At 32.8% G+C, this 72,089-nt stretch overlaps 3 protein-coding genes across 8 annotated transcripts; 2 read left to right on the top strand and 1 right to left on the bottom strand.

The window, feature by feature from the left end:
* The first annotated feature begins 890 nt into the window (after positions 1-890).
* LOC139522130 (solute carrier family 49 member 4-like) lies at positions 891-22,992 on the top strand. Its single transcript, XM_071315810.1, has 12 exons — positions 891-1,386; positions 2,656-2,746; positions 3,181-3,344; positions 4,330-4,384; positions 6,056-6,123; positions 6,989-7,042; positions 8,811-8,940; positions 10,986-11,094; positions 11,322-11,389; positions 16,380-16,498; positions 16,804-16,986; positions 22,445-22,992. The coding sequence occupies exons 1-12, from the start codon at positions 1,134-1,136 to the stop codon at positions 22,639-22,641; spliced, it is 1,491 nt and encodes a 496-aa protein (XP_071171911.1). The 5' UTR covers positions 891-1,133; the 3' UTR covers positions 22,642-22,992.
* A 14,941-nt stretch (positions 22,993-37,933) lies between these two features.
* LOC139522053 (isocitrate dehydrogenase [NAD] subunit gamma, mitochondrial-like) lies at positions 37,934-61,341 on the bottom strand. Of its 5 annotated transcripts, none has more exons than XR_011664247.1 (14): positions 61,206-61,328; positions 59,306-59,356; positions 57,100-57,194; positions 56,316-56,431; positions 48,992-49,049; positions 47,987-48,119; positions 45,609-45,742; positions 45,038-45,140; positions 44,518-44,664; positions 43,621-43,715; positions 42,823-42,883; positions 42,216-42,304; positions 41,349-41,454; positions 37,934-38,251 (listed from the first exon to the last, which is right to left on the bottom strand). XR_011664247.1 is itself a non-coding variant. In XM_071315806.1 (14 exons), the coding sequence occupies exons 1-13, from the start codon at positions 61,275-61,277 to the stop codon at positions 38,888-38,890; spliced, it is 1,164 nt and encodes a 387-aa protein (XP_071171907.1). In that variant the 5' UTR covers positions 61,278-61,341; the 3' UTR covers positions 37,934-38,251; positions 38,872-38,887. The 5 variants fall into 5 exon arrangements, 4 of the variants coding, with proteins under 4 accessions (XP_071171907.1, XP_071171908.1, XP_071171905.1 ...); XM_071315806.1 differs by lacking the exon at positions 41,349-41,454 and adding an exon at positions 38,872-38,897 and having other exon boundaries at positions 61,206-61,341; XM_071315807.1 differs by lacking the exon at positions 41,349-41,454 and adding an exon at positions 41,598-41,628.
* On the top strand, positions 61,338-71,406 carry LOC139522104 (ankyrin repeat domain-containing protein 6-like). Of its 2 annotated transcripts, none has more exons than XM_071315808.1 (5): positions 61,338-61,455; positions 63,930-64,071; positions 66,141-66,292; positions 66,568-66,767; positions 67,064-71,406. In XM_071315808.1, exons 2-5 carry the CDS (start codon positions 63,930-63,932, stop codon positions 67,572-67,574), a joined length of 1,005 nt encoding a protein of 334 aa, XP_071171909.1. In that variant the 5' UTR covers positions 61,338-61,455; the 3' UTR covers positions 67,575-71,406. The 2 variants fall into 2 exon arrangements, with proteins under 2 accessions (XP_071171909.1, XP_071171910.1); XM_071315809.1 differs by lacking the exon at positions 61,338-61,455 and adding an exon at positions 62,276-62,334 and having other exon boundaries at positions 67,064-67,700.
* The last annotated feature ends 683 nt before the right edge of the window (positions 71,407-72,089 follow it).

The following is a 72,089-nucleotide window of genomic DNA, read 5'->3' as shown; positions in this document are numbered from 1 at the left end:
CCATTATCCAGGTCACCGACAATGGCTTACAAAGACAGTTCATGACTTAGCCATCTGGTATTCACAGCTTTTTTGTATGGTTAAATTGTTCTTTGTATCAAGTTCACTCATGTCTCTTAACAGAGTCTGCATTGCATTCAAGCTTTCTGTTCGTATAGAAAAAATAAAAATCACAAAAATACTTAGAAAATATAACGTGTTTAAATTATATGTTGAGTTGAAAACCTCCAGACATTTTCCTACCATTATGTTGGCCTTTTTTGTACCTAAGGCATGTGAAGGAAGTCAAATAAGGAGCGCTGTGATTGGATGTAAGGGTACAAATTATGTTTTTATTTATCGAATAATGAATACTGCAGTGTGTATATGTAGAACATACATTTTGAAACTCATTAAATATTTTCTAGAGAATTATTCGAAAAGACTTTTAATATTGCATAAATTTGGTGTAAAATAACGGTGGACATGGATGCATAAACAAGCTCCGTTGGAAGTTTGTCATGATACTATTTGGGTTCATTTTTTTTTTTAACAGAGTAATAAAGTACGTACAGCACACATAACTGTTGTATCGATTTTTTTAATATAAAAGGGGTTAATTTAGATAATGTTAGTATTGTCGCCTATTGCAGAATAAATACCACCGTCTTCCCTTGCAAACCGTTGAAAGTTTAGCACACTTGCTTAAGTCTGATTTTATTATTTTTTTCATGTTTTCTCAGTATTCGTATAAGTTTAGGTTACGTCTACAAGAGCATACAGTTATTCCTGACCATAAATGACGCTTAATTAATAAAACAGTTTTAACTTTTGGATTCTTTTAAAGAGTAAAAATATTTTTTTTTAAATTTCATTCCGTATCTCCTCACTTTTTCCGTGTATTGCTTTCATTTTATATCTACTTTCACTTTATAATAAGTAGGTCAACCAATCTTGTGACTGTTATCATAATACGAATACATAAATATTTTGATATGTGTTACGCTGTCAGATAACAACGATTTTCATCAAATTTTATAAACAGAATGGAATAAAAATAAAACAATATGACTTTCATGTGTGTATATGTATGTTTTTTACATAAAATTTGTTGAGAATAAACATTAATTAGAGTCAAATGACTACTAACGGATATGGAGGATATCGAACCCCTACTTAAACCGATTCGTCAAGAGATAGTTTATAAACGAAGGTGGTGGCTCTTATTAGTCTTTGCTATAAGTGGTTTTACACAGAATGTTGTTTGGAATACTTGGGGTCCAATAGCACAGTCTGCTAAGGAAGTATTTGGATGGAGCGATGGCCAAATTGGAATGTTTCCGAATTTGGGAAATATTGCTTTTATTTTTACTGTGTTCTTGGCTAGCTACTTCATGGACGAAAAAGGTAGACACAATAATTTATATTTTCATTATTTGCAACATCTACTTGTAAGCCAGTTTAACTATGTAGTTATATTTTCTTTAATAAATGGTAAACTATGCCATTTTGAATTAGTAGAAGCACGCTATTACTTCGAGTACCTTGCCAACAAATAACTGACCTTATAAGTCGGACCATAGTTAACAGCACATTTTAACGAATACAAAATTAATATAATTATGCTTATACATAAACTGGAATAAGGTGATCCCTTACATAGCCCCAAGTGTATTTCATTTGTTTGAATTACATGTCCGTTTACTTGCTGACCTCTTGTTGAACCTTAATGGTCAAGTAATTTTGCATAACATCCCTCAGGTTATAGGTCATCTCAGACGTTATATGTGTATTGATTTCATGTCCTTTAAATATAACGTAAGCCTCCTTTAGTTTAATATGGATTGCACTCTCATATATTACGTGTACATGTATACATATGTATAGATTAAATATTACGTTAGTCTCCATTAATATGGATTGCATTCATATATTATGTGTACATGTTTATATATAGATTAAAATTTATGTAAACAATTGCTTACCTATTTATCTGATGGATATATTGATAAAAATAGAAAAAAAACTAATTATATCGTACGCAGATGTGCTAGATACATCAAATAAGCCTCATAAAACTATATCATCATTAAGCTAATTATAAATACCAGGCACTATATATAAATATTTAAGATATACATGATATATACACTCGTTTCGTCTATAAAGACTCATCAGTGACTCGAATCAAAAACGTTTAAACGGTCAAATAAAGAACGAAGTATAGGGCATCGAGCATTCGAAATTCCAAACATATGCACAGACATGGTTAGAACAGATTGAAATTTAAAATGTACGTTTTACAATGACTATTACTTTATTTGGTAATACAATGTACTGCAAAAAACTTTATATGGTAATACAATTTACTGCAAAAACAGGCAATGTAAAAAATCCATGTTCTCTTTTTGTTATGCTGTTACTGTTTGTTTAAAAATAAAGTCAATGTGTTTAGTTTAATAAAATTTAAAATAGTAGGTCTGTCTCTTTTCTATCTTTTATATATAGTCACCCCACTGAGACCGCGGTCGTTTTACATCAAAAGGTAAGAGTAATAGACGATATAACGAATAGAATCGCTAATGTAGATTAGCTAAAAAAAAATTCTCTAAAACAAAATTTTTGCGAACAAATGGTGTAAGCTATTTTATTTTACTATTCTATTTCACATTTCAGGTTTGAGAATCTCAGTGGTTATTTGTGATGCGCTAGTACTCCTGGCTGCCGGGTTGAGATGCATTACAAGCATCCCAAAGTATGCCTCAGGGTAGGAACATTTTAACCGTACCTTTGGGATTGTTTTTATTATTATTATTATTATTTTCTTCATTAGAATTAGTTCATTGTATATGAAATACAAAGTAATTAGTAAATGGAAGACATGTCATGCATGTGGAAACTAGCATTTTTGTTTTACTATCTTAGGTATTAGCAGATGTTTTATGACGGGTAGGGGGACACGTTCATATACTTTTTACCAGTCCCCCATTTCAGAGTTTTCTTATTGTCAAACTCATACAATGAGTTTTGATGGATTGAAACCTTGCAAATTTCATGGCATCATAAGATTAAATTGTGTGTATTGCTTTAATCATGTTAATCCTGAAACCGGTTGTGAAATTTACAAATGTATTTTAAAACAATTTCACTCAATCTTGTGATAGGTTACAGATTCTCATGTATAATTTGTCATTATACTAGGTTGATATATGTGTCTGCAGTACTGAATGGAATAGCTGGGACTGCGCTGTTTGCAGGTCCTTCACTGTTGGCTTCAATTTGGTTCCCGCCAAATCAGAGAGCTACAGCAACTGCTATTTCTACGTTTATGGCATACGCAGGATTTGCAGTAACATTCTCAATCGGTAAATAGTCACTTTGTTTTATAGTAATTGTGTTACTCTTAATATGTCCATTAACGAATTTGTTATGATGTCTTTATGTAGATATAACAGAGGATTAGAAAGAAATGTAAATGTTTTAGCACAACATGCTATTTTTGTAGTAACTAATATAATTATGAAATAAAGAAAATGTTAAAGAGTAGTTCCTCTTAAAAGTTGACAAATATTCTATGGAAAATTGACTTAAACTTAAATTCCTCAATAACAAAACATAAACACTGAGCACTATGATGTTTCTTCAAAGTTTTCATGTGTTTCCTTCCAGGAAAAGAGAAGCATAATCGAAATATTTATATAGACCTTAGCAAAAAAAATAGGTTGCAATTTTTAAATGACCTTAAAGGGCGAAATATCGATTCACTCCTTCTGTTCGCTATAACATCGTAATACCTCAACCAAGGGCTAAAATTGTTAAATTATTATTAAAAATTAAAAAAAATATTGCATTAACAAAATTTAAAAAATATTGCATTAACAATGTAAAATTGGAGATTTCTAGAATGTTTTTTTAGTAACATGCAATATGCTTTTTTTTTTGGCCTACAAAAAACTACACAACAGTATTGGGCCTGCTAACCGAACAAATACTTAACGTAAATGCGATCAAGATTTAACGACTCACAAATCCTTAAAAATATACAATCAATAATAAATTATATCAAATAACAGCATTTCAAGGTGACATACCATCAATCCCAAGCCAGAATATAATCAACCACAAACTTCACTGGTCTTTGAATGTGTTACCTTTACATCAACTTCAGTAGAAGGTATATCATTAATTGATCTCATGTATCATCTTTGTATATGTCAAACTTCAACCCATGTTCCTAGTCATTTTGTGATACATAGGAAGTCATATGTCTAAGAAGTGTAGAACTAGCTCTATGCTCCAACACCACAAACATTGATTTTTATTCATATGTATAATGATCTATAATTGCAGGTCCACAGCTGGTGTCGGCTCCAAAATACAAAACAGTAGAAACACGAGATATAAGGTAACATTAGGAAAAACGATCTGCTCATAAGATCTTATTATTTAATGGACGGGGATTTTTTTGTTGGTAGAATGAGATTGACGGTTGAATTAATGAACTTATATGAAAGTTTACATGAAACTGTCAGACAATCTCAAACAGATGGCCGAGTGTGCAGGGTTTATATATTCGCAGCCACGTCTGGTCAGAATGGGAAAGTCAAATTTGAAGCCTCTTGTAAAGAGATTGCCATGCACCCTGCACGTCAAAAACCCTTACAGACAAGGTCCATAGTATAGTATATACCCTCATTTTCCAGAGGCATTCCAAGTTTCCCTACTTTCAAGCTGGTGAACCGCTCTACAGAAACATATAGTTTTAATTGTTAATTTTTTATCAGCCTGAACATGCATTAAATATTTGAGACTGAACGATAAGCAATCGACTATCAATCAAGATGTTAGTAAAACTTTCGATTTGATGACTTGAATAATTCCGAACGTAGCAATTCAATATCTTCCTTGTAAGCAGCTAATATTAAGGAAAACGCGGTCACGTGAATATCGTATCAATGGGGAGTTTTTTTAATATCAGAAATGAAGGCAACAGTAGTATACCGCTGTTCGAAATTCATATATCGATAGAGAAAAAACAAATCCTGGTTACAAACTAAAACTGAGGGAAACGCATCAAATGTAAGAGAACTACGACACAACAGAAATACAACATTAAAATGTAACACACACAGAAACGAACTATTATATAAAAATGGCCATTTCCCTGACTTGGTAGAGGGCATTTCATTTTAAAAATAGTAGGTTGAATCTGGTTTTGTGGTATGCCAAACCTCACACTTTAATGGCAATGTTAATTATAACATTAAAATGACAATGTTACATGACAGGATTACAATACAAATAAATGAGAGAAAATATAGAACAGAGAAACAAATACAAATAATGGCCAACAAATGTACCAGGTTAAAAATTTAATACACCATACTAGACTAGAAAAAAGACTTCGAGAGCTTGTTGATGTAGAATGTGAATTCACATGTTTTTAGTGTTTATTTGTTTTTTATTTAATTTAAAAGATGATTAATGAAATAAAATGATTAAAACGTAATCCGTCTATCCTTTTTATCTTGCTAACTTTTATAAAAGAAAAGTATTATAAATTAAGCATAACAAAACCAGAAAACACCACTTGTATTGGAGAAAGAGACAGAATATACCGAAGGGACAATCAAAATGCACAAGTCGAAGAGAGCCCGACAAAACATTGGTAAAAAACGAAATTCGACAAATTAAAATATGACAAACAACAGTCTTCAATACACTTTATAAAAATATTGAGCAACGCACCCAACCAAAAGAAGAGGTTTAGAATGTTTTGGAAGACTGAGCAAATCGTTCTCAATATGTTTCACTCGTAATCTTGCTCGTTGTAAGGACAAATCAGGAAAAAATAGTATTATTTGGTGTCACAAACGAAGAGAAGACGGGAATCGTCAAAATAATGGAGCACAGTTGGTTTCCATATGAACTCCGATTTTTCAGTAGACCTCAAAAGATTACCATCATAGCCATGATATTGATTAAGGGGTTTGCTGACATAAATTATATGCAGGTTATTGTTATGCAAAATGTCATGAAGTAAGTCAGCAAAAATTCCTTTCTTTTGTTTTTATAGTGGACACTCTTTTAATGCTGTTAATGGAACAACCACAACTGCACCAAATATATCTCATAATCATACAGGTATGAAAGTAAAGACATAAATAAAGCTTCAATATTGTTAAAATATATATTTATTATGTTCAGCATTTAAATGATTGATAGTGATATTGATTACGAGTTACCTTGATTTCCTATGACAGTTTATTAATTTCGGAGATAATTTTAACGACCTCATTCTGACCAGACGTGATTGCGTATTTGTAACGGGCTTGGCTTTTTGCCGATGGAAGATCTAAGTGACCAAATATCTATTCCTCCTTTGGTATCTCAAATAAGACTACAGAATCAGGGCATTTGGAACCGTAATATTGAATACCAACATTCCCACTCAGATCCCGCCAAATAGTTGTTTATGGTCAACTGTCAGATTAGTGTAGAGTGTATGTGTAGTTCATTGTATCCCCCGCGAACGAGTTGTGGAGGATAGAAATCGCTCTCGTTGCCAATCTGTGCATGTCGCGTTTGGTTCAATATTTTACTTACTTTGAAGGTCATTAATATTTGTTTATATTATGTAGCCCACTAGAAGAGTATGTTTGCAAGATCTAGGCCAATAATTAATCAAAACATTGTGAAAAAGGAAAGGGGTTTGGGTCCTCATGTAATGACTCTTGTTTTCAAAACCTATTATTCATTTTATTCTCAAGTTCTAAGATTTATAGAATTGCATTTCAAATTCGCTAGTAGTACATTTAGTTTCTACCATGTACTTAAAAGATAATGTATAAATAGAATAAATCTGGTATCAAAGCATATGAATGCAGAGTTTCGTTCTATTTTAAACATATTAATTTTTTTTATAATAAACCATAAGTTGAAAATATATCTAAAACAAAAGTACATTTAAACAGACTGCCTGCTGATGTCATTATCTTCCTTTTTGTAGTGCTGTTAAATTTAGACCAATTGAAAGGCGACATCATGCGATTAATGTATTATGGTAAGTGTCAGATACAAAGAGAACGAGACAATAGATTATTATTCACACACAGACAGTTAACCTTAATAAAATCCACTGGACATCAAGTGATCACCCAATAATACAAGAGAGGAGGAATGCACTATACTATCAGTCATCAAAAGTCATGTTCCGAGGTCTCCATTTTTTTTTACCTTTACCGTTATTATTAGGAAAAATGTTCCGTGGTTTTTCATAATCTGTTGGCTTTTTAAACCGTCATGAATAAATGAAACATTGGTATTTTTTAAGTCAATACTTATACCTTCAAAGTAGTAGTAGTAGTACTACCAAGTAAGCTATATAACAACGTTAACAACGTTGCTCAATAGATATAGGAAGATGTGGTGTGAGTGCCAATGAGACAACTCTCCATACAAATAACAATTTAAAAAGTAAACCATTATAGGTTAAAGTACGGCCTTCAACACGGAGCCTTGGCTCACACCGAACAACAAGCTATAAAGGGCCCCAAAAATTTATATATGTAAAAGAGGCGTGAAAGATACCAACAACAACAAATATCAGAGGGACATTCAAATTCATAGATTGAAAATAAACTGACAACGACATGGTTAAAAATTAAAAACAAAAAACAAAAGTGCACAAGACACAATAAAAGAAAACAAAGAACTAAGCAACACGAACCCCCGTAGTGTACGCGTGGTGTTTTTTCGATTTTCTTTTGATCATAATATTAATTGCCTCGGTAGTGTCGTCTTCTGTTTTTTGTTTTTTAAGCACATCTTAAAAGATATCAAGTTAGAAATGCATTCGTATATTTAAAATACAAATGATATACCATTCTGGTTTCGTTTCAACTTTCATAAGCATTCAGAGTGTCTTTTAAAGTACCCGGATGGCTGTGAACACACTTTAGATTTAAATCACAATAAAACTTTTATCAAACAATAAAAAGTTCGATAATTCTTTTAAAATAAAGTAGATATTCATATTGTAAAGCACACGTGCCTGGTATCAGTTGATCCGACTCTCAATCTAACACACACCATTTACAAAGATGACTGGGTTTTTTATGTTTATTATGAACACATTATTATCGCATTGTTAACTACATGGTAAACAAAAATCTGTTTTGGTCAGCATAAAATTAATAAACACATAAACATGTCTTGATTGTCGCCGCTGCAGGTATCAATGCGAATGTTCCAAGCAAAATTGAATAATCTTATATAATATGACAAATGATTAAATCTCGGAGACAAAATGTAAGAAAATCATTTTCCAAGAAGTTTCAGGAATTTCTCATTGTTAAATGTCATTCAGAAAATCTGATCTCTCTCACGTGTCCGTCTACTATAATTATTGGTTTGTGTTCTGAACTGTTTGTCATTTGAAGCTGGACAAACAACAGTTAACCCATCAAATGTCAAATGAAGGGATATGTCTGGTATTTAAATGTAAAAAACAAGAAAACTTACCCCGAAACTCACAACAACAAAAAAATAACATCCTAAAGATACACATTCGGTCCTTTTCTATAGACAAGTGCCTACCTCTAGATGTCTCCGAACATGGACTGATTATGAAAGGTTGTGATAATTTATCAGAGCCCACCAAAGTTCAACAAAAAAACAGCTATACTGACGAGTTGCCAGATTGATTCTTGGTCTAAAAAAATCCAGCGTCATCAAATCACACAAAAATGACTTACACATAAAAAGACATAATACTAGTATTGATATGATTGTATAAAAGATTTTTAATATTTTGAATTATTTTGTTTTAGAATGTGGTTTAGCAGCTATAGTATTTATTGCCGTCCTTATATATTTTCCTGATAAACCTCCATCGGCACCAAGTTATACAGCATCAGTCAAAAGAGTTAATTATCTAAATGCATTTTGTAAATTATTAACGTAAGTATCAGTGATATATATTTGTGTAGGGATTGTAAATTATTAACGAAAGTATCAGGGATATATATATGTGTGTGTAGGGATTATAAGTTATCTACGTTCATATCCGTAGATATGAATATTTTAACACCCTGAAGTACCCCAGTACATCATGAGGCGTAGCCGAAGGGTGTACAGGGTACTGAAGGGTGTTAAAATATCCATATCTACGGATATGAACGTAGATAACGAATTTATCCCCGGTCTTAGTCCGAATCGGGTAAGTTTTATGGAAATTCGGGTACAAAGTGTAACGCGAAAACAACGTTTTTTTCATTATCTAAAAAAGTTTTATTGAAATTTGGAAATTTTACATATTTTTTACGGGGTGTAGGGTACTACCTTTGGTAGAACCCTACAGGTAGTCAAATATAAGACATTTTTTATACGAAGACAGAGACACTGGATTGAGTCAAATTTGGCGCTCAATGTTGTGAGCGTTACGCCATAGATGGTGTGACGTCAACGTTGGTAATTTGCATAGCTAGGTCAGTAGTCCCATTCCTTGAAAATGTGGCAGTCAAGTGATGCATTTAAAGAAATGAGTGTAAATGATCGCCATAATAGGACAAAATCGTTAATGAATTAAATATTTAATTACAAACATCATGGATAATCTATAGATTTCAATATTTCACTAGGAGCAATCATGGAACTAAGGAAAACTTGCGTGAAGTTCCCCGGGATAATGGTTAGTAACGTCCGGGGATATGGGTTAGCAACACCCAGGGGCTATGGGTTTTGTAACGACGTGCGTTAACCAATCAAAATCCTAGATATATACTAAGCCGGGGATAATGTAAATTATTAACGTAAGTATCAGGGATATATATATATATTTGTGTAGGGATAACGGATTATCTTACCTCCTATACATTTCCAGGAATATGATTGGTTAAAAGCGTCCGCGTGCAAACCGTGTATATTTGATATTAGGTTAGTAGGGAGGCGGGGCTTATCTCATACACGGTTAGTAGTGGAGTTACGTCCCTTTATATTCCTTATTAGGTAAGAAGGGGGTGGGGCTTATTTCATACAGGGTTAGTAATGGTGTTATGCCCCTTTGTAAAAACAAAACGGTACTGAGAAAAATTCTTAAAAGTTCCAACAGACGAAGAAATTGATGATTAAGATTGAACAAATTCATAAAACACATTTAAACCTTACAAGTCGTTATTGTTGGCATCTGTTTTTGTAGGCCATGATCAATGGAAGTATTTTCTTAATTAGCGCTAACAGTATTGAAGACTTGCTCATTTTGAGAATCACTAGTTTTCCCACGTCAGTAAGATAGTCGGTAAGATAAATTCGTTACATAGTGTGCTAGTGACGTAATACGGTATATATGGGGTCAGTAAATTCCATATGGGGATTCGAGCTTCGCTATATATATGGGGTCAGTAAATTCCATATGGGGATTCGCTCGAATCCCCATATGGAATTTACTGACCCCATATATACCGTATTAGGTCACTGGCACATTATGTAACTAATAATACCTGGTCCATTCACGAAAGATGGGTTTTGTCAATTAAAGTAACAGCAGAGAATAATGCGACTGTGTAATGCTATGCAGTAATGTTGTAGATGTGAAAAGTGAAATCCCATCTGCTCTAACATTGTTCGGGTTTTTTTTTTTGCACTTTATATAATAAGAGTAAATGGAAATGTGGTGCATAAGTTGATAAGACAGGAGTCAAACGATACATACAGCCCAAACTACATCTAAATATGATTGATAATTTGTCTCGGGGCGGATTTAAGATCTTAGATTATAGGCGTGGCATAATTATTATCTGAATGGTTTTTTTATGTTTTAAAAAAAATCACAACGTCCCGGCCTGAATCCATCCAAGTAAACGTTCCTATATAAACAAGGAGGTATCATCCGACATGAAATTCAAAACGACTAGTTTAAGCCAATGTAACGTAAACTGTGGCAAATGACATGTTTTGTCTCCTGAACTAAAACGGATATATTCAAATTGACATTTTGTTTACTACAGCAATGGGCCCTTGTGGTTAATCTCATTGGCTTGTGCAATACCAACGGGTGTGTACGGAGCATGGGGCGCTGTACTGGATTTAATACTCAACCCTGTAGGAATCTCTCAGGTACGTTTACATAATCTTAACAGTTTTTAAAGTTTTACAGATATCTTTTATACACATGTATGTGGCAGTCAGGCTTCTCTAGTTAGTAAATAAAACCAGAATCCATAGAACAATCTACTATATTTACTGGAAAAACTTTTGATTCGACTTTTATACACGGTATAACAAAACTGATATATTATGATAGCTCTAAATATTGTGTTTTAAAATAAGTATCTTTTTTGCAGATGGAAGCCGGTTGGATAGGGTTTTATGCCACAATAGCAGGAGGTATATCTTGTGTTTTTGTAGCAAGGTAAGATAACCTGGTACAACACAAACCAGACGGACACTGTACCCGTACACGACTATCAATTACAAATACAAATATTTTATTGGCACAAACTCAATTACAATAATTGGCAACGGCCCATACGACTAGTATACAGATAGTAATGATGCAGCAATTAAACAATACTACATAGCATATTAATAGGCACATTTCAAATAATGAAATGTGCAGTCATATATATAATATGCATAACTTAATTTAGAATAGGCTACTGACATAAGTGAAAAATTGCTGCTTTATACTAGACAACTTATCATCTTGAAAATCCGTAAAAAGAACGAGTTGATCGTCAAGATGTTTGCCTAAAAAAAGTTCTCATCATATAATTCTTTCTAGAGTAAAAGATGGTCTTTAGAAATATTGTCATGATGTTTATGGAACAAATTATGGTATCAAACAGATATGGATTCTTAAAACTTCAATCTACTCTAAAACTTTCAATCACTATCTTTACATTTACAGTAATATCAAAACTTTTCTACGCCTTGTTCTACTTTTCCACATGCTTCGAAATGAAAGATCTTAAATAAACTCTTAGATAATTCATATTTAGATATATTTACGTTTCACACGGGTAAATCAAAGCAAACATTTACGGAAAAAGAGACAATTTGTGTTCTCTATTGTTACTTTCCCATTTTTGGGGGGTGACTATTACTTCGGTCCCTTCTTTTTACTAAAATGTTGCAAACGCTTACCATGCCGATGCACCCCGTCTAGCCTTATTTGGAATTTTCTGTGACATTTTCCGTCTATTTTGGGGTGTTTGTTTCGTTTTCTTTGCCATGTACAAGAATTATGGGCATTTCAAGGCGAGATAACTCGTGTTAATTTTCTATTCTGGTTCCCAATTTGTTCTGATCGTCTGGTGACCAGTAAATAAGAAAAGATAACTCCCCTAAACAAACACCCCACCAATAGATGTCGATTTGCCGTTAGGCATATTGCGTAATTAATGTTATTAGCAATTACACGATAATTCCAGAAGCAATAGATTTTAGAAGGGATCCCCACTATGACTTTAAAAACTCTAGGTCAGCCAAATAAAGGTTAATGATCCTTGATTTAAGAAGAAATATCCGCAGCAGATATCCATTATAAATTATCTGTTGATTTTGTATAAACAAGGAGGTTATATGATACAGACCATTCTATTAAATTGTATTTGAAAAGTAACGGTGTAAAACAAAGTTGTGGAATAGAGAACTTGAAGCTGTAAAGTCTGATTTTGTCATTGAAATTTATAAAATAATTTGCTTAACTATGTATTTATTGTTTATTGTTAATTCTATATATATACTTTATTTAAGACAAATGTATCAACAAGTTTTGATTCGTTTATTCTACATTTGCCAGAGGTACAATTATGTATAGCGAGAGGGTTGAATTCACGGCTCACAAAACATGTTTCACCCTGCCGCATTTTTACGCCTGTCCCAAGTCGGGAGCTCCTTGTCTGTCTTTTTTATTCTTGTGGGTTGTTTTTAATTTTAGTTAATTCAAGGATTTGTATAGTTCATTTATGTGTTTAATTTTTGGAGTTTAGTATGACGTCGATTTTCATTAGTTCATTCACAAACATTCGAAACTCAACTAGACCCAACTCGAATTATTCAGTGCCCTCTATCTACTACTTTTCTCGAGGGTGTGATCGAAGTGATCGTAATATAACGACTGGATTATTCGGGTTAAACTAGACCTAACCATGGAAGTATTATATAATACTTCCATGATGTAATCTACACTAGTTTCACATAAGATTTGTCCACATCTATACACCTTGTTTAGTTACCTGTACATAAGATTTGTTCACACTTGTAAACTAAATGTCATTTCAATGTTCATTACGTAGAACCGAACTCAAATTTCCGAACAACTAGCAGTAAGGGAACGACCATTTGACTTTAAAAAAAAAAGGGGGAATGGATTTTCCCACAATTTCAATTTTGATTAAAACAAATCGGGTCATACAGATGATTAGTCTGAATCCAAAGTTCCCCCATACATTATAGTGTTAAATATTGAATTGGTACCATCGAAAAAAATTGAATATTAACTTTCGCGCGAGAAAAAAATCGGACTGCGAGTACCCCCCCTTTTTTTTTAAAGTAAAGTGGTTGCTCCTTTAAGAAAGTCATTCTGGATTATTACATTTCTATCTTTTCTGTTTGTTTCAAATAGTATTGCTTCTACAAGTTTTGTTTTTTTTTGGCAAAAGGAGAGGGTGATATTTTTTTTTTTATCTAAAATTGTATTTTAACGGATCTGAGATTCTACACAAACAAACAATTAACCCCACCCTTTTTCAGTAATGCATTTATGAGTGAATCGTTGTTTGAGTAAAGACCAGTGGCAAATATTTCTGTCAGTGCGTACGTCCAGTCGATTCGGGAAGACCTTTTCTAATGAATTATGTGTTCGGCAATGATGATGGATGAGTCTTGATAATGGGTTAATAAGGCTATGTAAAGTGTTTTATAACAAATAAATATATCAAGTTTAGACAAATATTTCTGTAAAGAACTTTATTAATAAGTGTTATAAGTATCAATTTTATATAAAAAAAAAACGTTTCTTTTTTACATATAAATGGAAAAATTACAGTTCGGAATGTCTAGTTTTGTGTACACTGAACCTACACAAGGCCTACATTGACTATCGACTGCATGTAGACAAAACATGATTTAAACTACATGTAACGTAAACATTGAATTTTATCAATGGGAACGTAATTATGTTTAGTTTATGTGTGAGTTACACTAACACAACACCGAGTTTGGGTCAATGTGAACACGGCCTAATTCAACAGTGATAAACACAGAGTAGGATTTTTTCTTATTTCGCAAGTTTAATAGAGAGAATCCCAGTGGCGGATCCAGGAATTTTCATAAGTGGGGGCCCACTGACTGACCTTAGAGGGGTCCCGCTCCAGTCACGCTTCAGTGATTCCCTATATAAGCAACCAATTTTTTTCCCAACATGGGGGGGGGGGGCTGCCCACTATAAATCCGCCTCTGAATTTATAGGCATATTATACCAAATATACACGGAACAGAAATTTAATACATTTTATGAACGGAGAACCAGTAATGAACGCAAATAAACAGAAATCCTGACACAAAATTGTTGTGATTTAGGAAAGATTGTAACCCTCCTGTGGGTTTATTGGTCAAGTATTTCCAACAACCGCTGTCAGTAAGCAAATACAAGGAAATAATTCAAAACAGAAACAAAATATCTAATAGCGCAAAACATTTGTCAATAAGGAATGTCATGACATCCGAAAGTCAGGTGCTCGTTTAGTTCACTCCTTTTTTATTGTTTGTTTAATCAATTTTTTTAAATATTCGTTCATATTTCAACGTTTCTAAATTTATTTTCACTTAATAAAATACGTTTTTTTATGTATAACCCTCTGTATATTCTTATGTGTAGAAATAAGAATGCCCTTATACAAAAGAATAGAAAACAACAAATGTAAATAAGTATGGTTATATCGCCAGAATAAGAGTTATACAAGAAAGAAAAAAAATGAAATATGAAAAGAATATTTTCAAATAAAACTTAACCAAAATAAAATGAAAAAAAAAGGGGGCACTCAATAAGAGCCTGTGTGTGAAATACTTTATTTTCAATATAATACTTCCATGATAAGATAAAATAGCAACATATGGTATTAATTTGGGATACAGCACTGGGAAGGATTTGTCGTGGCCCCATGGGACGCTTATATACTATGTAAATATTGACACATTTGTGTTTATATGGCAGTTAAGATCATGGAAGTACAAAATGTATTATATAATACATCCATATTTAGATCGATTATTATGGAGCTTTTCTTAAAAACGATTTCCGATGTATTTTGTCATTTTCATTCATTGTTTATGTTTTGAATAACATTAAAATTTCACGTTGGCATCTATATTCTTTTTCAATTTGATTTTTCAGATTATGTAAACATTTTTTTTCATCAATACAATCATTGTGTATTCAATTAATTGATAACAAATTAATGCTATTGTTACTTGAAACTAAATAAGTTTATTAAGACAAAGCCTTTTTTAGAAAAAAAAATCCTTTTTCTGTACTTTTCTCAAAGATGTCGACAGAACCACACTACTTAACTTTGATGTTACTTTAAAGACATCTTTGGTATAACAGAAATTAACGTATTGCTTAAAACCTAACTAGATATTTCAAATAATGGATGTCAAAAAACATAAAATGAAGAATTCAACTTATAACACCAACCACAATTCGTCTTTGAATACGGTCAATCCTAGTTGTCTGAATATACGTTGTATAACAAAAAAATATGAAGTTCCACTTTTAAAAGCATAGGGACACCAGTAAACATTATTTTAAAATGATATTTTTTATACCATTTGATAGGAAAACGTTTTGCCAATATTGTATAACGTATTAATTTAATTTACAATAAAAAATGAATTAAATATGATTTTTTTAGTAGACATGTATACCTCGTATTTGCTATATATTCAACCAGAAGATGACCTAACGTTCAACACGATGAGGACACCAGTAAATTTCAAGATAAAGTGAATTTTATTACACCATTTTAAAGCTAGAAAAATGGTGCAATCTTTATAATTTGTTAATTTTATATGATATCTATAGTATAGGCAAAGTATTCGTTTATTTAACTAGTGGTCATAATTCCCCGTAGACAATAACGTTAAAAACAATTCAATGATAACTGCTCTCTGTGGGATAGTTGATAAGGCCATCCAGCTGAGCTGTCCGCAATTCTTGTGTATGCTTGATTGTCGTTTCTAACTCTACTTTATAAATTATTTCATCACGGTAAGACTACTGTCGCATTAATTATAATTTGTTACGTGTAATTCAGCAGATATATATTATTTCGACATCTTTACATAAATAGTATGATACCTTGACTAAAATTATGATTGTTTTCCTTTTCTTTCAGGTTTTCCGATATATTTATGAAACATATGAAGTTATTTCTGATGTGTTTATTTTTGTGCGGAGGAGGTGCAATTGTATGGTTTACTCTTATATGTACCAAAGTTTTACCGTTTTCTACAGGTAAGATATAAACAGAGAAAGCTGGTTTTTGTACCGGTTTTTTTCTAGTTTTCCAGTTGGGCAAAACAAATGCAAAGAGTAAAAAGAAAACAATCTGAACTGTTGCTAGAAATCTCAATCAATAGCAAATTATAGAATTATTCATTAGATTCAACGACACAGAGATTCGTGACTCAAAGAAGTTACAAACAGACAAACTAATAATTTGGTCTATACACTTGTTATGGTCTTTAGTATTTGCTTTTTATGACCCATTTTCGATCTGAATCTTACATCTTTTACCATTTTATTTTCTTAATTTTCAGTTCAGTTATACTCCTCCAGTATTTTAGCAGGAATGTTTGTGAATGGTGGAATAGCGTTATTTTATGAACTTTGTGCTGAAACGTCATACCCGGTTGCAGAAGGTGTAACTGGAGCTTTTCTAACTATTTTAAACAGCACTAGTGGTACTGTATTACTGTTTGTTCTACAGATACCTGGAATAGGTAAGGAAACAAGCAAATAAATTTTAAAAAAGTTGCCATGTTAATCAACTTGCTTTACCTATGCCATAATGTACGTATGGTTGCATGCAGATTGAGTTACTATGAGTGGACGCAATATATGTATACAAACGTCTAAATGTCATGTGTAACAACTCTACGAATGATTGACAATATATATGTATATCGAAAAATCAAGGCTAACACCAAAATCTACTGTAACATATACTTCGATTCGAATTTAGCCGAACAATTTAATTTCTGCCTCCCTCAACGAAATTAAAAGCCATGCATTTGTGATCATTTTTGACATATTAACAACTCTGCATACACTGTGACCACAGGCACTCGTCTCAGAAAAATATATTCTATATACCTTTATTTTTCGGTAGACGAAATAATTACGATTGACATATTACTCAATTTATTTCACTTGACTGGGCAGAGTTTATCCAGTTCGCTCATAATAAATAGGCGAGTGATATGAGAGCCAAATTTACATTTTTAATGCACCTACCTAACACACGGCTAAATTATATATCACTGGAAAGCTAAGAATGTGTACTTTCTAAATATCCCGGTCGTCAAAAAGAAATTATGGTGCATTTTTTTTTTAAATTGAGGTCAAAGGTCATGGGTGCAATTTCAATTCACGGATATTTCCAGTAGAAAAATCGAGTCAAAACAAATGCAAAAACGAAATATTTTTATAGGAATGCTGTATTACTATTGGGAAAATATATTTCTATCATAGTATTAATTAATTTTGGTTGGTTTTAACGGTAACGCATGTTACGTAACGTTTCCTCTCGGAGTCTTTGAAAATCAACCATTAAGTCACACACATGTATATGTAGTCGCCCTAGCATTATCTAAATCGTATAATACCTCCATATCATTTGATTGCACGTATTTACAAACATATATCTGCAAATTTGATATAAATAATCCGAAACAAAATATTTGAAGCATATACCATATGACGTATTTTTAATTGTTCAGAAAAGTCCCACGATGAGCTGTACATTAAAATTGAGGAAGCTTATGGTCTCCTGTTAGTTTGAAAGCCTGCCAACCGCTTCAAGATCAGACAACCATAGGGCAGATTTTTTTTTATTATTGTAGTGCAATACTTTGAGTCTGGATCATACCGCAATTTCATTTACATCACTAAATCAGATATGATAAGAGTACTAATTAACATTACTAAAATGAGTAAAGTGCTACTAGTATATTTATATCAACAAATTGACAATTTTGATATAAAACATCACAAGGAAAATATGATCACTCATTGTACGTCAAACTGTGTTTGATTTTTACTTTAGTCGGCCGCCGTGTATCTTGAGATATTCAATTAATCAAACAACACTTGACAAAGTAGTTTGTACTTTTTTAAATTACGCTAGTGATGACGTTCGGCTACTTTGGCACTAAGTATTACTTTTTTATATCTTGTTTCACCGCTTCAAACGGAAGACAAGGTTATCCTAATATTGAACCTTTTATTTGGCTTTCTTGTGTTAAAATCCCGTTAGCGTATAACCTAAATGATCGAAACGTCGGACCAATGGGATGTTGGACCATTTAGGTGTCGGAATATTGCGATATCGGAATATTATAGCTTCATTTTAACTTGTAATCTCATCATTCTTATTATTCAACATATCCATACAAAGACAACTTCCTTGGCATAGGCATATATCAGTACAGCAGAGGTTTTGCTCAAAGCGGACACAAGATCTACTATATACAGATTGAATTAAAAATTGGGAATGGACATGAGAGATTTGTCAAAGAGACAACAACCCGTTCAAAAAGCAGGCAACGACTGAAGACCACTAATGGGTCATCAATGCAGCAATAAACTCCCAAACCCGGAGGCGTTCTTCAGCTGGCCCCTAAACAAAAATGTACTAGTTTGAAATGATTATGGACGTCATACTAAGCTTCGAAATATACTCAAGAATTTAAAATAAAAAAATCATACAAAACTAAGAAAGGCCAGAGGCTCCTGACTTGGGACAGGCGCAAAATTGCGGCGGGGTTTAACATGTTTTTGGAAATCTCAACTCTCCCCTATACCTCAACCAATACGTAAACAGATCAAACTTGCAGAAAGTTGGATGACATCATACCGGACCGATGTTGCCTTTTAGCCAACCAAAGTCATACGGAGAATTTTTATTGTTTCTGTTTCCATTGCCTTGGATAAAATTTTGACTCCCAGAAGAAAAATAATGCCATGTAGAATGTATGTCCAATTTTCAATTTTTCTTATCTCCCGATCAGTCAAACTTGTTAATAATTATCAAAGGTGTGTCCATAAATACGGTGCATTTGTAATAATAAACCTAAATGAAAAAGAGATAAAAAAAAATATTTATAGATAGTATACATTCTACTTAAGCCATACATCTAAGAACTTTGTCAATAGGAATATCGTACGCTTTATTAACTGCCTGAGATGCACCATCATCCAAAAGACAATACAGAAATGTTTTTAAAGCAGGTGGCATAATTTCAATTGAATAATCCAGTGAAATGTTTTTAGATAATGGATATTCATCTGATTGGATTACAACTTTACCATATATCTGCTTCCGTAAAATACTAGTAGCTGCATAAAGTCCTTGCAACCAGTTTCGCAGTCACTGCTCAGATCTTTAAATTAGATAGACCGTATATCACAGCCATTTTAAACGGGTAATTTTCCGTCATTACGTCATAAGACAAAATTATAGAGCTACTGTATACAATATTGGATGTACCTTGGCCTTGTTAAGGCTGTCTCACGTATCATAAATTGACCATATATTTTTGGTTTTTGTTGAAGCTGATAATATGTTGTGTAGTTTTCTCGGCGGCGATCCTCGGGCAGAAATTAAGCCCGGTTAACTGATCAAGTAAAGTTGTTAACCAGAATACTTCCTTGTGTACAGGCACGTAATCTTTAATCGTCGAAATGTTAGTAAAAGCTGTTTTATGTTCAGAATTAAATAGCTCTTTACTTTCTGATTGCATATTTTGTAGCAAATATTTAGCGATGCAAGCTCGATGGTATAAAGATTTAATAGTAAAATTATCATGAGTTATTTTGTAAATTAGATTATTGTAGGAGATATACGAAGTAACACCCAATACAGCTTGAGTTTGCTCCTCAGAGGATACCTGATGAAATTTTTGTAACTTGCTTATAGGCTTTATACATTGGCAAAATATACAAACCAAGACAAATCAGAATGAGTTGTAGATCTACTGCCCTCGTTGATATATGAGAAGAGACTGGTCGGTAGAATTGGTACATGTAGTACGTACAAGTCTTTGTACAGACAAAACAGAAGATGATAGGTTGTGCTTACTTTCGAAATATTTATAGCAACTCTTATGATATTTTGTATTTTTAAATGGGATGTTTTCATTTTTTTTCATATTCATCGACCAGTCTTCTGTAAACTTCATCTTTTCGTTTTCCCACTGCGGCAATACAACTGTATCTTCATTTAAGTGTTTAACTACATAGTTTCTATGTAGTAAATACATGACAGACTATGCATCTGTGTCAATCAATGGATAGTTTTTGCTTTTTAGCATAGAAAGGGTTTCATTGTGAACTGGACTATGAAAATTTGACACGACTCGGAAGATTTTCTACAATTTTCCGATACGATTCCTTTTTTAGAAAGGGGTGAATTCTACAGAACTCAAAAACTATGTTTTACTTTGATTTGATCTTAATTTCGGAAGATTTTTTATCTATTTAAGCTACACTGAAGTTAAAGATAGAATAGAACCGTTTACATATGATTTATCGTACTCTAATAGCACTATTAAGTACACGGAAATCGACTAATATATCTGTAAAAAAACGATAACGAAATAGATAAGGGATTCCGGAAACTATAGTGATTTTACCCAACATCATAAAATTACAGAAATTCGTGATTTTAAGAAATGTTGAGATAAAGTCTTGATCTTGAATGAAAAAACGATAACTGATGAGTAAGTTGGTGTGTTCTAAAACGGATAGAGTGCAAAAGCATTTAATAAAAATTTAATTGTAGATTCGAAAAGGTCACTGAGGATTATGAAAATTTTCGTACAAAATGTCAAATATTTAGAAGGAATGCAAAAGCATGCGAACTTACAGTTGTAAATATTGTTTTTCATTATTTTAAGAATCTAATTCACTTAATTATTCTGTCTAAAAGAAGAGATACGTCTAATTTCCTTTGCTTGAAAAACATGTCGTATTTTATAATTTTCAACTAATTTCTGAAATAAACGTCAATTTTACAAAAACTGCACCGTACGATTTTGTGACGACCGGGCAAAAATCAAAGTTAAATCATTATTCTTTCATTTAAAAAAGAAATTAGCCGTGTGTTAGGTGGGTGCATTAAAGTCCTTAACTAGACGTCTTTTTCAAATATTACACTCGCCTAAAACCAGTCCATCTATAGATAGGTGTTTTAGGATACATTCATCAATGCATTAACCAGTCATTCTTTTGGAAATTTCTTTGAGGTCACTGATAGGTGATTAGAAATCAGTAATAACTGTTACGGCAATCATCGTAATCACACACATTTTCAAATCGACTGTCCTCATGCAAATTAAAACGTAAGCTCCGCCCGATCAGTTGAAATAACATTGGTAATACTTGGGTAGATCTGCTACGGATGATTCCGACAACAAAAGTAGGCGTGTTATACACCATTGTGAAGATAAATCAATTTACGACATAACAAGTTTTAGCGGGTTGACAGCCGAGAAATCGCAATATAACGGAATTTCGCCACCGGCTGACATTTTTCTAAATCGCGAGTTGAGTACCTTGTGTTATATAAAGGTATATAGGGGGAAAAAATCTGAGACGAGTGCCTTTGACGTTGACAACCATATATAACACTCGGCCAACTAGACTATATTTTTTATGGTTTCCGTTAGTCAAGTGATGTTTTCTTTCGTCGGCTTTACCTCGTAAAGGTTTATAATGCAGTGCACATGATGTTGATGAAATATATTACATGAGTATATATAAAAACTTTACTTTTTCTTATCAAAAGAATACATATGACAATGTTATAGGAAGTCTCTTTGTTACAAGGAAAAATCAAAATAGGAAAACATAAGACCGAGATACAAACAATACGTACTACCATGACAACAATTGGTAGATACAAGCACATTTCAATACAAAGCTAGAGTGGCATACGGTGATAAAGATAAGATCTTTTCTTAATGGACACAAAAAGGACATACGCTTGTGCAATTGTTTTATTGACTTCTTAAAAAAAGATACGTTGTATTCAAGCTGTCTATTCTTTCATCAATAAAAATATAACTTATCAAAATCGATCCCTTTTTAATACAAATGTTCATAAAATTATTCTTCTTACATGTGTTTGACTTCTTCCTGAACATGTGATGTTCATAGTTCACCTTGTTTGTATTTCAGGGACATCCTGGGTCAATTGGGCAGTCGTAGGAAGTATAGGTGCTGGACTTATCTGTTTAATAATCTTCCCCGAGAGATACGGAAGAACAGATTTGGATATAGCCATTCGGAACTACACTGATATGGTTATAGATGTACCAGATCTAACTGTTGATAATCCTACTACAAACCAAGCTGATGTTGGTCATAGTGAATGAACTCTCTTTTCATCTGTCGTTTATATCGATTTTACTCTTTCATAATTGCCAAGAATGTAACAATATTGCCAACCGATTATGTCTGTCCTGTAATACAATTAAAAATAAGAAACATTTTATTTTGTATTGCAGGAAACACTTATAAACCATCAGACAACCTTGCATTGAAAAATGACCAAGGAAAATGCAAAAATGATATATATTATGTTCCCATCAACTCAATAATTGGATATGAAAGCCTGTGTTCCTTTATAACACATAGTACTCTGGGAAGGGGAAGTCGTGATTGCATTTTAAACTTTATTGTTAAATATTATTGTAAGTTTGTTTATTTATGAAATGTATGCGTTCTTTTTTTATTATTTTAAACAATAAACACATATAAAAAAGAAGATGTGGTATGATTGCCCGGCAATGAGACAACTATCCACAAAAGACCAAAATGACACAGACGTTAACAACTATAGGTCACCGTACATGTTCAGTTATTAATTAATACTGCGCATCTGGTTCAAGAAAATTGGTACCGTTAATTTTATTATGTATAGTTAAATTTCAGTAACTGCAGCTTCATTATCAGCGCATCAATTTTGTCTGGTTTAGGATTTCTTTAGCGTCTACAAAATACTGACCTGAGTTTTGAACTCGGAATTATTTGTGAGAATGCAATGGGAGAGCACATTTAACTACTACACCACTACCAATTTTACATGTACAATACCAGCAAGTACAATATACTGTGGATTCATTAATATTCGTTGGATACCAATTTTCGTGGATTTCGTGGGTCAAGGTAAACCACGAAATTAAATGTTCAACGAATGACAAATTTTCTATAGGCTTGTATAGAGACTACGGCAAAACCACGAAATCAAATATCCACGAACATGTAAGTTTTCTTTAATCCACGAAAATTGGTACCCACGAAATTAAATGATTCCACAGTACTCACCGAATGAAATCCATAGTTGGTAATGTCGGCTCTGAATTAAGACCTTATATTTCCATAGTATAGATACGAATGGCAAATGCTTGTGCTAGTTGACACTGTTCACTAGATGTAATCATGCCTTAAAAAAAATTAAAAATCTTTCCAAGTCTTTAAAATTTAGACTAGAATGTTGTATGATTGATGAAACAATCATCCATCACTGACCAAAGGACGGGGATGACTAACTAATTCTCACACACCGTTATGCCTTTAACAATGAGCACAACCCATACTTAAATGTCACAGCAGGACAAATTGTTAAACAATTCAAAGAGAAAACACATGGCCTGATTCATATTTAAAACAATAAAAAGGGAAACAAATATAGCCGACAAAAAACATTGCCACCAACTGAATGACAGGGATATAAAGAATGGGGTATAGATAACATATGTTTGTGAGCATTCACATTCCCTTTGATTTGGAACATAGTATTTGGAACAGTACAAATAGTAACTAACAATTTGTTGGAAAGATAAGATGCTCATGAAGCACAACAAGCTACATTAGCAAAAAGACAAAGGTCACAAATGGTACCGAATAAAAATATTCGCAGTAACATAACGATATTGAGGATAGTTCAAAGCGAATTTCAACTAAATGATTAACCAATACTAGAATATACAGCAATACACATCCAAGAGACTATATATAAAGATGTCTTAGAAATGCATATGAGCTTGTGAAATAAAATGCACATAAACATTGTGCAATGGTAAAATATAAATATCAACAGGAAAAATAGGACCAATGTTTTTATATTATACTATATTGGAATGTAAAATCAGTGTTAGTCTCGGTAAAGACATTACATCCCAGCTCCTTTGTTCTACCAGGGGTGCTCTGAGCCGAATCACCCGGCTACCAGATCACCCCAGCTGGAGTTTCCTTGTTCTTCGTGCTTTCCTTTGTTCTGAAAATTTTGGTGGGAATGTTAACTCCAAAATAAAACTTAGAAATATTTATTCAGATAAGACTAACTTTCCGGCCATCGGGATGATCTTACACTGCCTCACCGCGTCCTCATGGGATAACTATTACATATTTGATATTTAGTAACGAAATCCTTGTCCGACATAGATTTCGATCTCTGTTAACGTTAACATAAACTTGGTCATACCGAACGAGTTGAAACATATAGTTATTTTCAATATTTATTAAGTCTTTTATTTTTAAACAGGGCTTTCTGTTGATATTCAAACTATCATGGAAATAGCTATTACACAATCATATTAAAGATAATAACTCCATACTTAATATTATATGCAGTTAACTATTTTAGTGTGTAAAGATTTCTTTTGATGATTAAGATAAATTACGTGTTTTTGATGGTCCTTTCGTTATCACAAATTACTTTAAAACCTTACTAAATTCTTCCAAAGATAGATGGATTTGGTTGTATCTGTAGAAAAAGTATTCCGGGATATCTGCATCATCATTTAAATTCCGGAAAATTGGAAACAATCCAGGTTAACTTTATATCGATCCTTTAAATAAACTTATTCTAAAAGGTTACCAATTCAACACTGTAATACGATCTTTGAATATTGTTTTATTGGTATTAATATTGATTTTTTTAACAGTAGATTAAAATCAAACAAACTATGTTTGTATATGCATATGCACATGCATGACTCTACAGTCGTAGATACCTGTATCCGATGACATTGTATAAGGTCATTTTTTTCTTTTACTGTTTATGGCGCCTGTACACTAAATCCATTGAATGCTGGGTGTGTACTGATTGCAATTATAGTCTTAGCTCCATGTCTTTTATTAGTTGTAATTGGCCATTGAACTATATATAGCTAGCTGGCGGTAACTGCGAGTACTCGCATGTGTGTACTTTGTGTCTTTTTGTTGTGAGGGTGTTCTAGTGCCAATCAACGTCCACTATGAGTTTACATAAGATGAAATTCAATTTGTATCTAGTGGATGAGTTAAGCCTTTTTCAACTTATTTTACAATTTGTTTCTTATGGTCTACTGTTACACCACTGGCCACGGTTAGGAGAGTATTAATTGGCGCCTTAAACGAGTTTAACCCAACCATATTTTGAATGTGTCTGTCCCAACTCAGGAGCCTTTAATTCGGTTTCGTTTATTACTGTGTAACATATTTGTTTTTCGTTCATTATTTTTTTCTTGAACTAGGTTGTTAGTTTTTTTCGTTTGAACTGATTTACATTTGTCATTTCAGGGCCTTTTATAGCTGACAATGTGGTACTCTTTGTTGAAGGTCTAAAATTTCTGTGCCATTTTGTCTCTTGTGGAGAGTTGTCCGATGGCAATCATACCACATCTTTTTATATTTAAATTTACAGTTTTACAACATGTAGTGACTACTATTTCTAAGTATAAATGCGAAAAGCAACATGACAAGAATATTCGATAAAACAGGTTTGTGGTGTATATGCACAGTGACTCTCAGTATCCCACTGGTATTGAATTCATATCTAACAGAAAGCCATAACTAAAAGTCAATGGTGTTCTTATTATTTGGGCTGAAATCCATATTCATAGATGTACCTCAAGGTTCAATTTTAGGACCTCTATTATTTAAGATTTTCCTCAATGATATTTTTTGTCTTTCAGCATACAAAAACACAAAAATGGGTGTACCTCAAGGTTCCGTTTTAGGGCCTGTGTTGTTTTTAACTTTTATAAATGATCTTCCTTTGTCTCATCATAATCATAACATCGATTTATTTGCTGATGATAGCACCATATCAGTCATTATACAAAACAAAAATTAATACGGTACCAAGTCAGGAATATGACAGTGGTTTTCCATTCGTTTGATGTGTTTTATCATTTGATTTGCCATTTGATAAGGGACTTTCCGTTTTGAATTTTCCTCGGAGTTCAGTATTTTTGTGATTTTACTTTTTACAAGATATTTTACTTGAATGAATGGTTTCACGTGACACTTGTCATTTTGGAGTCCTTTTTGTCTTGTTCGTTCTGTATGAGCCTAGGCTCTGTGTTTAATACCGTACTTTGGCCTATAATGTTACTTTGCAAATTGTGACTTGGATGGATAGATGTCTCATTGCCACTCATATCACCCCTCTGAAATCTATTTAAATACAAAACTCGATACGAACTTGGAAGTATCGCATGTGTATCTGATGAAGTGAATTTCACACGTGTTGCTTTTCTTTTTATAATTTGCAACTTGTACGGAATTTTTCCGGATTGGTTTTCATTATTATGTTATCAGTATCACATGAGCAGTCACGTGCTAATCATCGTACCGACAAAATGGCGAAAGGATTCTCATTTTCCTTCTTCTTCGTACTTTTAGTTTTGACATTATTGTTTCCTGGAGTTCATGCATTTGATGCAGGGGACGCAATAGCCCTTGTCTTAGGACTAATTATTGGAGTTCTTGGTATTTGTGCATGCCTTGGATATTACGCCAGAAAGCGAGCGGGATGAAAAACTCGTGACACATCATCATATTGACTTAAACATTACATTAATTTCATGTTCATCTATGATGTTTCATTAACTATTTATATTTTAACAATGAATATTGAATAACTCGTGGCTTTGTATCAATCCAAGTATGAAAATTAGATTCCATTCCATGAGAATGGTCGATGTGAACCGAAGACAGGATGAACTGAAGATTCTTACCAAGGAAAATACAGGAGAGATTGTGCAGTTTGGGATTTAAAAATTACTTCACCTATACAAAAAGTATTGTAATAAAGACGGCAGATCAGTGAAATCCAGTCCAGAGACCATGCAAAGTTGTCCACACATCAAGTTAACAAGAAGAAAACTGTCTAGCATGTCTAGCGACATTTAAGTTCAAACATTTCATTTTCAATAAATTTACATAAACAATTATCGAGCATAAACCGTTATGTGCAATATAGATTGTACATTGAACAAATAAGGGCGGGGGTTTTCACAGAAAAAAACTTTCTACACCATAGGCATACAGAATGTGATATAATTTTAATAATGTCAGATAAACATTCCAGTGACTTTCATGTAATAATATCAGTACATGTATGTACAAAATGTAATGTATGAGAGTATATAAGTGTATGAGATTAAAAAGTGAGTTATTAGATACAAATGTTGTGCTGGTTTTTTTTTATTCAATGTTGACTGATTAATGTACAAGATTTGACCTTCTTTTGCTTTAAAGGTTCTCACATTGCATTCACTTTTAGTGTAGGGTTACAGCTAGTTTATTTAAAACTTTATGGTTGTCACGTCTTTATGTTTTTGCAAATTTAACTTGACATCAAGCTGCTTGGGATCATGCTATACACATGATACTGGCACCCTGCCCCTTTCAATTTCAAGCTGGAGCGCTGTGTAATGAGCTTTCAGACCACCTCTCGTCAACTTCATGTTTACCAACTAAATGTAGCAGTGGTATCATAAGTAAGCACATGTTCACAGTTCAGCTTGTTAAAAGGTGGTTGTTTTCAGGAAAAGGGTACACAGGTACATGTACATCTAGTTGAATAAACTTGGGGAGGTCTTAAGAGCTATTATCATTTAATTATTTGGCACCTGACATAACAAAATGAATAGTGAAATTAACCAGTAACTTTAAAAACTATGATTATTGTATTGGTAAATGAATATTATGAAATATAGTCATTAGAAGGTAGAAGACCTAGATGCTAATTGCTTCATGCCTTGTCTTATAAAAAACAAAGTTTATGTCTATCATATGAATATATCCATTGTCTAATGACCCCCTTTTTATGGTTTAGCCCCTGCTTGATATATATATTAAGAGTGTTTTTGTCATTTGAAATACTCACCATTTTGAGTAATTGAATACATTGTAAGTATTTGATTTATGGGATTCCTCATCATCCCTGCTAGGTAGAAAATAACTGACAAATACATGTAGGGTTCACCTGAACTTGGTTTCATTTCATTAATCAGTTACATGTTTCTGACCTTGACTTCATTTCATGGATCAGTTACATGTTTCAAGGTTTATAACAAAAATAAGGAGAAGTGGTGTGATTGCAAATGAGACAACTATCCACCAAAGTTCAAATTGAGTTGAGGTAAGCAATTAAAATCAACCAAGAGAAAAGCCCATACCATAGGGTCGGCTATAAAGTCCCTGACTTAAAAAAAAATAAGAATCAATTCAACAGAGAAAACTAAGAACCTAATTTATGACAAAACAGTCTTTGAAATACAAATATGACAGATATAAACCAACAACAACCATTGAACTATACATGCTATAGGGCATAGGCTCCTTATTTTGGACAGGCACATAAAAATGTGGCAGGTTTAAACATGTTTGCAAGTGCTCAACTCTCCCCTTAACCAGAGGCAGTGATGTACATGTAACAGTACAACATAAGGACAAACTATAAAAATCAATTGAAAAGGCTTAACTCATCAGATGGATACAAATAGAAATACATGCAACAAAAACACATAATGGACTTGGACAGGTGCTTATACATTAATTTGTACATCCAAAAAACACAAAGTGCAGATCTGAGAGTACTCACAGTGAATGACATCTAGTTCAAAGCCACAAACAACTCATAAAAAAACTTGTATCTTAGACAAAAATATCAATCAGTACACATCCAACATCAAATGGATTTAGTGTTAAAATGCATAAACAGGCGGAGAAAAACATGACCTTGTGCAATGCCAAACTGTGAGTATCGACAGATAGTAGTACAGACATGACAGTAAAAGGACATTTGTCGGGCGAAATCGCGGGCATATACAGCTTGTAAACTGTTGTAGGATGAATTTTTGTAAAATATATTATGACTTGAGAATTTCATATAATCCCTCTCCCTTTTTCCAAAGTCCGTTATGTGTTTCCTTTCTGTTAAATTCAATTATTTTTCGTGTTTCTTGCGTTATACCATTCTCCTTTGCTACAATGCATTTTTTGGTAAAAGTCAAATAAAATTAAAAATTTGCACCGCTTCAAACATGAAATAAATGAAACTGCTTATAGACCATTAATATTCTAACAAAATGTGCTTCTAGGACAATCCATTAGTGCATTTTCTTTTGGGAGCCCTATTAACATGCCAATGGTAGGATTTGAATCTCGTATAAATGACAAAGGCTCATTTGCGGGGCCCTGATCCCGAAATCCCGGGCTTAAATAAATTTTATGCCCCATTTATGGGAATTATGTTTTCTAGTCTGTTCGTCCGTTCGTTCGTCCGTCCGTCTGTCCCGCTTCAGGTTAAAGTTTTTGATGAAGTTGAAGTCCAACCAACTAGAAACTTAGTAAATATGTTCCCTATGATATGATCTTTCTAATTTTAATACCAAATAAGAGATTTAACCCCATTTCACGGTCCACTTAACATAGACTTTTATTAGTAAATGATAATGCCGATGTGGCATCCGTATACTATGGACACATTCTTGTTTCCTCATGTTTTACTTATTTCAATATATATGCAACTGGTATGACCCCTTAGATAGTACATATTTCAGAAAAAAAGAAGACAGAATACAGAGAGTCTGTCATAGTAGTATAGAATAGTAGTATAATCGTACTTTACAGGTTGATAAACGCGAAAACTTAATTGTCTCTAAGGAGTTATAAAAGTTGTGGTTCTTGCGATCTAACAACCATGATATGGAGAACCCTCTGATTGGCTTATTTATTTTTCAATTTTGTAATCTATCATACGATTGGTTGTTCTTGTGGATGTTTAAACCGGAAGTCTTATCTATGACTAAAAGTCAGTCTGATAACGGAAACAATATCCGGGTACCTATTTTGTCGTTTTTTTCCCAAAATAACTCAATTTGAATAATCATAAGAATGGATGACAAATGCGACTATGCATGTAACTTAAAGAACACAGAGTCGTGATGATTAATTTATTATGGAAGGAAGAGAAGCGACACACAAAATGAGGCCTTCTCGTTTAATAGTATAGATGAGATGTGGTATGATTGCCAATCAATGAGACAAGTATTTGACAAAGTTAAAGTACAATGGATTTAAGAAATCATAGGCAAACGTATGGCCTTCAACCACGAGAAAACCCGTATCAAATAAATGTAGCCAGCAATGAAAGACACCAACATGAAACAAATCATTCTCAGAATCAAAAACAAATTATTTTTTTCTCCAAATTATTTTTTTCTCCAAAAACTGGAAACAAACTTTTTTTTCCAAAAAAAACCATAGCCCCCCCCCCCCCTCCCAGAAAATCAAATGGTTGCTGCCTTACGATATAACGAATATAACAGATGTGAACCAACAACAACCACTGAAATAAGTGTTCCTGACTTTGAACAACATCTAGATGTCAACATACATCTATAATACTAAAATTACGAGGTCCAATTTGTCAGCCGTCATCACGTAAAAACGACGAATCAAAGAATTCAACTTTATATACAACTAATATAGTACAAAGGTGTAGATTAAAAATTACACCACTCCAGGTCCTTTTCTTTTCCACGTAATTAATATCGCCAATAATTAGGAAGTTCCGGGTCGAGTCCGATACCGATACCAATAGTATAAATTAAATCACCTGTTACCTATTACCTTATCTGTACGTTCCGCATCTGACAGGCGCACCACCAAACGGTGTATTCAGGATTAATATGCTATATAAACGGGTCATAATCACAGGGTTGACACTACTAAATTGTCAAATTGTTACCTATTGTAGTATTTTAATCCGTAAGACTTTCTAAGATAACAATACGAATACTAAAAATCTGGACTAAAAATAAATTTCAGTTTGTTAGCGGGCATGACGTAAAACAGCGAATCAAAGAATTCAACTTTATTTATAACTAATATAGGACAATGCTGTTGATTAAAAAATACTCCATTCCATGACCTTTTGTTTTCCAAATATTTAATATTTCCAGTTCGACGGCTTCAAACAGAAAGATTTGAAAGCAGAGAAAATTGTGTATCTTATAATCGGCATGACCAGTGGCGGATCCAGAAATTTTCATAAGTGGGGGCCCACTGCCTGACCTAAGAGGGGGCCCGCTCCAGTCACGCTTCAGTGATTCCCTATATAAGCAACCAAATTTTTTCCCAAAAAGGGGGGGCCCGGGCCCCCTTGGCCCCCCCTAAATCCGCCTCTGATGACTTTATCAGATGACAGTACTAATACTAAGATAAGGCTTGCGCATAGTTATATACTTTAATTCAGTCACGGACCCGCGATATCACGGGTGTGTTCTAGTATATGTAATTTGGTGAATAAACAAAAATATATTCTATGCTTTAGATCTGATTCCAGCTTCCCAATTGTGAACATTTCTATGTAGCAAGTGCCAACATTCCAGCACCGCCTGAATACAGATTATATATCTACCAATTGATACGAGATTATCATGCATTTATTTCATATCGTGATTTCCTTGATAGAGGGTTGCTGCTCGCAAGGAAGCTATTAAACCAAGAGTTCCAAAAGATATAGTTGAAATCATCCCTTCTTAAGTTTTTACGGACGCCATCACGAGTTGGTTGACCGTTATGGAATATCCATTTCACAGGTGATCGCTGATATTTTCCTTATGTCGTACCTACGATCCCGTTCCCTTTTCACGATTGTGGCCTACCGAATTAGACTTATAACCGGGTTTGTACGAACATGAGAACGTGACACGACGGGTGCCAAATGTATAGCATGATCGACATGCTTACCATTCCAGAGCACTTGAGATCAACCACAATTTTAGTGGGGTTTGTGTTGCTTAGTCTTTTTTTTCTATGTTGCGTTTCGTGTTCTATTTCTTTTTGTATTTTTAGCTCACCTGTCCAGTAGGGCCAAGTGAGCTTTTCTCATCACTTTGCGTACGTCGTCGTTAGCTTTTATAAAAATCTTCTCATCTGAAACTACTGGGCCAAATTAAACCAAACTTGGCCACAATCATCATTGAGGTATCTAGTAAGTTTGGAAAATGTGCGGCATGACCCGGTCAACCAACCAAGATGGCCGCCATGGCTTAAAATAGAACATAGGGGTAAAATGTAGAATTTGGCTTATAACTCTGAAACCAAAGCATTTAGAGCAAATCTGACATGCGGTATAATTGTTTTATAGGTAAAGACCTATCTGCCCTGAAATTTTCAGACGAATCGGACAACCGGTTGTTGGGTTGATGTCCCTGAACTGGCAATTTTAAGGAAATTATACCGTTTTTTTGGCTATTATCTTGAATATTATAATAGATAGAGATAAACGGTAAACAGCAATAATGTTCAGCAAAGTAAGATATACAAATAAGTTAAATGAATAAAATGGTCAGTTGGGTTGTGTGGCCTGATAGTTGTTTACAGAATAATCTTAGAACTGTGCAGTTTAGAAATCACTGGAACAATTACAGAATGATTGGAACTTTCCAGGATGATCCTAATAAAAGATGCGTTATATAAACTTCTACATTTTACTAGAAACTTCTGTTGTAACTTTCTAGGATGTTCTATTATAGACTGTTCTAGAATCTTCCATGACAACTATATATATACAGACACTAAAGTTAAACACTCACTCTTGCACTTGGACTTAGACATCAATATACATTAATATTCATAGCATTTGGATTGACACTTTTATTCTACAAACAACATCATACTGGATTGTGACTGTAGTAGTGAACGTAATATTCAAATTGGATTCCGAAAGATATCCGGATACAGATAAAGATAAAAGATTGGACTCATATTTTGACAGTTAGGTTAACAGTAAAATTTGTGTGATACTTCTCTTGTAAACTTTTGTATAACCAGATGCTCCGCAGGGCACAGCTTTATACGACCGCATAGGTTGAACCCTGAACGGTTGGGGCAAGTATGGACACAACATTCAAGCTGGATTCAGCTCTAAATTTGGATTGTGATTAAATAGTTGACACAGCATAGGTTTTGGACACAGAATGAATGTGGTCTAATGAACTTAAAATAATTTTTTTGTCTTTAAGCAATCACTATGCTGTTGAATATTAATCCTCTCAAAAAAATTTTTGAAGAAATTTTCTTTTTATTTATGAAATCTGAAATGAGAAAAATTAACCCCCCCCCCCCCCCCCCCGGCCATTTTTTTTTCACATCCCCCTTTCCCTTTTTTCAAAACTGATCTCAATTCAAATTTCGAATGGAGTTTGCAACAATAACTACTCATTTAAATACATCATAAAATATTAAAATGTAACAAAAAGTGCTTGTTTTCACTGAATGGTAAAGAGTGTTTTAATTTATCAGTTGGTAGTAAAAGTGAATATGCATTGTGCATTGTATAAAACAATGATTTAAGTTGATTAAACTACTATTCTGGACAAAGAAAGATAACTCCAAATAATTGAAAATTTCTTGCTATTGCACAATATTGTGCAATTATATTTCTTGCTATTGCGCAATACTGTGCAATTGAAAATATTTGCTATTGCACAATACTGTGCAATTGAACATTTTTTGCTATTGCACAATACTGTGCAATTGAAGATTTCTTGCTATTGCTGAATACTGTGCAATTGAAAATTTCTTGCTATTGCACAATACTTAATATAATAATTTTGGTAACTCCTAAGGGGTCAATTGACCATTTTGGTCATGTTGACTTCTTTTTAGGTCTTACTTTGCTGTACATTATTGCTGTTTACAGTTTATCTCTATCTATTATCATATTCAAGATAATAACCAAAAACAGCAAAATTTCCTTAAAATTACCAATTCAGGGGCAGCAACCCAACAACAGGTTGTCTGATTCATTTGAAAATTTCAGGGAAGATAGATCTCGACCTGATGAAATTTTATCAACCGTGTCATATTTGCTCTAAATGCTTTGGTTTTTGAGTTATAAGCCAAAAACTGCATTTTACCCCTATGTTCTATTTTTAGGCGTGGCGGCCATCTTGGTTAGTTGGCCGGGTCACGGGACACATTTTTTAGATTAAATACCCCAATGAAGATTATGGCCAAGTTTGGATTAATTTGGCCCAGTAGTTTCAGAGGAGAAGATTTTTGTAAAAGATTACTAAGATTTACGAAAAATGGTTAAAAATTGACTATAAAGGGCAATAACTCCTAAATTGGTCAACTGACCATTTCGATCACGTTGACTTATTTGTAAATCTTACTTTGCTGAACATTATTGCTGTAAACAGTTTATCTCTATCTATAATAATATTCAAGATAATAACCAAAAACAGCAAAATTTCCTTAAAATTATCAATTCAGGGGCAGCAACCAAACAAAGGGTTGTCCGATTCATCTGAAAATTTCAGGGCAGATAGATCTTGACCTGATAAACAATTTTACCCCATGTCAGATTTGCTCTAAATGCTTTGGTTTTTGAGTTATAACCCAAAAACTGCATTTTACCCCTATGTTCTATTTTTAGCCATGGCGGCCATCTTGGTTGGATGGCCGGGTCTCGCCACACATTTTTTAAACTAGATACCCAATGATGATTGTGGCCAAGTTTGGTTTAATTTGGCCCAGTAGTTTCAGAGGAAAGATTTTTGTAAAAGTTAACGACGACGGACGACAACGACGGACGACGGACGACGACGGCCGACGGACGACGACGGACGACGGCCGACGGACGCAAAAGTGATGGGAAAAGCTCACTTGGCCCTTCGGGCCAGGTGAGCTAAAAAGCGAGATTCAAGGAAAGTGTACGTTTGTTTAAAAGGACAAATACGTGTAGTAAATGAATGCTTTAGAGGAGAGCTGGGGCAATTTCATACAGACATCAGAGGCATCTACAAACATTCTGAGTTAAATTTGAAGTTAAAATCTCCACAAGATGCTCCGCAGGGTGCAGCTTTATACGACCGCAGAGATCGAACCCTGAACAGTTGGGGCAAGTATGGACACAACATTCAAGCTTGATACAGATCTGAATTTGGATTGTGATTAAATAAAATTAAATTAAGCAAAGAATTCTGACACAGAATTAAAGTGGTCTAATGAACTTAAATTATTATTTTTTTGCTTTTGTGCAATACAAAAGCAGTTGAATATAAGTCCCCTCAACAAAATATTTGAAGAAAAATTCTTTTTAAAATTCTGAAATCTGAAATGAGGAAAATTTTAACCCCAACCCCACACACTTTTTGTTCATCTCCCCCAATCCCTTATTCCAAAAATAATTTCAATTAAAATTGCTTATAAAGTTGGCAACAATAACTTAAATACATCATAAAGTATTAAAATATAAAATAACTTAGTCATGGCTAAAATTAATATAAATTAACAGTAACTTCTAAAAATAAATTTACAGCTACACATCTCAAGACAATTATCACTTCCTTTAACATAATTTTCAAGCAGTGTAAGGGAAGTAATCAAGTAATCAAACATTTATATATAACAGTATTCTTTAAATTTGAATTGGATTACCTCCCTTACACTGCTTTTAAATTGTCTAAATTGTCCTCTAACCAGAAAAACCCTTGTTTTCCCCCTTTTTTGCCCCTAATTGCTTATGGATTTGATCCATTACCCCCTGTAACCATTACTTTGTCATATGGAAACTTGTGGTATAATTTCAGAGAAATTTATACACTTAAACACAAGTTATTGACTGAAAACTACAAAAATGCTTATTTTGGCCCCTTTTTGGCCCCTCACTTATTGACACCCCACTTTGAGCAAGAACCCAAAACTCATTTCCAGCCTTTCCTTTGTAGTAACAAACCTTGTAGTATAATTTCAGAGAGATCCATACACTTAAACACAAGTTATTGTCTGTAAACTAGAAAAATGCTTCTTTTTGGACCTTTTTTGGCCCTTTATTCCTAAATGTTCACTGATATTAACCCCAGACTGACACCAAGCCTCCCCTTCATTATATGGAACCTTGTGGTACAATGTCAGAGAGATCCATACAGTTAAACATAAGATATTGTCCCGAAACTTCAAAAATGCTTGTTTTTGGCCCCTTTTTGGCCCTTAATTCCTAGACAGTTTGCCCCATATCTCTTAAAATAAATCCCAAACGTCTTTTTGTGGTTATAAACAGTATGAACATTGTGGTACAATTTCAGAGTAAGTGAAATACTCATACACAACTTATTGTCCTGAAACTAGATAAATGTATGTATTGGCCCCTTTGGGCCCCTAATTCCGAAACTGATGGGACCATAACCCCCAAAATAAATCCAAACCTTCTTTTTGTGGTTATAAACATTGTATTAAAATTTTATTGATTTCTATTTACTTATACTAAAGTTATTATTTCCGGAAACCATCCATCTTCGAACGACGCTGACGACAACAAAGACGACGTGATATCAATATACGACCGAAAAAATTTTTGCGGTCGTATAAAAACAACAAACATTGGTATAGAAACACTCAGTTCAAATAAAAAAGGATATCATCAATTTGAATGTTTTCAGGAAAGAATTTTAATGAACCGTCCAGAATTAAAAGCCCATTACTGGACATATGTTAGTTAGAAATAACAAACAGAGTAAGAAAGGTCTTAAACCATGTCACTGACCCCAAAAAAAGCTAACTGGTTCAGACAACATACCAAACAGAGTTCTTAAATAATGTCTTCATACACAATCATACATGTATAAAAACTCAATAAGTTACTGTATGTGTAAAAGTCATGGAACATATATCTTCTAGAAAAATATATATCCAGCGTCAGACATATAAGGTCATGTAAATACCGATTAAGATATACCCAAACATCTGGATATGAAGTAGATATGCTATAACAAAGTGTGACTATGAAACTGAAACACTATGGAATAAAAGGCAAAATGGTGTACTGGAAATGGCGTGGCTCATACAATTTTTTTAAGGTTAAACCTCTTAGAGCTTTAAATATGTAAAATAACTGAAAATGGTATACCACAAGAAACAATGTTATACCCTCTGATATTCATTTTGTAATTAAATGGTATTGGATATTGAAGATGTATATGATAGCCTTTTATACCTGTTAACAGATTGTACGTACTGCTGTCTTAAATCATGAAAGAGTATTTTAAATTATAGTAAGGCAAATTTTCATATCAGGAAAACCTCTTTTGATGAGATACATTACCTAGGATACTTTTGGCTTTTTCATGATGGGGGATAAACAAGCAACTGATGTTTAATGTAAGGAGCGGATATTTTTGGCTCTATTTTATCTTGTTAACAATAATCCAAGATGATTGTGGCCAGGTTTGGTTCCAATTTGCTAAGTAGCTTCATAGGAAAAGATTATTATAAAAGTAAATTAATGATGACAAGTAAATGATGCCAAGGGATGAGAAACGTTTACTTGGACATGGAATTTTTTGGCAATATGCTTGAGCTAAAAGTGAATTCAAATTTTAGACACAACAATTTAATAAATAATGAAACAATATTGCTAATCTGTGTATACAGTAAAACTACAGTTAAAATACAACTTTTACAACAATTTAAGGTCTTATATATGAACTGATTCTTTGTTCTTATCAAGAGGATTTCACAACATGAATCTTGAAGATAATGTATTAAATTGATAGCTAAAAGTAATTGACTTCCATCAGCTGTAACTGGTTTTTTATAAAATCCGATATAAACATCCCAATTAAAACATTTGTTACTTTATCACAGTCCAGAAAGTTGAAGTTATTAGATCTAGAGATTCATCTCATCAGTTTCCTGCAAATAAAAAAGTACTTCTTAGTAACAATAAAAAAAATATGAGAAATGTAAACATAGTATTTTGACAAAAAGTTATAAATTAAAATTAAATAGAGAAAGGTCATAGATTTTAAAACAGTGATTTTATTGTCTTAATCTATTTTATATGAATAAAACCTTTATCCCTACGTAGTATGTTCAAAACAATTAGTCTAAATAACATAAATAGTTAAGCTATTCTAACAACATGATAAAAGAATAAGTCACCTTTACAAAAATGTTTTTCCTGTTTATGATCATTGGTCTGAGAATCAGATTCAAGTAAATATGTATTACCTATGTTTAATATCAATAAGTTTTAAAATAAGACAACATAAATATCACAAAAACAAAAGGTTGAAAATAAATCTGATCATAGAAACATTCAGGTTGGCTAAAATGTTTTTAGTTTAACCTTGGTTGGGGAGTCAGATTCAGTAAACACAACTGTAATTGTTACCTATACATAATAAATGTTGACAACAATACCTGTATAACAAAAATATTTGTAAACATAAAAAACATCAATCACTAAAAAATTCAATAAAAAATTGACAACATTTTTAAAATGCAACATTCACTGACAATGTGCAACTCACCACTTTAAACATTCAATCATTCCAAGCTACAAGCAACAAGTATTTATATTTTAACTTTAGGTTAAATTTCAATATTTCAAAATATGTCTGTCATCAAAGGGAGAGTTTCCTTTAGCGCTATAAAACAAGATTCAAACCACCATTTTCTACATTTGAAAATGCCTGAACCAAGTCAGGAATATGACAGTTCTTGTCCATTTGTTTTTTATGTGTTTTGTCATTTGATTTTGCCATGTGATTATGGACTTTCCGTTTAGATTTTTCTCTGAGTTCAGTATTTTTGTGATTTTACTTTTTTGAATGTCTTATAATAATATCAGTAATACTAGGTAAACAGCTGCTCCTTGAGTGCATGTCTATCAGTTTTTATTGATTATTCAAATCCTATAGGTTTTACAAGATGATCAGTTTGTAGATATAAATCCAAATTGCAATTTGTTAAATATTTTAGCGAACTGAAAATTGATAGGACAGAGCATTTTTAAAACATATTATTATGGCATATAGTAACTAAACCTTCAAAGTCCTATGATATCCATAAATAATCATTGTATATGATCCCACAAACTAACGCATATTTACTTAAATTGCTCTTCATAATATCTTTTCACTAACATGTAGTTTCTATGAGCTGCATCTTTTTGCACAAACCTTCAATGTTGTCACAGATATTCGCTCCTAACTGGCAAAATATTTTTTGTGGTTTCTAAAGACAGGATTTTTATAAAATACCTTATTCAAATTTCATTTGCAAAATGGTCCATGATTTTTTATCCGACACAAAGGGGTTAGTAAACATGGGTCTTGCTTATGAATCCAAATTAATAAAAGTTAGAATTTGGGTATACATGTATTCACAAACAAATTGAATGTGATAGAATAAGGCAGAAGTCTATTTGTGTGAAATAAAAGATATATGATAAAAGTTCTTCTGTTGGTGATACTGTACAAGTTATTGAGAATAGGATATCTTTTTGATAATATACCATATAGCAGGTTATTTTAGCAGGTGTAAAATATGTGATTTGCATTGAAAAAGGTATACAAAATATTTTTGCAGTTATTATGTTGGCAGATTAAAACTTTTATCAATATCTTGCATGTACACTTTTAAATTGGCAGAATTTATTTTGTTGATTTTGTTTTATCCGAGAAAAATAAATGATAATATATACAACCCCCGAAAATAACCCGCTATATGGTATATGGCCTTAGTTGATCTCCAACTTTTAAATTAATTCTCCCTCACTCGTACAAAATGTCATGAAAAATGTATGCTGGATTCAACATTTATTGTAATACAGTTATACAATAGAACATCAATGACCTAGTTGTCCTGGTAATTGAAATGAGGCAAAAAAAGTAATTACACAAATAAGTTGTTAAACATATCTTCCTTCTTCTTTAATCTGTTTATTGAATGTTTTAATTTATGATATGCGTAAAAGAGAAAAATTTGAAATTTTTTAATTCATAAAATATCAGTACTTTCTCATATGAATTTCTTTCACCAAGCATTGTGAGTAACATCACATGATACAAATTTGATAAACTGATTCAGAAACAAATTTATAAGTTAAACATATTTATCTATATATCTTATTTGTGCATAATTGATTTGTTAACACCCTTAGGTGTTATTTCAGTATATTCCTATGATCTTATATAAATTCTGAATACAGACTAGCTCAAGCAGAGCTTAGCAAGATATCTTGTACATGTTGCAATATAATGCTTTTCTGAATACATGTAGTACAACAGAATGTTCCAACCTTGAACCTCTTGATCTAGAAAAATACATCTTCTTTATCTTAATATTTGATTCCTTTATTTTACATTTAAACAAATGAAAACAAAGCAGTAGACAAGTTTTAGAAAGGAAAATACCAAGAAATATGTGGTCTCATATTTTATTTGCTTTCACAAAACAAAACCTAGCAGCGATTGAAGAGTGATTTCACTGATTTCAAATTACATAAACATAAGAGGAAAAGTCAGAGGAATATAGCGAGTAATTAAAAGACATATGAACAGGAATATTATTCTAGCTGTGTGCAACTTGTGGAAAATCTGCAATGTATTTGCAATCTGAAAGCTAGAGGTGCTGTTATAAATGACAGAAGCTCCTAATAACCAAATGAGCATTTGTATGTAGTTTTAATTTGTAATGAACATGCTTATTATATCCTTTTTCAATTTCAAAGACTAGTACATTGTGTATCACTAAAAATAAAAACACCAAATCAACCGTAAATTTTAGTGAAGTCTATCAATAATATCAACTATTTAAGTTATACCCTTGACTGTTTTTTGAAGAAGAAAAAAGCTGCAAAATCAATAGGTTTTTCTTAGAGATACTTTGACAGCTGATTTTTACAATGGTTAACAAATATATTGAAATACACATTTTATCTTAAAAGTCATGTGCAAAACACATTAAAAATACGTTATTTGTGTATGACCTTAAAACTACATACTGAATGCTATTATGCAAAGGTTTAGTTGGTTGTTCAAGGCGTTTGTTACCAATATGACCGTTGTCATGGTTTTGCACTGTATAAATTTTGTGCTACATATCCACTCCTAATTGGAAGGAAATAGGAACAAAACATAAAATAACATGATACAGTCTAAAAGTCAATCCTACAAAGAACTTTGCTATGGTTACATTAATAATAATTCTATATTAGTTCATATTCAATCTTCACAAACAATGCATTCAATACCAAAGTTTATTTCTTTTGTTCCTCCAACAATCTAAAAGTTAACATAATAAATTTACACTTCCATTAAAAAAAGACATTAGAAAAAAATAACTCCATGACATAAACTTAAAATAGCTTTTTATACATTAACATAGCCTGAAAATAATGTGTATGTAATAACCATTTTTAGAGCAAGTAAACATCTATTTACATCAACTTAAGTTAAAGCAACACAATCAGTGACTATGTGTTATTATGGTGATTGCAATGTAAACAACAAAACTTGAAGTACCATATCTTATAAATGTGCCATTTCAAATGAAATATGCATACACTTGTGTATATTATTGTGGATGTCTCATGATACTGGTATCAATCTATGTTTAGGAAAAGTCCAGACTTATAATTGAACCTGGATCAAGATATTCTAGTTTGATTACAACAATGTGTGTTTTGCAGCTGCTTCAGGTAAACAGATTTCCTGCTAAATTATTTGATAAAAAATCAATTAGACTTATCAATTACGATAGATGACAAAACCAAACCTTGTCAGTTAAGACATTTTCTGTGTCATATCATGTAATGCAGTATTTGATATTAAAACCTTTAAACTTTCAATGTACTCAAATATTTGCTTACCAACTTCTAGCTTTTGGTTTAATATCATCTATTATAGCCTGTACAACCTCTAATGTTGTTGCTTGTCCTCCCAGATCTGGTGTATGGATCTACAAAACAAACATTCTTCATTAACTCATACTAGTTTTTTTCTATTAAAATTCTGAAAGTTTTGAATGGATTGTTGAACAATAGACACACATTGTAGATTAACAATAGACACACATTGTAGATTAACAATAGACACACATTGTAGATTAACAATAGACACACATTGTAGATTAACAATAGACACACATTGTAGATTATCAGTAGACACACATTGTAGATTATCAATAGACACACATTGTAGATTATCAATAGACACATTGTAGATTAACCATTCTATATTCAAAGTGCTGCAAACAAATAATGTTATCAAAATATAAAATTCATTTTTGAAAAACCAATATTTTTTGTGATGAAAAAAAACATTGCAAACATTTTAAGTACCCAGTAGACGTTAGTGTTTTCATATTGTATTGCTCTACCTAACTCCTGTAACTTGCCATATAGCTGAATGACAGTATGTTAAAGTTTTCATTATGAAAACAAGAGTGTAAAAGAACATAAAATAAATGGTACTTGCCTTCTTTTCACATAAAACATCCATCACAGAGTCTCTTATTAAAGTGGCATGTTCATATTGGCTGTAAAAAGAATAAAAGGTAAAGTAAAGGTGTAATTAAAATATTTTACAGTAAATTGTCAATAAAAAACTTGTTACAGTAAATTGTCAATAAAAAACTTGTTACAGTAAAATTTTGCTACATCTAAACTTGAGACTGAAATTTCTTAACATGACATGCAATGAATATTATCTAAGTTATATTTGAAATCACATTAGAATTATATAATATGTGGCTATTTTAGTACACTGTCATGTATATGTAATAATTAAATATTCACCAGTGACCTAATTTGGAGATTATATTTCGTTTTTCACATTTCCCCTTTACAAAATTTAGAAAAGAGTCTAAATCGAAAAAAATTCTATCCCACCCAACAATTTTACAATGACCTTGATCATCCACCAAATATCAATAGGTTTCATCACTATGTATATCATCTATATATGTTTTATTCAAATCAAGTCTGGTAAACTCAAGCAAGCATATGTTATATATAACATGTTTCCAACAAACAGAATAATGATCAAATGAACAAATGAAAGGATGGAAGGACAGACAGAGGGCAAATGGACAACTAACATCCCAAATATTTGGTTTAGCTGATATAATGGTGAATCATAATAAACATTAACTTTTGCTACAAACAAACTGTTTCATAAATAAATCATATAGCTTTTAATTCAAGCTCCCTTCATAATTTAGCATATTGGCAGTCAATATCAAACACTATGTCCATAATTTATTACTATACTTACCCTAAATAATCTAACATGTCACAAGCTGCTAGTAACATTCCTGATGGATTGGCTATGTTCTTTCCTTTCAAAGATCTTCCTGAATTCCTTGTACCCTGTATACAACAGTAAACATTAAAGAACATATAATAGCAAATTTAGGTTCTATAACATACTAGGGATTCATTTATTTTCGTTGATAATAATTTTTATGGGTTAAGGAAAACTTACATGTTCATGGATTATGGAAAACTTACATGTTCATGGATTAAGGAAAACTTACATGTTCATGGATTATGGAAAACTTACATGTTCATGGATTAAGGAAAACTTGCATGTTCATGGATATTTTATTTCACGGTTTTGCAAAGGTCTCCATACAAGCCTATAGAAAATTTGTTATCTATTGAACATGTAATTTCATGGTTATCCTCGCCCCATAAGATCAACAGAAATTGGTATCCAACGAATAATAATAAATCCACAGTAATGTTAACACTTTTCCTATCCCATAGTTTTCTTAAGAATAATCTCCCATTTGGAGTCAAACTTTGAACATTTCAAACTTTAGCTTAGTTTTTCGATAATGTCTAATTCATGTACTTTAAATTCAGAAATTAAGGCACAAATTATTATTGCAAACCCTGGATATCTGGAAAAAAATGTGAAACAAATAACCGGTAATACATTAACAAATACTATATGAGGAAAATCACTACAGATATTAAAAATGTGAATTTTTGTCATTGCGAAATATCACTGATATATCACAAGGAATTTCTACAACATCCTGAAATGCAAACTTTTACAACAAGAATGCATGGAAAATTAGTGAATGATAACAAATTTACATGTACTGTTTATATTTGATTGTCAGTGTTCTCAAAATTGTGATTGTACCTAAAACCATAAGCTTACTAATTCAAATACTGCATAATCTTCACCCAGATTCATACCAGGCACCACACCTGGTCCACCAACCAAGCCTGCTGCTATGTTACTCAGGATATTACCATATAAATTAGGCATCACTAACACATCAAATTGCTGGGGTCTAGATACCATCTGAAATCAAACAACATATTAAATAAAATATTTCCACGAATACTAAACATAAAAGAATTTTAACTGTTTAAAACCAACCAGTGGACCAAGAAGACATGACTCTTTTCAAGCATTTCAATGGATTTAATTTTTTTTGCCTTATCTGTCAGAAAAAGAGTCTTGTATGGTTAATTTGCAATATACATTCCATTCTCAATTTCTATTTATTATTCAAAGGAGGCACTAGTATCCTCAAAATCAAAATAGTTTTTGTGTAATCAAATGTAATCAATCTAAAACTAAAGTAATGCAATGAAAATCTTAGTATTCTCACATCCAATCCACAGTAACATACCAATACTATAATAAAATGGAGATTTACAAAGAGTAATACCTGCATACTAGCATTATCTATGATCATATCATTAAACTCTATATCTGGATACAAACAAGCAACTTTTCTACAGCTTTCTAAAAATAAACCATCTCCAAGTTTCCTGCAAAACAAAACAATGGTCAAAGAAAAAATATCTTACAGACATGTACTATAAACTTTCAACTGACTAATATCTAAATTTTTAAGTAATTTCATGCTATAATTTTGAACTTTTTACCCTTTAAAATGACCTTGTATGTAAATGGTCACACATAAACTCTTTCTGTACAGGAAATTAGATAACTTCTTGTAATCTTTAATTTATACAAGATATTCTTTAATAACAAAAGAATTTTCACATTTATCATGAGTTCTTGAAATTTATCAAATTTTTTTCAATAAGTTTATAAATTTATACTAAAACAACTTTGTTTTATGGCTGTGCTAAAATTTTGCATCTAAATTTTAAAAAAAAAATTATAATTAAAACCAACTTATGTGTTACCAGAAAGGTTATATTATTCTCTGCGTATAAAATTATAATCCTGGTACTTTTGATAACTAATTATGAATATCTGCAACTACATACATTATATTAGCCTTATGAATAGCTGTAACTTTCTTTCGTCCATGTCTTTTAGCAAAATCAAAAGCATATTTTGCTATTTTTGTTGACTTTTCTGATGTGATTATTTTCAAGCTTTCTACCACTCCTGGGACATTCTAAAAATAAATTATATAATACAGTATTTTTTTTTAAAAGCTGGATGTAAGCTGTAACTACATTGGCATATCCAGGGGGGGGGCGGGGGGGGGGGGGGGGGGGGGGGGGGGGTTAAAAAACCCCTTTTTTGGCCTATCAATGCATTTGAATGGGAGCATATAGTTGGAACCCCCCTTTACTCTGGGTTAGGAACCCCCCCTTTTTCAAATGGCTGGATCCGCCCCTGCAACTACATGAACTAGACTACTTATTGTGACAACTTTAATTTTAAAATGATTTAGTGTTAACAATTATCTTTTATGGTCATAAGGCATCATTATCCAGTAGAATTCAATAAAAAAAATACCACGAGATTAATTCAAAAGTGCCATTAAACAAAAACTAGGCAGCATTCGTTTGACATCCTTTTTTTTTTTATATATACATCAAGTACAACAACCATACCCAAAGAGATAGTTGATTTAAGGTATACTTTACAGTGAACATGATATAAATAGAATATATTTTTTGACAAGACTGTTGATCATATTGAATTCATCAAAATCAATGCAGTCAGACAACATTTTCTGATATGTCAATTGTAAATAGTTTTGAAATTAATAAGACAACAGAATTGAAATTGAAATTGCACTGAAATGGCAAGACTATATTATCATATCAATTGTATAAAACAAGCTTAGTTGTTCAACATTTAAATAAATAATTCTTTGTCTTGTGTTTGGTTATTACTTTTAGCTGTAGACTAAGCAGTTATCAACATTAATGGATGAGATCGAATTATTCTCTTACATCCTATAGTTCTAAGTCTAAAAAACAAAAAATAAAGAAGAAAATTTATATGTTTCAAATTCATGGTATTACTCTTAAGTTTGTATATTTATAAATAGATTTGCCTCATTTTCTAAATTTGAGTATGCATTTACTGCATGTTCCAAGTATGTGTATTTATAAATAGTCTTACCTCATGTTCTATGTTTGAGTATCTATAAATAGTCTAACCTCATGTTCCAAGTTTGTGCATTTATAAATAGTCTAACCTCATGTTCCAAGTTTGTGTATTTATAAATAATCTTACCTCATGTTCTAAGTTTGTGTATTTATAAATACTATCCTCAAGTTCAAAGTTTGTGTATTTATAAATAGTCTTACCTCATGTTCTAAGTTTGTGTATTTATAAATAGTCTTACCTCATGTTCTATGTTTGAGTATCTATAAATAGTCTAACCTCATGTTCTATGTTTGAGTATTTATGAATAGTCTTACCTCATGTTCTATGTTTGAGTATCTATAAATAGTCTAACCTCATGTTTCAAGTTTGTGCATTTATAAATAGTCTAACCTCATGTTCCAAGTTTGTGTATTTATAAATAGTTTTACCTCATGTTCTAAGTTTGTGTATTTATAAATACTATCCTCATGTTCAAAGTTTGTGTATTTATAAATAGTCTTACCTCATGTTCTAAGTTTGTGTATTTATAAATAGTCTTACCTCATGTTCCAAGTTTGTGTATTTATAAATAGTCTTACCTCATGTTCCAAGTTTGTGTATTTATAAATAGTCTTACCTCATGTTCTAAGTTTGTGTATCTATAAATAGTCTAACCTCATGTTCCAAGTTTGTGTATTTATAAATAGTCTTACCTCATGTTCTAAGTTTGTGTATCTATAAATAGTCTTACCTCATGTTCTATGTTTGAGTATCTATAAATAGTCTAACCTCATGTTCCAAGTTTGTGTGCATTTATAAATAGTCTAACCTCATGTTCCAAGTTTGTGTATTTATAAATAGTCTTACCTCATGTTCTATGTTTGAGTATCTATAAATAGACCTCATGTTCCAAGTTTGTGTATTTATAAATAGTTTTACCTCATGTTCTAAGTTTGTGTATTTATAAATACTATCCTCATGTTCAAAGTTTGTGTATTTATAAATAGTCTTACCTCATGTTCTAAGTTTGTGTATTTATAAATAGTCTAACCTCATGTTCCAAGTTTGTGTATTTATAAATAGTTTTACCTCATGTTCTAAGTTTGTGTATTTATAAATACTATCCTCATGTTCAAAGTTTGTGTATTTATAAATAGTCTTACCTCATGTTCTAAGTTTGTGTATTTATAAATAGTCTTACCTCATGTTCCAAGTTTGTGTATTTATAAATAGCCTTAGCTCATGTTCCAAGTTTGTGTATTTATAAATAGCCTTAGCTCGTGTTCCAAGTTTGTGTATTTATAAATAGCCTTACCTCATGTTCTAAGTTTGTGTATTCTCCTTCTGTATTCTCTCTAATCAGGATCAGATCTATGTTATTATGTCTGGTTTTCACAGCAGGTATAGATCTACACCAAACAACACTTGCAAATAAATTTAATTGTGTTCTGGAAAGAACAATAAATTGAAATTTTATAGGTCAGACAAACACAAAATGATGTTTATCTTGTTTTTTGTATTAGTTTCTTTCAAGTCTTTAAATCAAAGGTCTTTCAAATATTATGAATATTCAGCAAGATAATGGCATAACTATTTTATTCATTTATTAAATTTGCTAAATTTTCAGACATAACTGTGTTAAGGAACTATGAGGTGTGTGCAAAAATGGATTGAATTTTTGTTAGAAACTTAGAGAGAGGTTATTAGTATAAACAAACACTCTAGTAATTTACCTATTGCTAGTATCGGTTCTATCATGTGACATAAAAAAACATGGAGATGTGGAATGATTGCAATGAGCAAACTACCCTACAGAGAGTTTAAATGAATTGGATGTAAGCAATTATAGGACGCTGGACAGACTTCAAACAATGAGCCTTACCCATACCATATACATTGTAGTAAGCCAAAAAAGACCCTAACATGAAAAAATGTGAAACATTCCAAACAAGGAAACTAACAGTCTAATTCATATTATAAATACAATTTATTAAAAAAACCAAATACTACAGACATGACCAATGACTACTACTGAATAGTCTCCTGACTTCCGACATGCACATAAAGAGTATGGCAAGGTAAATAAGTTTGTAAGCACTCCCCTAAACCTAACACAGTGGTGTAAAAACACAATATAATGGCTTATTAGCTGAACAGATGTATATGAAGCACATAAATTAACTAATATAAACACAAAAGATACAAATAACCAAATTAAGAGAACCAGTACTTGTAGTGTCTTTAAGCTTGTATAACAAAAGCCAATTAAAATGAATACGGTAGTTATCTAGCTAATTGTTACATTAACTCTTATATTTACCTTAATTCAACATTCATTGATTTGAAACTGGGATCATCAAATTTTGTTTCTATATTTCCTGAAAAATAAGTATAACTTAAATTATACAGATTAAAAAATATCAATCTGACACTATGTATATTTGTAAATAAACTTATTATTAGTGTTGTCAAATCGTTCACTTTTGCCTAACTGGTTACTCGGATAATCGTTTGACCAATTTACCGGTTAACCGGTAGTTTAAGTTGATGTTTGAAGGCCTTATCTATAGTACCCTACACATAGATATAAGAAGATGTGGTATGAGTGTCAATGTGAAAACCTTCCATCCAAGTCATACATTTACGTTTTTATAATACAATGAATTTAAGTTTGTCCTTTGGTGTTATAAGGCTTGTCTGTGAAGATTCCTGGCGAAGTTTGACCTAATAATCAAATACACCATATCAACAACGGCATTTGTACTAACTTCAGATTGAAAAATATAAAAAAAATTGTTGATCTCGCAGAATTAATATGTCTGAAATATTCAAATTTTAAAGTAAATTTGGATTTTATTAGATAAATACTTACCATCATAAATTCTGAGTGTAACCCCAATTGCGTCATAGGTCAGATGGAAAATCCCGACTAAAAATAAACGTACTCTCACTGGTCCGGACATATACCCCTGTTTGCCCATATTCTTCCATTCAATTTCCTCAAGACAGAAACATAAGGAAAGGGGATGAAGGGGAGGTGGGTGGGACCTATAATTTATGATGGTAAGTATTTATCTAATAAAATCCAAATTTACTTTAAAATTTGAATATTTTATAGCTATAAATATGTTACCATCATAAATTCTGAGTAACAGAATCTAACGTAAAGCTGAATCCCCTGTAACAGAAGAAACAGGAGGAAAGTTCAATCTTTGTGCTGAAACTATAGGTCCAAGAGAGTATAAACTCTTGGCAAAAGTAGCTATAGATTGGAGGTAGTGAGATATAAAAGAGTTCTCATTTCTCCAGAAACCTGCAGACAGTACCTCTTCTAAAGATGCACTGTTAAACAGAGCCCAGGATGTAGAGATACCCCTAACATCATGGGCTTTAACATTAAAACTATTTAAAAGTTCTGCCTTAGAAGAACCATAAGCTAAAGATATGCATTTGCATATCCAAGTAGAAATAGTTTTAACAGAAAGATCTGAGATTCCTTTTTTAATAGGAATAAAGAGTCTTGAGTTAGAAACAGAACGTAAACTATACGTTCTTTCCAGATAAATAGAAAGGATTCTTACTGGACATAAAAGTACAGAAATAGAATCGCTAGGGAGTGCAGGAATCACAACTGGTTCTGCACCCTTATCTGGAATCTGATTCTTTGCCAAAAAAGCAGGATCCGTTAAAAGAGTAACAGAAGATTTATCCCTGTTAAATCGAAGGCAAGCATCAGAAATAGAGAAGGCATGGATTTCACTCCTTCTCCGTCCAGAAGCCAAAGCTAAAAGAAAACAGCATTTATAGGAAAGAAACCTTAAATCTATTGTTTCTGCTGGTTCAAAAGGAGGAAGTTTTAAAAAGGATAAAACTAGTCCAAGGTCCCACTTAGGAACTAAAGTTTTTTGTCTTGGTCTTTCAAGACTAAAACTACGAACCAAAAGAGAAATATGCTCATTGATTCCAAAATCTGGGCCACCAGAAATATGAATAGTTCTTGAGATAGCTGATCTATATCCCTTAATAGTAGAGGGACATAATCCTTTGGATTCAAAAAGAAAAACTAGAAAGTCTGCTAATTGTTGTACAGTGACTTGGAAAGGATCAATTTCCCGCTCACTACACCAATCTGAGAAGATTGACCATTTTGCATCATAGACAATGCTAGTGGAGTCTCTGACAGACTTTGTGAGATGCTTGGTTGCTCCTTCAGAAAAACCTCTCTTTCTGAGGCTAACCCTGAGAGAAGCCAGGCGTGTAGATGAAGTTTTTCTGGATTTTGATAAAGAACCTTGCCCCTGATTTGAGACAGAAGGTCTGGTCTCAGAGGTAGAACTAGAGGACAAGCACATGAAAGGCGCAGAAGGTCTGGAAACCAAGACTGTTTTGGCCATGCTGGAGCAATAACTATGATCTTGCAATTTTCCCCTGCTATTTTCTGAAGTACTGGGGAGAGAAACCTGAAAGGAGGGAAGGCGTACCCGAACATTCCTTTCCAAGATAGGCTCATTGCGTCTACCGCAAAAGATTTTGGATCCGGAACCGGAGACACTAATGTTAGAAGTTTGTGATTGAGACTGGTCGCAAACAGATCTATCTGAGGTGACCCCCAATGAAGAGTCACAGCTTTGAAAACTACTTGAAGTAGTTCCCACTCCGTGTTTACTGGAGCAAGGGATCTGGATAGTGTCGGCTAGAATATTGAGGTGCCCCGCGATATGTCTCACCACTAGATGAACCTGGAGTTGAAAACACAGAAGGAGAATGTCTCTGGCTATCTGATAAAGAGAAGGTGAATGAGTTCCTCCCTGATTCTTGAGATAAGCTACAACTGTTGTGTTGTCCGTGGCCAGAATGACAGACTGATTCTTTAGAGACATTTGGAAATGATTCAGTGCAAACAGAACTTCTTTCATTTCCAATACATTGATATGCTCTTCCAAAAGATCTGGACTCCAGACTCCCGAGATTGTAAGCCCCTCCAGATATGCTCCCCAACCGAGGGTGGAGGCATCTGTGAATAATGTTAGACTGGGAACTTGAGGGAACAGACATAGGCCCCTCATTACATTTTCCCGTACTAGCCACCATTGAAGGTGTGGAAATAAAGGCTGAGTGATTGGAATCAATGCTTCCCATTCTTGTGAAGCTGCAATCCATAACTTGTGCAGATAAAACTGAAGCGGACGAATGTGAAGTCGTCCCAATGGAATTACATCTGCCAGAGAGTTCAATAGACCCAGAAGTGGCAAGAATTGACGTGCTGTGACTGATTGAACCGTCAGGAATAAATGTATTTTCTGACATAGTTTTGTAAATTTCTCCTCTGGTGGGAGGACTAGGCCTACACTGGTTAGGAAATGTTCTCCCAGGAAAACAAAGTCTTGAGACGGAATTATCTCTGACTTTTCCAAGAGATAAGGAAACCTAGGGACAGAAAACAATTGATGACCAAATCTGTCTGAACCCTCAATTTGATTGGGCAAAATTCCTTGAGAAGGGAATCGTCCAGGTAGGAATGAATCTGAATAGACAGGGAATGTAGGTGAGCTATAGCTGCCTGCATGATTTTGGTAAAAGCCAAAGGGGCTGTAGACAGGCCAAAAGGGAGAGCCTTGAACTGGAAAACTTTGTTGTTCCAAACGAAGCGAAGGTATTTCCTGTAAGTTTGGGAAATGGGAATGTGGAAATACGCGTCTGAAAGATCCAGAGAAGTAGTCCACATTCCTGGAAGGATTGAAGCCCTGATGGATCTGTTTGTTTCCATTTTGAAGTGGGGAACAATAAGAAATTTGTTCAGAATAGATAGGTCTATGACCGGCCTCATTCCTCCAGTCTTCTTTGGAACGTACCAGAAAAAGACGGGAATAAAATCTCGGAGACAGAGTTAAGATCGACACCTCCTCTATTGCAGCTTTTTGTAACATTGTGTCCACTTCTACTGATAGAAGTTGACACTTTACTGGGTCTTGAGTATGAGACAAACTTATTGGAACTGCAGACAGAGGAGGTTGGTTCTTGAACTGAAGTGTTAATCCCCCTCGAATTATTGACAGCACATAACAGTCTGAGGTAATTTTCTTCCACTGATTTAGGAAAAAACTTAACCTCCCCCCTACTGGTATTGATTTTTGAGGAACTTGTTGTAAATTTTCCCCTGGGGAAGCTGTCAATAACGTACGAGGGGGCAAGAACCTAGGTACTAGACCCAGGTTTCTTGGAACCCTTAAAACCACCAGAAGGCTTACCTGAGCTTTTTCCTGAGTTATTGGGTTTGTTCTGCGGTTTGCCGTAGTTATTCTTCCTTTTCTTAGCAGAAGAAGGAGGACCACCTGAAGCAGAAGTACTAGTAGAACTAGATGTAGCATTAACCGACCTCTTGCCATTAGTATCTTGTACACTAACTTTGACTGGAGGAGGGTTTTTGCTGAGTTCCTCTTGAACCCGCTGTAAGGGTAAACCAAACATCTTGTCAGAGAGTGGAGATTTCAGTAAAGAATCTTTCAAAGGCTCAGCGATAGAAATGTTTTCAAGAAACTCTGCTCTTTTAGATAGGGTGCAATTAGCAATAGAACCCATTAAAAGCAACTGAGATGAACCTAAAGCTTTATCCAGTTGAAGTAAGAAGGATCGTACTTCTGCTGGAACAACCGAATCTTCGCTGTTAAGCAAATGTCCGGTTGCAGCTAGAAAATGTTCGGCTGTGCCAAGAACTTGAGAAGCACTACGAAGGAGATTCTCAGTCTTTGACCAAACAGGTTGAGTGAGACGAAGACCATCTACTGGCTTTTTTCCCAATAAAGATGACATAGATTTGTCACAACTGGGAACAAGTCTACCCAGTGAAGAATCAAAGATATCAAAATCCTTGTACTTAACCTGATCAGAAAAGGATGACATTCCAAATCCTGAGATATTGTTATTAGCAACCTTTTCACTAGCAGAATTAGCGATACCTTCATTAATAAATTGTAAAGCAAAAGCCATATGGCCAGATTCAGGAAAAGAATTGTGAGAAGTCACAGTATCCTGAGAAATACCACAGGAAGCTTCAAAAGTTGAAGAAGGTTTCTTCGGCTTGGAAGGAGAGGCAAAAGGGATATGTGCTTCATCCCTCATCAAGGTATACACCTTATCCCTAAGATCCTTCAAGGAAGGAGGATCCTCAGTCTCCTTGGTGGGAGGTTGTTGAGCTGACTTAGAAGAAGGCTCAGGGGCCGTCTTCGATACCTTGGGAGAAGAAGAACTTTCAACATCCTCATCAGTGAGGAAAGCCCTTTCATGACTCCCAGGGGAAACAGAAAACTCGTCATCCTCCCTCTCATCACATTCTACAGACTTAGCTGGAGAAGGTTGATGAGAAGAAACTCTATTCTCCAGTAGAGTCATACGACTGGATAGAGTACTAAATTCAGCCTTGAAAGACTCACCAAAGTCCAAAAGTAACTTCTGTAAACCATCCAAAGGTGATGCATGATCAGAAACCTGAGTACCATGAGAAGAACTAGAAGCTTGAGAGTCAGGTAAGGTGGTAGAAGGAGGTACTGCAGAAGTCAAAGATACTGCTACGGGTAGAGCAGGAGCTAAAGGTGGTGCAGTAGCTACCCCAGAAGGGGGACAATAGAAATTGTCCCTATAAGGCCAAAAACCAGGTTGGTTTGGCATAAACCCACCATAAGGGTAAGACTGTGGCCAAGGTGGCTGAGACCATGAGGGTAAAGGTTGTGTGCCCGTGTTGGGAAGCATATACCCACAATAGGATAATGGGGGTCAAGAACCTGGCAAGTTCAAGCCCATAGCTGTACCTGGGACAGAACTAATAGTACCCGCTGAATTAACAGGCCTAGATAAAGTATGAGTCACCGAAGTTGACGTAGGTACCCCCCCAAAATGCATGGCCGAACCTTGTGAAGGGGTCGGATAGGTAGCATTACCAGACACCATTGTCGAAACTCCGGTCAATGTACTGGTAGTTTGGGGGGGACTTAAAGGTAGTGACCCATCTAAGAGATAGTCCGAACCAGGAATACTTACATACGGACTATTCAAATTAAAGTCCATAATAAATTTTACTTTAGTAAAAAAAAAAAACACAAATAATTTGTTTAGAAATTTAAACAAAACAAGGGAATATATTTCCAATAAAATACACAATATATATGAAAAGCAATTAAGCTATTCAAAAAACTAAACACTTCTCTGTTGAATCTGTAAAACTTGATGTGCACGTGTGACCGATGTCGCAGATGGAAATTGAATGGAAGAATATGGGCAAACAGGGGTATATGTCCGGACCAGTGAGAGTACGTTTATTTTTAGTCGGGATTTTCCATCTGACCTATGACGCAATTGGGGTTACACTCAGAATTTATGATGGTAACGTATTTATAGCTATAAAACCGATGATTCTTTCATTTTCTCTTGTTGTCTCCGAAAATAATGTGGAGTGTTTCAATTTGAAATAATTAAGCCTGTTACTCGTACTATCAAGTATACATCGGTTACATTCATATTGGTTTGCATTGCACAATTTTTGAGTTAGCATTTCTTTTTAAGTATGACGAAGCCTTGCACGACGGAGATTGCACATTCAGATGTAGGTCTACATAATATAAGAACAAAAATGAAATAATAAAGTAAATCGTAAAATTTAATCGTATTACTGATTTAAAGTTACTGTTAAAAAACATGTATACTTATTATGTTTCATTAAGATCTTGCCCCGAGCGGAGAGACAAGTTCTAATTAATTTTATATTTTTGGATTAACAATAGCAATCAATATACCGGACAATTGATCTGTCAAATTAATTAACACAACTACAATTTTAAAAGAAAACATAACTTTTTTAATGATTTCAATACAAATTTATATCAAATCTATCAAAATTGAAAAAGAGTCCTGTTAACCGGTTAGTGTTTTTTGGTATTCAGTATTTTCAGTCGTTCAAACGGTTAACTGGTTAACCGTTGACAACACTACTTATCATAGATATAAAAGGGTATCTGCAAATTGAAAATAAATGTTTAATCTAAATTTGATTTCAGGTTTATGTCTGAATAATGTAAAAGTAATTATGGAATGTTTATAAAATGGACACCCCTGCTTTCATATAACGTAATAGAGGGACATAACTGAGAACAGTAAAATTGACACTACACAAATTCTTATTTGAGTTTTGTGGTAATAAGCATTGTGTATAAGGTTCATATCATTTGGTTCAGGCAAACTTAAGTTAGAGAACAGAAACAAAAAATTCAGCCTTTTTTCCATATGTAAAGGGGTATATAAAGGCAACAGTAGTATACCGCTGTTCAAAACTCATAAATCCATGGACAAAAAACAAAATCGGGATATAACTCTTCAAAAGTAAAAGTGACAACACCCAAATTCAAACTTCAGCTGTGTTTTGTGGAAATAAGCATTTAGTATAGTAAGAGAATAGAAACCAGTATTGTTTTAATCTTATAAATAAGCTACATATGTCAGAAAACTATTTAGGTACAAAAATAGTTTAAAATGTTTATTGTGATCAGGCATATATATATATATCCTATTTTATTTTTCTATACTATGATAATATTGGAATAATCTCTGAATGTAAAGTATGTGTCAGTTATATCTCTTTCCAAATGACTTCCTACCTTTAATAGCAACACCATTTCTCTGAACAGATAACAGAGCCCCTCTCATTGTTTCTGGGTCTTCTTTTGATGAATTAATCTCTACTTCTTCAAAATCAATTGGAGCACCAGCATGTCTTATAAAAACGAAAACCTTAAGTTTAGAAATGCTATTTATATTAAAGTTTATCGTGTTTATAGTATTAAAAAAATATAATTTCTTCATGTTCTTTGCATAAAACCTTTGGAGATAATTTGTGTGTGACTGTTTCCTTGCTGTTAATAACAAAACACAACAAAATTTTACATTATGGGATGTCCACAAGATAATATATGAGCTGCAACAAATAGAAATCCACCATTTGCAAGTGCATGTATAATATACGTAAAAAAAGACTTTGAATCATTTAGCAACATTCAAATACAAAATTAAGAAACAAAATATAACAGCCATAGTGAGCCATAACAGCTCAATTTTCAAACATTTACAGACTTTCCATAGAGATTTTTTTATACGGAAAATGTATTGATATTCATTTGCATAAGGTTGATTTCTATCAGATGCAGCTCCTATACATAATATATGCAATTCTATAAGATTTGGCTCCATTCCAATTAATGCAATGCAAACTGTAGTTTAAGTGCTGACTAACTTTCCAATACACAGATAGAAAAAAATAATCTTTGAATATGGAAAACCCTAAAAATTATTTGCATAAAAAAAAAGTCTAATGGTTTATTTTTTTAATTTGGATGGAAAGTTGTCTCATTGGCACAAAAACCACTTCTTCTTATAAATATATACCTAAAGACTTCCTGTACATGAGACATTAATTCTGGGCCTACTCCATCGCCTGTTAAAAGTGTTACTGTATTTCTTCCTCCATATCGTGACAAGTTCTAAAAAGAAAATTATATACTTCACATGGTAATTCAGAAATTACAGTACCAATTGCAAGATCATACCTGTCAACTCACCCGTTTTTTGCGGGTGACACCCGTTATTTTCACCTCTCACCCGGGAGTTTTTCTTTACCCGGGGGGTCCCGGGAATTTCTAACATTACCCGTTACACCCGGATTTCTGACCGGAATTGTTTCCGGTATTTAGAAGTAATACGACCTTCGGTTTTATCGGTCTTTTTCAATGTAACCAAAAGTCAAAATGTAGGACTGTTTACCTTTTCAAGGTAGGATTAGTTTTTTAGTGAGTATTATTCAGTTAATTAAATTAAAAAATAGTTTGTCATTTCAAAATTATGTCGGAAAGAAAGCGGTCCCTGTCTGGGCCAGCTTGTTCCACACCAAGTAAAAGGAAAAAGTATTCATGTTCATACAGTAAATGTTGGGAATCAGAATTTAAATGGGTTAAACCAAGTGAAAGGAGCCAGAATGATGCTTATTGCACACTTTGTAATTCACATATCAATGTTAGCGCAGGGGCAAGAAATGATCTTGTCAGACATTCTAAAACAATGACTCATTCAAAGTTGGAAAAATCTCAGGCAGAATCTAAGGGCATGGCATCTTTCTTCACAAAGACCAAAAGTGTTTTGGCTGATAAAGTAACTAATGCAGAAACTTTATTTTCGTACTTTGTGGCTGAGCACAACCTTTCGTTTGCAGTAACTGACCATTTCACAAAAATGTGTAAATTAATGTTCTCTGACAGTGAAATAGCTTCAGGTTATTCCTGTGGTAAAAACTATAACCACCCAAATAGTAAAGAGGGCCCTTTCAGTTGAAAATAATAAAGTGGTAGTTGAAAACAAGCCAAGATTTTTTGTTTTGTCAAAACTTGCTAAAACATTACTGGTTTTGCCAAACAGCAATGCAGACAGTGAGAGGGCATTTTCTTTAGTAAAGAAAATAGCTACAGAGTTTAGGGCTGATCTTAATAAGGATACACTGTGTGCTCTTCTTTCTTGTAAAATGAATACACATTTGCATTGCTATGAACTGAAACCAAGTGCAGTTCTTTTAAAGAATGCCAAGTCTGCTACTATGGAATATAACAATAGTCTGAAATAAACTTGTATACATGTTCTAACTGTTTCATATACATATTGACTATATAAATTATATGTAAACATATTTTTGTTCTTCAATTGAGCCCGCAAAATGTCGTACGCGTTATGACCTGAGATTTTTTTTCTCAATGCAGGTCATGACCTGACTTTTCATTTTCAGAGGTTGACAGGTATGCAAGATCTGACCATATACTATTAACCTTATATAAACTTAGGTATTGAGGTGCCAGAATTGACCTTTACAAAATAGTCATGATAGTTTTAATGTGCATATTGTTATGTGTTTACTTTTCTACATTGGCTAGAGGTATAGGGGGAGGGTTGAGATCTCATAAACATGTTTAACCCCGCCGCAATTTTGCGCCTGTCCTAAGTCAGGAGCCTCTGGCCTTTGTTAGTCTTGTATGATTTTTAATTTTAGTTTCTTGTGTATAATTCAGAGTTTAGTATGACGTCCATTATCACTGTACTAGTATACACATTTTTAGGGGCCAGCTGAAGGACACCTACGGGTGCGGAATTCTCACTACATTGAAGACCCATTGGTAACCGTCGGCTGTTGTCTGCTCTATGGTCGGGTTGTTGTCGCTTTGACACATTCCCCATTTCCTTTCTCAATTTTATGATGATCAAAGTTAGTAATGATATGATCATATAAACTATGTTGCTAATAATGGAATGCTTGCTTATTTATTACATGTAGTCTTAATAAGCTGTAAACTAACATTTCCTTATTTCTTAATTGTATGCATTATCAAACGCAGTAAGTTACAGGAATAAATAAATTGAAATATTAGGGGAAAAAAGAGTTTACCATTCTTTGATCATAATCATGATTAATATCATAATGGATCGCAATCTTAAATTTTGAAAAAAATAATACTCATTACATTTGTACTATCATCAGTTTAATACATATATAAATAAATGCTAATAATGAGAACATAACTGAATATTCTAAATTAAGTTTATACATAAATACCTTTGGTTCTGTTTGTTTCTGAGAGTAGTTGACAACTTGTGTTCCATTAATCTGAAGTTAGAGTAACTTTGATATATTTGACATTCCTGAAATGCATTGTTTTCACATTCAGCTGCTGCAATTAATCTTCAATAAATTTACCTATATATATGTTTAATAATCTGAATAATTAGACATTTATTATAATTGGTTGTTTCCTTAATGTAAGTATTGCAAATACATACTCTTGTTGTCTTGAACTTGGTTGATTTGAAATTTTCCTATAGCCATGATAGCCCGAACTTTGTTCCATACAACAATTCTCTGTGTTAAACCAATACACATATTCAAAACTAGACATGCTAGATTTGCATCACTGCAAATTTATTTTTCAGTCAGTTTTCTTTTTTTGATATTTTTTTGTAGGCAACTGTTTGTCTTAATATAAGCAAATCTTATTGTATCTGTATGAATACATGTATTATGGAATGTCAATGAGGGTGGGCAGTACAGGCACCTGTTTCTATCAATGGGAAGGTCAACTTTCAATGAATAATAGGAGCTAGAAAGGAAACCTCAGTACATTTGTATGTTGATGGTTTCCTGTAACTGCTTTGAAGAAGCCATAAATAGTCAACCTTCCCATAAACCTTTACAATATTTGGGAATCTGAGACACTTGAACTTTTGACCTCATACAACATGTACAACAACAATTTTTCCTTTGTGATGTTTAAAATTTTCTATTGTAAGGTAAAAAAATATGAGAAACTATCATTTCCAGTACTGAGGGAGAAATATTGATAAGGTGTATATTGATAGATACAAGTGCATTTGAAGTCCAAATATAAAATAATGACATCATGAAAGGCTATTTTATTTGATTTTTCTGTGACAATTAGCATAATTAGGCTTTTTAGACATCACAGAAAAAAATGAAAAAAGCCTTTCTTGATTTTAAACGTCACAGAAAAAATGAAAATAGCCTTTCAAGATGTCATAATTATTTGGAGATGTAGGACAAGCACATCTGAGAGGGTGGTAATGGGGGTACCTTCATGACGAATAACAGTAAAAAAAATTGCCAAATGACGTTAACGATTATTTTTGTTGCATGACGATAAAATGTACACATCCCCTTTTTAAGACGATAAAACAATCAATTAATTTTGACGAATCACGTTAATATTTTCCCAAAAATGATGGTAATGATAATTATTTGAGACCCCAGATGAATCATGACAACAATATTTTGAAGAATCACACTAAAATTCTTACTAATTTGACACTAACAGTAGCCGAATATGACCGTTTGATGCCTGGCGGTAAAGGGCATTACTACCCTCATCTGAAGCAGAGCCAGTGATAAGGTAGGGTAGTATTGCTCTTTATCGTCAAATAGTAATTTTGGACTATTCTTAGCGTCAAATAAGTTAAAATAAGTTAAAATTTTAAAGTGATTAAACAAAATATCCTTCTTTTGATTCGTCAGAGGTCTCAAATAATTATAAAAAAATAACGTGATATTATCAAAACAAGTCAATTTTTTTATTGTATAAAAGAAATTATGCATTTATCGTCATGCACCATTAAGTCATTTGTCAAGATTTGTTACCGTTTAGTATAATACAGATACTCGCATTTACATGACCATGATGGGGAAGTCTCTCACAAATAAAAATATGTTTTTAGATTTTTTTATGTTTCTGATGAATATATATGGAAACTACATATTTAAAATATTTATTTCTTATGTTCAGAACATAAAATTCTTTGTAAATGAAACAATAAAAAAGACTAAAACAAATTATCTGTTTTACAGCAGACGACGTCGGGAGGTCGTTTAAAATTATGCCTATTCCGTGAGGACTGTAACATCTATATATGACTTGGTATATTACAGTGTAACAATGGATATTTACCGAACATTTGGTGATATCTGCTTTAGCCAAATTTAATAGCCTTGGCAGGCTTTTTGCAAGTGACCGCTGCATTATTGCACACTTCAGAGAAAAATCAGCCGGAAGTGAACAATGACCTTCAACTTAACCGGAAGTCAATAAAAATTGGGGCAGCGGATTGGGATACAGAATTTTTTTCTATTTGCAAAGAAATCAAGAACGAAAACCTTTTAAACAGTTGTTGAAAAAAGAATGAGCTGTCCTTTTGAAGGTTGTTATATAATAAAGCTTTATGATAACTAATGCAACACACAAAGATTCATGACATCACCAATTATTTGTTCAATTTTCATTTTCCTGAGAATATAGACGGAATGGAAATGAAATGTATCCGGATTCTTAATAAATAAATGTTTAACGTAAGGGTACCCAAATTGCACCGAGTACCCAAATTGCACCTATTTAGAAAAAATAGCAACGGAAATCTTACAAGATTTCCTAGAAACTAAACAATTTGTATTTTTATGATTTGATACTATGCACGTCTTTCAACATAGGTAAACATATTTAGATATACACAAAACGTTCACAGTATTTATCAACAGATGGACTGTTTACTGAAAAAAGCAAAATGTACGAAAACGTCACCATGCAACGTCATCAAAACGTCATCTTTTTAAAATAAGCAAATACAATATATTATAAGTATCCATTTCGTAAAATATGAAGAGTAAGCATGGACTAATATCCAATTGTTCAAAATATTTGAAGAAATTAAACAAAAGCTCGGTTATTAGACTTTTGACGCTGTGAATTTAAGCATGGATGCAATTTGGGTACTCCTCATTACAGACTCATGGATAGTTTGGAGGTTGATTTAAACCCATTTTTGTATGACTCAATATGGATTCAAAATTAAATCGGTGTACCTATACAATAAAGAAGGGTAGGGCTACAAAATAAACACGGTATGGACATTTTTTTCTTGATCATAAAAAAACGTTGGTGAAAAAACTGTCAAAATAGGTGCAATTTGGGTACCGTCACGTTATATTTGATCATATTTAGATAAAATGCTCGAACATACCAATATCAAATCTGAAACTATCCAAATAAATGGGAGGGAAACCACTGCTCATATGAAATATAGGTAAATGAATTACATAAATGGAACTGAAAGCAAAGAGGGTAGTAATGCCCTTTAACGTCAGACGTCATTTCAGCTACCGTTAGCATCAAATTGTTTTAAATTTTACTGTGATTCGTCAAAATATCCTTATCATGATTCATCAGAGGTCTTAAATAATTATCGTTACCATCAATTTGGGAAAAAAATTAACGTGATTCTTCAAAATCAGTCGATATTTTTATTGTCTGAAAGAAAGTGTACATTTTATCGCATACACCAAAAATTACCTTTACGTCATTTGGCAAGAAGTTTTACTGTTATTAGTCATGAAGGTACCCCCATTACGACTCTCCATTACCTACAATTGTCAAATGGTCATTTTCTGCTACCATAAGCGTCAAATTAGTTTAATTTTAACTGTGACTTCAAATTCTCATCAGGGTTTGTCTGAGGTTCGAAATAATTATCAAATTAGCGTCATTTAAAAAAAAAAATAGCCTGATGCATCAAAATCTTCAAAAATAAAAATTTAGGCACAGGTCAGCTACTACATCTACAAATTTCATATTTCTCATTTTTGGGTAAACATTGTAAATCTGCACACTGAACAGCGAAACATTTTGGTCATATCTTTTGAGCAGTTCATTGAAGTATGACTATGTCTTTAAGTTTTCAATTTGCAGGTCATTTTTGTCACATTAATTGCAGGTAAGAGAGTAAAAAATGTGGTGGGGTTCAACAAATGTTCAAAGTTTTGTAAATGAGAATTTTACCCTCCAGTTTTATGGCATTTATTAATGTTTATGATGTATTTGAGCTTACTCTAGATATTCATTTTATTTCAAAAAAATGATTTAAAGATGAAAAAAACTCTCACTGAAAAGCATGATAGGAAAATTTAAAGAAAAAGTCTTGTTTTTTGTAACATTTTCTAAGACAATTTTTGCACATTCAAAAGCCAATTAGAAAGTTTTGATATAAATATCTCAGATAAATCCAATGCATGCTTACTTTAAAAACGATTTTTTACTGCAAAGCAAAAGTAAGTGCTAAATATACATGATATATGTATAAGTCTAATGATTATTCAAAATATTTTTATTTTTTATTTTGCGCATTCATAAGCCAATTAGAAAGTTTTGATATAAATGTCTCAGATAAATCCAATGCATGCTTACTTTAAAAATGATTTTTTACTGCAAAGCAAAAGTAAGTGCTATATATGTCATTATGTATAAGTCTAATGATTATTCAAAATATTTTTATTTTTTATTTTTGTAAGATGTATTAATTTTGAAGTTTGTCGCACCTCAGCTCTATTTTTGTAGTTGATGGAAGTCAAAGAAATTGATTAACCATATACTGTTGAGCAAGCATATCGTTCCAAAAGTTTCCCATAATTTGAAACACATCGCTTAAATATAATAAACACTTGTTGTTTCCCCTTTGCTAGCAATAATTGTATAGGCTATCTTTTGTAAGCTTTGCTTACATAACCTTATGCTTATATTTAAGTTTGATTATATATAAAATGAAATTAATTGAAAATTGTTTATTTATGTTTATGATCACATATAAAGATAACACCGGTTATGGGTTCAAACTTCTTTTGTTAGATGGCAGTGAACAAGATGTTTATCTCAGCTCTGAAAAGAAATGATATAGACCGAGCTATTTCTCTTATGATTTGTCCAGGATACGATGTCAACTCAATAGCATACAAAGACTGTACACCACTTATATTGTCTACAAAGCTAGGTAAGTTTTATTGAAGGTTTGTGTAGTTTTTACTTTGTTTATAACTTTTGTCTAGTCACTATACTTATAAAACTGGCTTCAACTTTCAAATTTAGATTACAATTATTTATGTCATATTGTATTTAGGAACATTAACACAATGATTAAGGTACATGATCATAAAAACTTTGCCTTTGACCTAGGCCTTCTTGCCATTATTTTTTTACCTTGGTTAAGGTTTATACACTATATATATACTAATACAATGTAAATATAGGATTATTAGGTAAGGCATAGTGTCAAGGCAAGGCAATACTAATTGGAAACCTTTGAAACTTAAAATTATTGAAAAAATATATACATGTTATATGCCTGAAAGTGAGGAACACAAAAGTAGTTAACAAAACTGCAGTGATATAGGACATGTTTCAATTTTTAAGTAGTGACTAAGCTGAAACAACATAGTGGGTAAAGGCAACAAATCTCTTAGGTTTCATAAAAAGGAACTTAAAAGACGGCTCTAAAATGGTTAAGCAGCACCATATTCAACATTATCGCACCACGGGTAACATATCACGTTGTGATTGGTTTAACGGCGTCACGTGGTTACCCCCTATGAGACCGTATGGGGTTAATAGATTTCATAGGGGGTTCATGACGCGTTAATGGTGACGTCATCTATTGATGTTGTTGTGTTTCATTGTTTATTTTTCAACATAACGCAGCAGAAAAAGTCCAGCGTGCGATAAATTCGTCATACGGTTAACTACTGACCCCCTATGAATTTTACTAACCCTCTATGGATCCGTATGGGGTCAGTAGCGAACCATATAACTTATAATAGTAAGACCTTCAGTTGAATATGCATCGTGGTATGGGACCCAACAAAACAGATTTAAATAAAGGCAATTGATCAAGTACAAAAAAGAACAGTCAGATTCGTAAACAACAACTATACAGACCGCACACCTGGCTGTGTAACAAATATGGTAAAATCATTAAAATGGAAAAGCCTTCAAGACCACAGGAAACAAAATAGGCTATGCATGCTGTTCAAAATACAATACGATCTAATCAACATAGATTGGCTCCAATATCTGACGCCAAAGATAACCGGACCAGAGGTCAAAACCGATTCTACCAAGAAAGGGCCACAACAGAGGCCTTCGGCCAATCCTTCATTCCAAGGACCATCTGGGACTGGAACCAACTGTCAACATCAGCAGACACAAGTACAGTCAAAGGATTCAGAGCTGCCCTGAAGGCATGCTTTGCTAAAGCCTAGACAGTAACATCCTGTACATAGTTTTATTTGCATATATATATAAAGAACGTTTTAAATGTAAATAGCCAAGAGGAAACTTTTTATGTTTTGTCAGACACTGCGCACAGTTTTCATAAACATAATACATTCAGTTATTTTGATCCGGTTCTGTACCTAGAAGTAGAAGAACCATTTGTGCAGATATGGAGAACAGAGGACCATGAAATAAAGATGTCAAAACTGTGGAGTTTAAAATGTATGCAAAGAACGTGTTAAAAGAATATGAAGAGCTTTTTGTGTGAAAATTTTTTTTTTTACCTTGAGTAGCATCATCTCAAAGGCTTTTCTAAATTACGTAAAAATGAATCTCAGCTTCAAATAAGTCTTCATGCATGTTTACAGTATGTGCAGAGGTACTGATGATTTGTTTAAGGCTAACATTACCACCTACTTGAATTGTGCATTTGTACTACTGCTTATATAAAAAGATATAAAAAAAACTTATGATCAAAATGAGTATGATACAACCACCACCATAAAAGAAACAAAAGGATTGTAACTAGAAAAAAATACATGCAAAACCAAATTCAAAACAGCCACTGTTTAAGAAAAATTATTTCCTCGATATGGTATAGGTTTTTTCATTAGAGAAGACAGTACAGAAACCTGTTATTGTGCATAAGTTTGTCTGTTGGTTATTATGGTAAACTTGTAATAATTTGTCTTGTTTTGTTAAACTTTTTATTTAAAGGTCCATTTTATGGTTGTTACCATACCTTCTTTATTCATGTTTCCTATCTAATTGGCTACACTTTTATATTTGTAGGATTAGTTAAGGTAGTGCAGCATTTGTTGTCCCTTGGGGCTGATACAAACTGGCAAGATAAGAATGGTAGATCTGCTCTAACTCATGCTTGTATATCAGGCAATACAGAGATAATAAGAGAACTCTTCAAGGCTGGCTGTAATCTAAATAGGGTAAATAGATTATGTATATAGTACTTAATCCAATTGACCCGAACCCACATAGAAAAGAAGAGCTAAACCAAAGACCAGGAAAGGTTTGGTAACACATTAAAAGGATAGCTATTTAAAGTCACAAAAAAATAAGAAATATCTAAGCTAAAGTTGCAAAAGTTGATGTTTTTATCTACATCATGTATATTAAAGGATTTTAGTTATGAATTAAACATGGGCTAAATAGTGGTACATGTACCTAGAATCTAAGATTTTATATTAAATTCCAATTTTAGCCAACAGTCTTTGGTGATAGACCAATACATGAAGCTGTAGTATATGGTAGACTAGAGGCTGTAGAAGTGCTACTGAAAGCAGGAGTGGATATCAATTCTAAAAATAGTATCACAAAACAGACCGCCTTACAGTTAGCTGTTCTATCAGAACAAAAAGAAGTTGTTGATCTGTTGATTCAAAAGAATGTAGCCATAGACATGTAAGTGTGACAGTGTGCTTTAAAATCTCAATTACAAAACTTTTCTCTACACTAAAAGAAATAAGCAGCAAGATTAGACTAAAATGTAGAGGATAATTAAAATATCTCTTAGTGTTACATTCATTTCTTGCTTTTGTGCGATTGTTAAATGTTAATAGTTTCTTGCTTTTACTTTGTTTTTATTGAAAAAAAGTCTTGTGCAAATGACCTGGTCATTTAGGGTTGCAATGCTCACATATTTTAAAGAGATATAAACTAAACGAAAATGTGTATCCATCTTTTCTGTGTCATTGCAGTCCAACATTTGAAGGTGAAACAGCTCTGCACTATGCAGTTCAAGTTAATGACTTTAGGATAGTTAAAAGTTTAATAGCAGCTGGAGCAAGCATTCATAAAAAGAACCAAATTGGTGAAACACCTTATCTTCTAGCTGTTCAGGAAGGGAAAATTGACCATGTGAAAACTTTAATTTTAGCTGGTTGCAAAATGTATTCCTCCTCCTATCTGTCACCACTTAGTCTGGCATGTACAAACTATAACCCCACTATGGTTAAATATCTTCTATCAGAGGGATACAATGCCAGTGAAGATAAATCATTTAGGCAACATATATACATCAAAATGGAGGAACGACATCCAGAATTGTTGGACTATGTATATAACAGGTGCAGTAATCCATGCTCCCTAAAGGAACATTGTCGCATTTACATTAGACGGTTATTAAATAATAATATGAATGAAGTCGTTCCTGGATTAGCATTACCAAAGACACTTAAAGAATGGATCCTGATAGATGTTATTTATTAATTAGATTTTAGTTTTAAATATCTTATATAGCATTGGGCTTTCACTGAAAATCAATACAACATGTAGGTTCGATAAGTTCTTTTAAACATTATCACATTCTGAGAAGTCTTTTCATCAGGGCCCTTACTGAACTTACTCTAACATTTTGTTATTGTACATCTTGTATGGTATGGGTGTGTAATTATCATTTATATGTAATTGTAATCAGTGATGTAATATTTTAAAGACACAGTTTACCAAGTCAGGAATATGACAGTTCTTGTCCATTCCTTTTTTGATGCGTTTTGTTATTTGATTTTGCCATGTGATTATGGACTTTCCGAATTGATTTTTCTCTCTAAGTTCAGTATTTTTGTGATTTTACTTTTTATCAGTGTTTCGCTACATTCAGACAATAAAAAAATCAGTGAAAAAAAAATAGTATTATAGGGTTATTGCATGATTATTGGGGAATATATTGTCCCGAGTAGAATTTTATATTGCACGAGCTTGCGAGAGCAATATATGTTCTGAGAGGGACAATATTCCCCAATATTCATGCAATAACCCTTTTATTGTATAGCAATATAATATTTAAAAGTAAAAGTTGGTTTAAGCTAAGATTTTGTCGTTGATGACGTCATGAATTTTGAAGATTTATTGCACTAGTGCAATATTGGAATTTATTGCACTCTAACTTTTGGTTACTTTCTATAGGAATATTATATTGCTATGCAATAATATATTATATTTAGTTTTTATAAAGTCATCTTCTGATATATTTTCTAAATTCTCAATTTCTGTCTGCATGTTTATAAATATTTCTGCTGTAAGCCAATGAGTCATTAAGTGTTACCCCTGTCAATTTTTGTCAAGTCAAGGTCAAGTTTCCTCTCTTTGAGGTAACCTGTCAATGGCTTGAATTAGCCTTAACCAAATATATTTTTATTTGCAATTGATTAGAAAGACCTTTTATCATTGTCCAAATTCAATTAATTTGGAAGATACATATTACATATGGATGAATTTTATACTAGTGTTTATGTCACAATGTTACAGAATATAAATATTGGTATGAAATATATATATATAAACAGTTAGGTGTCATTAAACAGCTACAATGTCATTAAACAGTTACAATGTCATAAAATTGTTACAATGTCATTAAATAGTTATAATGTCATTCTGTGTTTCCATTTTGTGATATTTTGTATTTATTTTAAGTGAATAAGATCATATATAGTTTGGTAAGCTTTAAACTTTAATAATATGTAGTACTTTTTTGGTTGAGATAAATTATTATGAATGTCATTTTATTCTGGATGCTTCATACTTTGTACATAGATGCTTCATGTTACAAAGTTTCCGTCTGTCACATGTCCATGGTCCTTGACCTCATTTTCATGGTTCAGTGACTACTTGATAAAAAAGTTAAGAATTTTTGTAATGTTAATTTCTCTCTTATTATGAGTAATTGGATAACTATATTTGGTATATGCATACCTTGCAAGTTCCTCATGCATATCAGACAGTTTTCACTTGACCTCAACCTCATTTCATGCATTAGTGATCAAGGTTAAGTCTTGGTGGTTAAGACCAAATCTTAAGTACTATTAGCAATAGGTCTAGTATATTCGTGTATGGAAGGACTGTAAGGTGTACATGTCCAACTGGCAGGGGTCATCTGACCTTGACCCCATTTTCATGGTTCATTGGTTATAGTTAGGTTTTTGTGTTTTGTTGTGTTTTTCTTATACTGTATGCAATAGGTCTACTATATTAGGTGTATGGAATGATTGTAAGGTGTACATGTCTTGATGTCAGGTGTGATCTGACCTTGACCTCATTTTCATGGTTCAGTGGTCAAAGTTTAGTTTTTGAGTTTTGGTTTTTTTTTCTTATACTACATGTATATGTAATAGGACAACTATATTTGGTGCATAGAAATGTTATATATTGTACATGTCTGCCTGGAATGGTTCATCTGGCCTTGACCTCATTTTCATGGTTCATTGGTCAATGTTTAGTTTTCATGGTTAAGTCTGTTTCTTACAGACTATCAGCAATAGGTCAACTATATTTAGTCATAGTGTATTGAATGATTGTGAGGTGTACATGTATTTCTTGTTTGGTTTATATGACCTTGACCTCATTTTCTTTGATCATGTTAAATTTATGTGATAGTTGTAAAGCTTTATATTTAGGACTATCAACATAATATCATTGATAGTAAAGAAGGCGAAACATTTCAGTGTGTGCACTCTTGTTTCAATTCAAAGTTATATTTTGTATAAATATCTTCCATTCAAAGAAGGGAGAACAACTGTTTCATGTTATCCAATTCTTCTGGGTTTTTTTGTTTTATGTGGCCTCTTTGACATTGGGAGACATTTGTAGGATTTCTTCTTCTTCTTCTAGTTATTATTCTCATACAAAGTTTTAGTCTTCTTACATTAATATGAAACATGTTTTAGTCCTTTTCAACAGTTTCACTTAGTTGCAAGTGAATCATGTGAATATGATCATGTAGTTACGTTTGCTTTAAATTATATATGGTATCAGGTATTTAGTTCAAACAGGAAGAATATAAGCACATAGTTTGGCTTCTCTTAAGTGAAGACATCTTACTAAAGATTAATAGAATTGTATTCAGTGATAGGTATGTTAAGTAATTAATGAAATACATGTATTACTAAAATTATTGTTTTTATGCCCTGTCTGTTAATAAGCAGGTAGGTTAACACTTTGTTATGTTTTCTTCGGATTCTATGGCCAGTGTCAACCAGTAGAACGTCACATGCTTGATAGCAGTATCAAATGAAGAAAAAAACGATTGAGTTAAGTTAAAGTATAAAATTTTCTTGTTTGAGAATTTTGAGCATCAATAAATGTATTACACTGAAGATACCAACCCATTATCTATTTCAGTAGAATCAGACCCTGTATGTTCTGTATAGTTTTTATAGAAATAAATCAAATGTTAGACATATTGCCAGCTTCTGTGTCAATTTTTGGGTTTTAATGTGACTTTTTCATTGAAATGTAATGTGAATCACAGGAAATGCGGCATTTTTAAAAAAGGATATTTTTGCATTTTATTCTGTCCTTATAATCTACTTATATAACTTTAAAACTCACCTATACCCTATTTATATGAAGATTGTCTGTCCAGGGATATGTGACTTTTAATAATATAATTTTGTTATTTTGTGCTATATCTATAGACTTATAAGTTAAGTTGCTTTAGTTGATATTTTGAAATAACTTATTCTTGCTTGATTTTTTTTTAAGACGCCCCTCCATTAGTTTTTAAGATATTTTTGTCCTGAGTTTAACTTTAATACAGGAACTTAGTAATTTAATCATTAGAAACTGACATTAAAACCATTATAGATACATTCTTGAAAGTCCTGACTTTGAATTGAACCTTCATAGTTCTAGAATTAATTTGTCAAAATACAGAGTTATTAATGTTGTTATTTTCACTAGTTACATGAATTATTTTGTCATTTGTATAGTCTGTAAATGCTTCTTCTCTCAATAATGTTTTATTACTTATGAGATTTTAAAGGGCTAATTGTTTAGACAGGTGTATTATAAATGGTTAATTGTATTATATGCTATTAAAAGTAACAGGTGCTTTTTGTCATCATTGGTCATTTTAAATATTTCATTGATTCTTACACTTTTTTAACATCTTTATTTCTTTAGTGTCATTAATTATTATTTATTATAGTTTTTGTTATTTGTTGATTTTGTTGTTGAATGTTTTTGTTTTCATGGATTTCTATTGCCTTTAAGTGGTGAGATAGAGAAGAGAATATTGTGAATAAAGTTACTGAAAATTGATAAATGTGTTATTTAATATAAATATGTATATAGAGACAATTTACATCTTGATTCTTCCACAAATGTTAACCCTCTTGTTGTAATACAAAACTCCTTTTTAGCTCACCTGGCCCGAAGTACCAAGCAAGCTTTTCTCATGACTTTGTGTATGATGTCCATCTTCGTTAACTTTTTACATTTTAAACTTCTTTTAGGAGAACCACTTAATGGAATGAAACCAAACATGGCTTGAATATCCCTTATGAGGTGCTGACCAAATGTGTTTACTTTTTAAGCCATCTATCTTCAAGAAGGGCCCCAGCGGGGGACTAAGTTTAAAATAGGACTCTATGGCAATACATACAAATGTCTTCTTTAAGAGAACCACTGAATGAAATGAAACCAAACATGGCTTGAATGTTCCTTATGAGGTGCTGACCAAATGTGTTTACTTTAAAGCCATTCCATCATCCAAGATGGCTGTCAGAGAGGGCCCCGACTTAGTTTAACAAAGGAACCTGTGGGTAATACAAACAAATGTCTTCTTTGATAAAACCAAAAAATAGAATAAAATAAAACATAGCATGAATGTTTCTAATGAGGTGCTGACCAAGTTTTGTAGCTTTGTAGGTGATACATCATTCGAGATAGCCTTTAGCCAACATGGGCCCAAAACAAGTATTTCTAATATCTAGTTTCAGGACAATA

This window comes from Mytilus edulis, chromosome 1 (assembly GCF_963676685.1).
Source record: "Mytilus edulis chromosome 1, xbMytEdul2.2, whole genome shotgun sequence".
Taxonomy (NCBI): Eukaryota; Metazoa; Mollusca; class Bivalvia; order Mytilida; family Mytilidae; genus Mytilus; species Mytilus edulis.
The sequence above is the reverse complement of the archived record's forward strand: the minus strand, read 5'-3'. Positions and strand labels throughout refer to the sequence as shown.

Coding starts and splice junctions, on each gene's coding strand:
- LOC139522130 (XM_071315810.1), top strand. CDS start 1,134: ATGGAGGATATCGAACCCCTACTTAAACCGATTCGTCAAGAGATAGTT. Junction 2,747..3,180: donor ATCCCAAAGTATGCCTCAGG/GTAGGAACATTT, acceptor TCATTATACTAG/GTTGATATATGTGTCTGCAG. Junction 16,987..22,444: donor TCTACAGATACCTGGAATAG/GTAAGGAAACAA, acceptor TTTGTATTTCAG/GGACATCCTGGGTCAATTGG.
- LOC139522053 (XM_071315804.1), bottom strand. CDS start 61,277: ATGCAGCGGTCACTTGCAAAAAGCCTGCCAAGGCTATTAAATTTGGCT. Junction 59,357..61,205: donor CAGATATCACCAAATGTTCG/GTAAATATCCAT, acceptor CTCTAACTTCAG/ATTAATGGAACACAAGTTGT. Junction 57,195..59,305: donor AGAAACAAACAGAACCAAAG/GTATTTATGTAT, acceptor TTTTCTTTTTAG/AACTTGTCACGATATGGAGG.
- LOC139522104 (XM_071315808.1), top strand. CDS start 63,930: ATGGCAGTGAACAAGATGTTTATCTCAGCTCTGAAAAGAAATGATATA. Junction 64,072..66,140: donor TATATTGTCTACAAAGCTAG/GTAAGTTTTATT, acceptor TTATATTTGTAG/GATTAGTTAAGGTAGTGCAG. Junction 66,293..66,567: donor CTGGCTGTAATCTAAATAGG/GTAAATAGATTA, acceptor TTCCAATTTTAG/CCAACAGTCTTTGGTGATAG.